Source organism: Osmerus eperlanus, chromosome 19, assembly GCF_963692335.1.
Source record: "Osmerus eperlanus chromosome 19, fOsmEpe2.1, whole genome shotgun sequence".
Lineage (NCBI taxonomy): Eukaryota > Metazoa > Chordata > Actinopteri > Osmeriformes > Osmeridae > Osmerus > Osmerus eperlanus.
In genome coordinates, this window is record NC_085036.1 from 12319611 (window position 1) to 12390114 (window position 70504).

The window sequence follows — 70504 nt, forward strand, 5'->3', positions numbered from 1 at the left end:
TCATTCTAGAGTCCCAGCTGTATCCTATCATTGTAAATATAGCTATATCCTATAACTGTAAATACATCTATATCATAGGACTATAAATACAGCTGTGTCATACGACTTTACAGTAAATGCAGCCATATCAGTACAGTGCAGCGATGTCACATAACTTTAAATTAAGATAACTGCAAACTTAGCCATGTCACTATGCAGACTGGCCCTCAGTGTGTCCACTAACCAGGTACTGCTCAGCAAGTGAACTGACAATGATACTGTGATAACTACCAAGGCCATTCTTCCTACTGTGAATATCTGAGAACCGTTCAGGGAAGAAGCACCCAACTCAGTGTTTCAACATTTACTTTACTTTAATCAACTTCTTTATTTATTCCCACTATTGTGCTACGCTCTCACACGCTGGTTTTCCCTCTTTGATAACCGCAAACTTGCATCTCCAGTCATGTCACCCATGGCTGTGTTGTCTGAGCGCCCCAGCCAGCAAAGCAGAGATGTTGTTGCGCACCATCCTGCAGCCACACTTTCAAGCACGACCAGAATGCATGTATCTCCCCCCCTTCCCCCTCCCCCCTCCCCCCCACCTCCCACACACCCGGCTCAGTGTCCTGGAGGGGGGGAGGGGGGGAGGGGGGGGGGGGAGGGGGGGGGGGGAGGGGGGGAGGGGGGGAGGGGGGGGAGGGGGGGGGGGACACAGTACACTGCCAGGGGGTTCCTCCGGTCCCCAACGGCTACTGCGAAGAACAAAACAAACTTTCCATTCTGTTGTGTTTAACCACGCGATGAGCATATACTTGTTTTCATCCGCTTCTTTGATGTAGCGCTGTGTTCCCCCAGAATGCAGTTGGCCTTCGGCACGGTCCGCACGGCTGGTGTGGAACTCTGGAACGTTCTGCCGCCGCTGTGGCCACTTGTGTCGAGCTACTGAGTGATTGGGGATGTGTGATTTGATTGGATGTTTGAGTGGATGTGGGGGGGGGGCTTTTGGCGTTGGGTGAGAGTCCTTGAGGGACCGACCCTGGGAGGTCTGGCACTTTAACACCATGACCCTCGCTCACCCCCCTCCCCTCTCCCCTCTCCCCTCTCCCCTCTCTCCACACACACACACACACACACACACACACACACACACGCCTCGCCACCTCGCTAAGAGGTTGAGACATCTGGAGTACGCGCTAACACGGTTGCTTGTTCAGCAGACTGGAGGGCCTCAGCTCTTGTTGTTGCCCTGACCAAGCAGGCACCCCTGGGGGGGCTGCAGTTGTTACAGCCTTGCAGGTCAGACCCCCCCCCCCCCCCCCCATTGCCTCCTCCCACCACTACCCTCCCCCCCCCCCCTCCCTCAGGAAATCAGACATTGTTGCTCATCCTCTCATGGTGGCCGTACCTTTTCTGGTGCGAGAAACCAGACAGTGATGAACGGCAGCTTGTGTGTTCCCTGTGCGTATGAAACCTGGCTAAATACAGCTTATTGAAAAACGATGCAGGCTGCGGGAGGTCAGCAAGCGAGAACGTCAGTATGTGTTAATTGAGTATCGATTGATCAACCATGTCCCAAAGGTCAAAGGATCTGATGACATCATCGGAGCCACCTCCTCTGGTTGAGATGGTGGAGGCTGAGAGGGGTGGGGGGGGGGATGGGCTCAGTGTTGAGGATTCATCTGTGGTTGTTTGTTATTTGAAGGAAGAAGCCTGCGTCTGAGCTTTCCCTGCTGGTTGAAGATCATAGCACAATAGGCACACGTGCGGAAGAGATATCCGACAGACTTTTTCTTTCACGCATACTGGAAGTTGTTGTAAAATCTTGGTCCAAAATCTTGAACAGGATTATGTTCTGAGTTGTTCTCACCAGGGGGTAGCTTATCGTTTCCTGTCCGTGACATAATTGGGTCAGGAGAGAGACTTCATACAGAGCGTGTCCAAAACAGAACACAAACAGTTTGTTTATTCAACACAAAACTGTTTAACACAAGTAGGTGGAGAAATTCAACATGATGCTTTGTTAGATTGACACATGGATTGACAAATCAGGATGAATTATTGGTGAGATCTGTGATGTCAGCATATCACGTATCACCAGGAGATGTTGCTGTTGCTCTTGATCTAAACCAAGCACACAGCAGGTCTACCTTCAGCTTGTTTTTCAAGGTGGAAACTAAAGCAAGACGGAAAGATCTAGAATGGGATCTCTGCATCCTTACCTCATCTGGACAATCATTCTATTTATTTGTTTGATTTGCCACAGAAAATGTGTCTTTAATGCAGATGTTTCAAATGCAGGATAGCTCTGAAAACCAAGATATGAAGACGATGTTATCCTAACAGAAGGTACCAGCCAATGATTTGCCTGTTTTCACATGTGTATATAGTAAATATACTGTGTGTATGTATATATACATGTAGAGCGAGAGACAGAGAGAGTAAAAGAGAGATAGATACCGGTAGATAGATAGATAAAATGACAGATGTAATATATATTTTATACATTGAAACAAGCATTGAAACAAACATTGAAACAAAATGTTGTTCTTTGTTACTGTAAAGTGAAATTGAATGACAATAAAGGTGACTGAACTGAACGGAACACAGTCTCCACAGCACTTTCACTAGTCAGAGGCCTGAAGAGGACAGACACTGCAGCGTCATCTGGGCAGGTGTCTCCAGCCTGGACCCTGGAGGGACACTCAGCCCAGTGGTCAGGGCCTTCGGCCTGGGTCCCCTAGGGGGACCGGGGCGGTCATGACAGTGCTTAAACCTATGGGGCTGCTGAGGGTACGGCTGGGGTCTGACACACTCCCTCACCGCGGAACAGGAATCAGTCAAGGATATCCGACCCAACATCAGTCATGCATGGAGAACAGCCAGCGAGGAGAATGAGCTTGCTCATCCGTGCTGCTCCCAAGGGAGGTGGGGGGTGGGAGGGGTGGAAGGGCGGGGGGCTTTTGGGAGGGTGGGGGGGGGGGTCTGGACAGGAACCAAGTACACACACAATACAACCCACACCCAAGGGACTCTCGTTATTAGAACTGTGTTTGTATGCCAAAATCACTGAGCCTTGCCGTAGTCTGTATTACTGAAACTTCAGATCTTCAGATCTTCAGTCGATGGTTCATTAAGGAATTAAGGATTAGAAAGACAGGTGCGTTTTTTTTTTTTTTTTTTTTTCGCTGTTGTTTGAGAATCACATCAAACACTCGATACCTTGGAAGTGTTTACAACTATAGCAATCATTCAAGAAGATGCAACTACCAATGTGTTTATATAGTTGTCAACATTCTATTTTGTCTTTTGTGCAAAGCAGCTTATCTTGCTATGTAATTCTACATCTAATTTTCTCCAATTCTCTCTCTCTCTCTCTCTCTCTCTCTCTCTCTCTCTCTCTCTCTCTCTCTCTCTCTCTCTCTCTCTCTCTCTCTCTCTCTCTCTCTCTCTCTCTCTCTCTCTCTCTCTCTCTCTCTCTCTCTCTCTGTCTCTCTAACCCCCTCCCATTTCGCTCTTCATGTTTTCCAAGGACAATGCACAGCTGTGGAGTCATTTGCTCCATAAGCCCCCCCCCCTTCCCCCCCTCCCCCCCCCCCCCCTTCCCCCCTCCCCGCGCTGTCAGAGGAACATCCGATTTTTCCGCTCCACAGTCAAAGACAACCCGACATGCCAGCGGAACAGAACAGGCACAGGTACACCGAGATCCAGAACCCCCAGATCATTGAAAATACGTCAACATTAATCCGATATGAGTGCCTAAACAACATGCAAAGTTACGTTTGAATTTGACCTTTTTCCGACGAGGCTTCTAGATGAGTATTACCCAAGACTACCTTTTCACAAGAGTGGACAAAAAAACCTATGCAGTCCAGAGAGATGGGGAGAAGTTTTAGGGGCGAACGATACTGAAAACATCCTTAATGTGCAGCGTGCAGAGACAGAACAGAGGAGAGTTTAGAGACGCCGTTAAAGCTAGACGCTGGACCTCTAACGAGTCAACACTGATTGGAGCCCAAGTCAGGAGCTGGAAAATAATTGGTGGAAATGCTGTAAAGCAAGGAAGCACACAAACAACACTCATAGAGCCATTTGTCATCTTCTGTTTCAGCTGGAGTACAAAAACAGAGAGGCCCTTAGGGACCAATAAAAGGCAGAGAGAGTCGTTCTGTCTAGAAACAGTCCCATATTAACAGTGTGAGAGAAGCAGTTCTAACGGCAAAACTTGAACAGAGTGATTTAACATTATCTCGTCAGATTAAGAGTTTGACTTTTTGCCCTTCTGGCTAGCTCGAGGTCTCCAAACTGGGCTTAATCTTTCACTTTACATCTTTCATTCTCCATCTTCCATTTTCATCCCAGTCTGAATAATTTCATTGCTTGGACGGAAATTATTACCAGTTATGCAAGCAGCAATGTTTCCTCTGCTCCTATCATCCGCTAGAACCAAGTACGCGTTCAGACTGGTTTTTCATCTCAACTTCAGAGATGTTTTCTCCCTGACACGACTCAGGCCCTCCTACTCAACGATGATCCTTCACCGATAAATTCAAAATGACAAATCTGGGTCAAAACGTTTCTGTCTGTGGGCCTGGGGACTGACTCGGACAGAGCTCCCCTCTCTCTGAGCTCATGTTGAAGGCCGTTCCTCACCCCAGTGTTGGGCAGTGGTGTACATTTACATTTAGTCATTTAGCAGACGCTCTTATCCAGAGCGACTTACAGTAAGTACAGGGACATTCCCCAGAGGCAAGTAGGGTGAAGTGCCTTGCCCAAGGACACAACTTCATTTTGCACAGCCGGGAATCGAACCAGCGACCTTCGGATTACTAGCCCGATTCCCTAACCGCTCAGCCACCTGGCTGGTGTAGTCTGTGTGACACACTGTCTGCCATGCTGTGTATACACCAGGATCTGCTGTATGCCTGCTAGAAAAGGAACAGTGATACGTGGGTGGAGGATGGGGGGTCAGATGGCTGAGCGGTTAGGGAGTCGGGCTATTAATCAGAAGATTGTTGGTTCGATTACCGACCACGCAAAATGACGTTGTGTCCTTGGACAAGGCACTTCACCCTACTTGCCTCGGGGAGAATGTCCCTGTACTTACTGTAAGTCGCTCTGGATAAGAGCGTCTGCTAAATGACTAAATGTAAATGTAAATGTAGGATGGCAAGGGGAGGAAGGGTCATGGTGAAATGACAATATGCCCACCATGAAACAATTGCTGTTACACCACTGTTACAATGCACTGTGCTGTCACCATCTAGCACTGAAGAAGGCAACCATATCCACAGAAGAAGATTACGTGAATAGATAATTTTTTAATTGAAGGATATAGGTATTATGAGTCAATCACGAAGGTTTTGATATAATACACTGAAATGCATGCCTTAGGTGGTTTATGTGTAAAAACATCCGTACATGGACGTCAATTTCAAACGTAATGTAATTAAAGGAAAGGTGAGATCTGTCTGTAATGCAATACTTACTAGAATAGTATAACCACTTAATAGTTGTGTAAAGACTTTTAAAAGCCACTTCACACCCCCGAATTATAATCACAATCTTTCAGTGTTCTTTATCGACAGGAAAGCTGTATCTCTTTGACTCATGACAGAATCATCTCAAAACATAAATGTCATTTTGGAGAGATGCTTTGTTTCAGAGGGGAAAGCTCTCTGTCAACAGAGCGTTTATAGACATACCTGACAGACCCTGTTACACAGACTCCTATAGATTGCATGTGAAGAGTCTTACTTTGTCTGAACAGCTCGACTTGATTGCCGACCCCCTTATTAGCATAATTGATTTGTTTTAACGCCTTTGGACGATGCTGTGTGGACCGATGTGCAGATCTATTTGCTGTGACTAAACAGGGTTGACTGATGATTATCTGACTATCAAACAGATGAAGAACCAGAGTTACGTTAGGTTAACCCTCGTGCTGCCTTCGGGTCACATGACCCAAAGGTTCACAACGAACCATCGTTGTGTTTACCCAATTTCACCCAATACAAAAACAAATAAAAATAATTTTCTTTTAACCATTGCCATGTGGGGGGTCTGAGACAGCCCGACAGTTAAAAGAAAATGCTTCACTTTGTTTTTGTATGAGGTAAATTTGTCGCAATACGACAGTGGGTCACAATGACTGATGGGTCAGAATGACCCGAAGATAACACAAGGGTTAAATGTTCATAAATATAAATATGGACGACTGTCAAGGGAGTCAGTTGGCTGAGCGGTGAGGGAATCGGGCTAGTAATCCGAAGGTTGCCAGTTCGATTCCCGGTCATGCCAACTGACATTGTGTCCTTGGGCAAGGCACTTCACCCTACTTGCCTCGGGGGAATGTCCCCGTACTTACTGTAAGTCGCTCTGGATAAGAGCGTCTGCTAAATGACTAAATGTAAATGTCACCACTAATATAATCGCACCATGGACAGAACTGTCCAGGTGGCTTTCGTCTGCCAATGTTTTAGTTTAAATGTAGATGTAGCATGTAGATATCAATAAGCAGTTTGGATGAATATTTATGTTTGTTATGGTCATGATGGTTATGATTATTATGGTTGTGGTCCTTATGGTTAGGATTATCTTGGTTAGGATTATCACGTTTACTATTATCATGGTTATGGTCAATGTCAGTAATCTCTAAATACATACGAATAGTATAGTGAATGTTGCTTTTACAACTTTTCAGTCAGAATGTAAGAAATTTGAAGTGATTATGAAAGAAGACACACAGGGGAAACACATCTTTACAGAACAGCTAGGCAATGAAAAGGATGCCTGGAGAGCTGTATTTCTTTCCTTAAGAACAGAAGAACATGGGGGGTCAGATTGCTGAGCGGTTAGGGAGTCGGGCTATTAATCAGAAGGTTGTTGGTTCGATTCCCGGCTATGCCGAATGACATTGTGTCCTTGGGCAAGGCACTTCACCCTACTTGCCTCGGGGAGAATGTCCCTGTACTTACTGTAAGTCGCTCTGGATAAGAGCGTCTGTTAAATGACTAAATGTAAATGTAATGTAAGAACATCAATGTCTGTTGAAGAGCAGTGTGGGGGAGCTGTCCTTGGTGCTGAAAGCTCCACGACAGAGCATTGGGTGCAAGGTTGCACTAAGCTGCAGATTCCACCAATGACTTCACTGCAACAAAAAAAAACAACAACATTTTAAATGTGATTTAAACTCCTACCATTGAAGCTTAAGGAGGCATTGTGTCAGGGTTATGTTGAGGAGGAGAAGCACAGAGAAAATTGTGGGACAAAACCAGAGTTGTAAGATCAAATGAATGCCCAGGCTTTAACAGAAGACAATTGTAAGGCGGTACAATCTTTCACATTGATACAGCATTTTTTGTTCTGCTGACATTAGACCATAAACTCTGTTCAGCAGTTCCTGCCATTAACACAGAGCGAAGGCCATGTGGAGAGAGAGAGTGAGCTGGCAAATCCACAATGCATGCTGGGTAACGCATCACATCTGTCTTAAGTGAAATGTTGCCATGGCAAACGAAGAGGAAGAGGTGGGGGCAGGCTAGCACCATTGCTCTGAGGGTTACAGAAACCCTCAGTGCTACTAATGTATTGATGAAAATGGTTCAGAGCTGACTGGAGCTTCATCAGACGAGAGGCTTGTGTAGACAAGGCGTTGTTGCTGTAGGCCAACTAGTAATTTTTTGCCTGGCTGAGACAAAACATCCCATATGCTGTCGGATATTTGACCAAAATAATCTTATAGTTATTGAGTCTTTTTAGACTCTCAATAAATGGACCTGACGCTGACTTCACTAAATCGTTCCCTCCAGAGCCAGAATCCAAAGAAAGTTTCCACAAAGTGTACAGTAGATATCTCTGTAGTACACATATAACATGTAGCAAATATAGAATTTATAGAATATCCTGGTCAACCTGCCACACTTTTCTCCAACAGGCAACGTGCATCCAATCAATTAACATCAGCACTGCCTACCCATTTACGCCAGATGACAGATTTGATTGGAAGCTTGTTAAGAAAACACATTCCCATTCTGGTGCTTTCCCCTGTCCTGTCGTTGGGAATTCTGACCGGCAGTTCTATTATTAGCTCCTTCCTAGCACAGGCGTTGGCAAATGCGGAAAAGGGGTCCAGATGGCCATACACAGTCTCTGTCTCCCAATCAAATGAGTGGATTTCATCAGTGGGAGAGTGTGATGATGCTGTGGTGACTGATGCATTGTCCCCCAAGACTCACAAAGAGAATCAATTATCTCCTGTGAATGCGAGGAAACACTGACTGGATGTAGCGTGTTTGCCTCTCTGCTCACACTGCCCTGCCAGTCCTCTGTGAGTCCCTGTTCTCTCTGTCTATGTGGCCCAGTGTCAAGTACTGTTTGTGCCAGAGGAAATAATATCAAATCAAAGCTTTTTGCTTCACATATCCAGGCCAAAAGAAAATACTAAAAAGTCGCTAATTGGACTCAAATACAGTAGCACATCTTAAAGATTTTAAACATCATAGGAAGTGCTGTGGGTAAACTGCTCTGGCTGGAAGCTCTACTGCTCTGGCCGGTAGAGCTGGTCCCGTGGTTCCCCAGCTGAGATGTGAGGCGTGAGAAGGTCTGGCTGGGGGCCTATGAAGGCCGGTAGCCTCTGAGGGCCGGGAGCCTCTGAGGGCCGGGAGCCTCTGAGGGCCGGGAGCCTCTGAGGGCCGGGAGCCTCTGAGGGCCGGAAGCCTCTGAGGGCCGGGAGCCTCTGAGGGCCGGGAGCCTCTGAGGGCCGGGAGCCTCTGAGGGCCGGGAGCCTCTGAGGGCCGGAAGCCTCTGAGGGCCGGGAGCCTCTGAGGGCCGGAAGCCTCTGAGGGCCGGGAGCCTTTGAGGGCCGGGAGCCTCTGAGGGCCGGGAGCCTCTGAGGGCCGGGAGCCTCTGAGGGCCGGGAGCCTCTGAAGGCCGGGAGCCTCTGAGGGCCGGAAGCCGTAGTAGTTGGCTGGGGACGGATCCCTTGACAGGAGCGAGACCTGGAGATGGAGGCACAATCGTATCGTGATCGAATCTCCCCAAAAAGACACTGATTAGGATATTGATGTAAAGACAATGTCTCCCCCTCCCCCCTCCCCCAACTGTCATCTATTAAATGTCCACTAAATGTCACATCTGCATAACCAGCCAATTAGCAGAGCCTGTGGTTGGACCAGCTTGCGCTCCAACTGACGGAACGATCCAGAAGATCTCCTTCGTTTCGCAGACGGTTTATTCGGTGCATTGGTTTTGGAGCCATGGTAACCAACATTGTTTGTTTTTATTGTCCTGGTTCATGTTACGTCATGATTGCAGCCTGTGAGGCGTGCTAAGGGTGTTTGGGCTGGGTGGACAGCCTTAAAGTACATTTCTGTTCCTCGTGAACAATCACCATGGTAACCGCTAGCGCCCATTGGCAATGACTCATGGAAGTGTGATTTTAATTTAGGAAAAACTACTCTTAAAAAAAAACTAAAGCTGGAAATGCCAGACATTTTGAGGTAGTGTTTGGCTGTTTGGGTGTTGTTAGGATGATGTTGGCTCTGTCTGGGTAGTGTTAGGATGATGTTGGGTCTGTCTGGGTAGTGTTAGGATGATGTTGGGTCTGTCTGGGTAGTGTGATGTAGTTGGGTCTGTCTGGGTAGTGTTGGGATGGTGTTTGGTCTGTCTGAAGAGTGTTAGGAATGTTGGGTCTGTCTGGGTCGTGTTAGGATGATGTTGGGTCTGTCTGGGTCGTGTTAGGATGTTGGGTCTGTCTGGGTAGTGTTAGGATGATGTTGGGTCTGTCTGGGTAGTGTGATGTAGTTGGGTCTGTCTGGGTAGTGTTGGGATGGTGTTTGGTCTGTCTGAAGAGTGTTAGGAATGTTGGGTCTGTCTGGGTCGTGTTAGGATGTTGGGTCTGTCTGGGTAGTGTGATGTAGTTGGGTCTGTCTGGGTAGTGTTGGGATGGTGTTTAGTCTGTCTGAAGAGTGTTAGGAATGTTGGGTCTGTCTGGGTCGTGTTAGGATGTTGGGTCTGTCTGGGTAGTGTTGGGATGGTGTTTGGTCTGTCCGGATGTCTACAGGTACCACAGACTCTCCTCATCTAGGCTGGTGACGAATCTGAAAGCCTACCTGCAGCACGGAGTAATGGGACTACGAGAACCAGACAGCGACTCACAGTTACCTCCTGGCCTGGTAATTAGTCCCAGTAGACAGGATCTCTCTGTCCGGGCTTTTAGCAGAAATGGTTTTCAGACAGAGCTAATGTTTCGCTTCAACATTTTTATTTCCTTTCCGGCAAATAGCTGTATAAATTTTACTCAAGCTCCCCTCAAACATCTTGTTAATATGCTAATAGATGAATGGTTAATACACTGATGTGATCTTTGCGATAGGGCACACAGGATGTCTTGTGTGGCGGTGCGAGTGCCACGTTATCTGGATTCTGGCCTTTTTAATTAGAATTTATGGTTGAAGAGCCTCCTGGAATGATCACCCGTCCTGACAGAGAGAACTAATCCCAAACATGCTGACTCTCCTTCCACACGTTCAAAATCACGGCATTAGAAGTCACACATTATGCAGGATCACTGACTTTCTGCGGAATATATATTTTTTCTCCTAAAAAATGACGTGCGATAATTCCGACAAATTACTTCCTATTAGACAGACATTCTCAAAATGTTGGACAATATTCAGAAGGACACGATAATGAGGTTCTAAGTGAGATGGCTTTAAAACCAGACTGAGCTGCTTCTGGGTTCTCACAATTTCCTGTGAAGTGACTCACTGAATTTAAATGTCATCGGTGCTCATCAAGTGGTAGGTGCGGTCCAACAATCGGAAAATAGGAGCTCAAATTAAGATTCCCTTCAGTGAACTCAGATAGCGAGCGCTCCCTACCCTGCTCTAAGACTCCAGCTTTGTATTCTACCACTCCATTATCCTTTTTACAATAACCCGAAGAAACCTTAACAAACCATCAGTATTCAGAGCAGACTCCTCCGTGACAAGGGATTTGTTACAGGGTTAAATCAGGGTTCAATAAAGGTGTAAATCCAACTGTACATTTGACTCATTCCTAGATGTCAGTCCCCTCAGGGGCTTTTTAAATGCTCTATCCCTCTGTGGTTGCGCGGCAGAAGCTCGCGGCCGTTCTCTCTGCTCGGCCGGTTCCGTTGCTCATCCGTTACCCTAATGCATTTTTTAACAGGGACCAGACACCGTCAGTGGGCCGGTGTTCCCCTGCTGATGGAGGGAAGCGTGCTAGTGCGGCGAAAACCGCTCAGGATGCGTACTGGGGCTCCCGTGTCCTTTAGGCGTGATAGACTTGTCCAGCTTGATGCATCTCATGGCACCACTAATCACCTTGGCTGTTGCACAGCCATGCATCTGAGGCACTGGGAACAGTGTAATGATGCTGGAGAGCTGGAGGAAGTTAGAGGGAGCCTTCTGAAAGCATTTTGTAGATAAAAGCTTTGTTTTCATGTGCTATACACTGTTTACCCTCCCTCCCCCCCCCCCCTCCCCCCCTCCCCCCCTCCCTCCCTCCCTCCCTCCCTCCCTCCCTCCCTCCCTCCCTCCCTCCCTCCCTCCCTCCCTCCCTCCCTCCCTCCCTCCCTCCCTCCCTCCCTCCCTCCCTCCCTCCCTCCCTCCCTCCCTGGCCGGCAACAGCTACAAAAAACATTTGGGGCACGTTGATATACAGCATGAAGAGAATTCACCCTTGGTGATTTTCCATCAGTGCTTGGCAAAGGGGAGAACTGTACACATACTCCAACACGTCTCCTTGGGAACTCAAAGGGAGCTGCCACTCAGCGACAATTTACTGCTGCCTCGCTGGCCCTGTTCAACATTCAAGGTCCGAAGTTTTCATACTTCCGTAGTGAGTGATTGCATTTCGCAAACAGAAACTATCTCCCAAAGTTAGTTCATCTCAACACTGTTTGTTTTCTTGTCACAAAAACAAAACTCTTACAATGCTTACCCTCCTTTCAACATTTAAGGAATGGACACCATGTTTGTAACCACAGTCACTGGCTCAAACAGAGGATTTTAGGGGTCTGGTTTTTCATCTGTAAGCTACAACAATAAACCATGAACTCCATTCGGCAGGTCTGTCATTAACAGGCAACTACAGCTAACCAAAAGTCCTAGGTCAGAATGCAAAATATAAACTCAATGTACTCGTTAAGATTAAGGTAATAACACAGTAAAATGTTTGGAGTGAGTGGGCCAGTTTAACATCACATGCAGATGTCCAGGCTGTTATTTGACAGTGAGGTGAGCTAGTGAAGGTTAGTGGAGAGCTTGCTGCTTATTTTATCCTTTTCCCCTTCGCACAATTCAAATACAGTACTCAGTGCAGAAAAGAAGGTCAATACATTGATTTGTTTACAGGTGGAGGGTTAATATACTAGAGATATCGAACCAGTGAGTTGGGCCCCGGACTCTGCGTTCGATAAAGTTACTGCTCTGACCTGAATCAAGGGAACATGGCAATGTTTTCTAATGATTCCATGTTGATAAAACACATCTTAATAGCTCCTAATTTATCACTGCACTCACACAGACCAGCATAAGGAAACTCAGTACATTTAGTCGACGCTCTTATCCAGAGCGACTTACAGTAAGTACAGGGACATTCCCCCCGAGGCAAGTAGGGTGAAGTGGCTTGCCCAAGGACACAACGCCATTTGACACAGCCGGGAATCGAACTGGCAACCTTCAGATTACTAGCCCGATTCCCTAACCGCTTTACTGCCTTTTATTTTATATTCAGTGACTTATTAGATTCACAATTTTTGTGTAATAGTCACTCATTTCTAACATAATAGTTTAGGCCCCAAAACATTCCCAATAAAGCTTATGTTTCGTCTTCACCAGCTTGAGGATGACTAACCGGTCTTAAATTGCTGAAGTATTGGCAAATCATCGAGGAGGGAACCAGATGGATATCCTGATTAATCTTTTAGTGGGACAGATCAAACTAAAGGGGCTTCTGGAGCCTTTTCTACGCAGCGACTTTGTAACTTTAAAGATTAAACGTCTCATCTCTCCATAGCTCGTCATGAAGGCCCTGGTGAGTTCACGTCACATAATGTCACAGATTAGGCAATTTTACAGAAAACAGCACAAACAAACAAAATACTAATGAGCCCTTTCCGACATGTTGAAGAAGCTTAAACCAGAAAGGGTTCCATGTAACATATCAGAAAGGGTTCCACGTAACATAACCTGAAAGGGTTCCACGTAACATAACCAGAAAGCATTGCACTTTAGTTTCATTTCTTGACTTGTTAACAGTTGAAACCACGCATCCATACAGTACTGAATACACTGTAAAGAGATCCAACTCTATCCTATCATACTTAACCATCCGTATAAGTTAGTCTTTCTGCTTCACAAAACAATTGTTGACACAGTAGCTCGTGGCTACTGAGCAGGTTAACAACATTGGATGGACACTGGACTGTCACTCAGGTCAGAATAACTCTGACCAGCTGGTCGGCCTGTCTGCCCTTGAAGTTAGGTTAGTTACTCCCTGAAGCACAATCCCTCTCCCCCATCCCGTCCCCCATCCTTCACTCTGCCCTCCTCCCTCTCCCCCTCTCCCCCTTCTCCCCCCTCAGGAACTCTGTATAGTTGCCAGCTTCAATAAGGGACGTCCATAACATCTGTTTCGGATGAGAGGCTGGTTTCAGATGCATTTCGTCTGCTTCATTATTCATCCTGCCTTGACAGATACATGCCAGAGAAAGCATCCATGAGCTTAAAAAAACAAGCAGATTCTCATTAGCCTTCTACGTAATATTTCTTCTTCCTTACTTCCACATAAAACCTGGTATAGAGTGCGCAGCAGTAGTATAGAGCAGTCACCAGAGGGTCAGCTGGGCTGTACATACACCCCCCCCTCCTCCCTCCCTTGCATACAGCCTATAAATGAACTCACAGAGCTTCTGCAAGCTTCTGGAATATCAGAAACTTCTGGAACACCACACCTTCTGGAACGCCACACCTTCTGGAATACCGCATCTGGAATACCACACATTCTGGAACACCAGAAACTGAGGTCGTCAGGTCAGCAGGTCAGAGCACCTTCTGGAACGCCACACCTTCTGGAATACCGCATCTGGAATACCACACATTCTGGAACACCAGAAACTGAGGTGGTCAGATGGCTGAGCGGTTAGGGAATAGGGCTATTAATCAGAAGGTTGCTGGTTTGATTCCCGGCCGTGAAAAATTACGTTGTGTCCTTGGGCAAGATACTTCACCCTATGCCTCGGGGGAATGTCCCTGTACTTACTGTAAGTCGCTCTGAGAGAGAGCGTCTGCTAAATGACTAAATGAAATGTAATGTTCTAGAACAAAACACCTGGTCAAGAACCCAATGGGCTTCTGGGTTTACGGTTAGGGCTGTGTCTGAATGGACTGTGTGTCACATCTAACGTTTACAAACAGCATGACATATTACATGTAGCGCAGACTGTTTACAACAGATGTAGTGTTTGTTTAACCCTCGTGCTGCCTTCGGGTCACATGACCCAAAGGTTCATAACGAACCATCGTTGTGTTTACCCAATTTTACCCAATACAAAAACAAATTAAAATAATTTTCTTTTAACCTTTGCAATGTGGGGGGTCTGAGACAGCCCAACAGTTAAAAGAAAATGCTTCACTTTGTCTTTGTATGCGGTAAATCTGTCGCAATACGACGGTGGGTCACAATGACTGATGGGTCAGAATGACCCGAAGATAACACAAGGGTTAATTGATTGACCACAGATGGACACCATGAAAAGGTAGATTCTCTGGAGAAACCAGTCCCTCAGAATGACACATCAAAGCGTGTAGCCATCGCATGGAGCCATCCCTGAGCTCGCTCTTTGTTGGGGATTCACACCTTCCCCTCTCATCTCTCTGAACCCATTTTCCGTGGGGGGCTTTCTCTCTTTCACAGTGGAGAAGGTGGGTCAACGCTAAAGAAGCAGGGGTTCTTTGTGTTCAGCAGAACAAGGCCAGGATGACACAGGCTTCAACTGGACATTTACATTTACATGACATTTAGTCATTTAGCAGACGCTCTTATCCAGAGCGACTTACAGTAAGTACAGGGACATTCCCCCCGAGGCAAGTAGGGTGAAGTGCCTTGCCCAAGGACACAACGTCATTTTTCAAAGCCGGGAATTGAACCGGCAACCTTCTGATTACTAGCCCAATTCACTAACCACTCAGCCACCTGACTCCCTATGACATGATGCTCTATCTCTGCTTATATTTATATTTAGCAAATTTTGCAGATATTTTCATCCATTGCGACGTACCAATAGTGCACACAGAAAGTACATCAGAAGTGCATAGCTCTACAGTATTATAATGGTCAAAGTCTAGGAATAGTCTGTATCTAGTAGCAATATCGCAAAGTAACCGCATCTCAGCTACCAGGCACTGTAAACAAAAAGAGAATTCTTTCCCCGGACCAACTGTGCTAAAGCACATCTCAATCATCTGCCTCTCCCCAGTGGTCTCCGGGGAGCCAGAGAAGGTTAGTGGGGCGACTAGGAGCTGGGAACTCAGTCCCAACCTTCAAATGGACATCTCTGTCACTTCAGCCTGTGGGACGCACGACCGGGACTAAGCCAAGGTGTCCATCTTACACTTACATTTAGTCATTTAGCAGACGCTCTTATCCAGAGCGACTTACAGTACAGTAAGTACAGGGACATTCCCCCGAAGCAAGTAAGGTGAAGTGCCTTGCCCAAGGACACAACGTCATTTGGTTTGCACAGCCGGAATCGAACCAGCAACCTTCTGATTTCTAGGCCGATTCCCTAACCGCTCAGCCATCTGACTCCCCTAATCTTGAAGACACTTTACCTTCTTCCTGATCTCGGCCCTTGGAAGACCTTTGTTGGGTCGCACAAAAGACTGAACCGGTCCAGTTAAGAGAGGTGATTATAAGGCCTTTTATCAACACCCTGGCGCCATCCATAAACTGTTAAAGGTTGAACCTGTGTCATCATGTATCCATGTATATTGTGCGTGTTTCCATCCAGACTAATTAATATTGGCAACATTTTAATTGGGATTTTTTATGACTGTGTTTTTTAATGTCTTGCAGCAGAAATATCTAATTGAAAATCTCTATATTAAAAAATTCCAGAGGTTCAAGGAAAATGTCACTTGTTTACTGTGACGACCCACGGTAAAGGAATTAGGTTCTGTAAATACTAGAGGTTGGGGACTTCAGTAAATGTTTAGTTGTAAAAAGTTTACAGCTAGGGCTGAAGGTTATTGTAGTCCCTTTTACCACATCATATACACACACACACACACATCTGCGAATGCCCCAACTGAAACCTTTGTGTCCAGAAAAAGGATTGGAAAGTGTCGAGAGAAGAAATTAAAGCCATTATCAAGATTTACCCTGGCATCCTTTACCTGTAAGGGACGAGTGCCTTTGGCTCGAGTACAGAAACTGTCCATGGCACTGTGTGTCTTGTCAGAGCAGTGGTAAACACAGTACAGAAACATCTTACCAATGTGGAAAATACCTGTATATGAATGGACAGGCCTGCATTGATTCTCACCTCCGCTGGCTATTTCTGCTCCACTATCAGCAACGCTCACCTTGATACACTAATGTAAAATGGCAACACTGTGTCCTGCAGACTGTAATCTAGGGATTCAGGTCCTCTGGTGTTGATGAGAAATTGTATTAAAACACCTGCTCGAATGACTAGCACGTACCATCCGGCTATGGGCAATTCACACTGAACATGTGAAAGAATAATTCATATTCAAAGTATGTTTGCTATCTGCAGTGGAATACGAATGCATTCGTACATGATGACATAAATAAAAAATCATTTAGCAAATGCTTTTAGCCAAATACTATGGTTGTGGATAAATGTATTTTCTTAATATTTTCCTGATGCTATTTTCTCTCTCACTCTAAACATATGTTGGTGTTGTGTGGTGTTGCTCCATGCTCGGCTGGTGAGTCTCTGTTTTAGCCCTAACACAATGACAAAAGTCATTGAGGTTTGAGTCGCAAAATCGCCGGTCAACCAATACGCGGTAGCCCTGTCTTATCTGTGTCAAACAGACCTTAGAAAACATCTGAGCCAGTTTTCGATTCCGGTTGGCGAGAGAGCGAGAGACTGCCTGACTAAGCTCAGGATGCAGAAAGACAGGGTTTCAGTTGTTCTGTTAAACCTCCACAATCGTTTCTGCTTCACAGAACACCACAGAGCAGTAAGTCTGAGGGAGGACTGTGTTCGACACACTCATTTTGATAGCTTGCAATCATATGAATGCAAAATGTTACAGTTGGCCAACGTTCGCCCTCACCGGGAATCAAACACGGCATCTCAACATCTTAAGCACGGCAGATGAAAGTGAAAGAGAGAGAGAAAGAGAGAGAAAGAGAGAGAGAAAGATAGAGAAAGAGAGAGAGACAAAGAGAGAGATAACATCACGAGACCGCTGCTCCGTCGTTTGAAAACTGGTGTTGCTAAAGAAAGGTTGCTAAAGGTGAACGGCAGGTACGTGTTGCTAAAGGTGAACGGCAGGTACATGATGCTAAAGGTGAACGGCAGGTACGTGATGCTAAAGGTGAACGGCAGGTACATGATGCTAAAGGTGAACGGCAGGTACATGATGCTAAAGGTGAACGGCAGGTACATGATGCTAAAGGTGAACGGCAGGTACGTGTTGCTAAAGGTGAACGGCAGGTACATGATGCTAAAGATGAACGGCAGGTACGTGTTGCTAAAGGTGAACGGCAGGTACATGATGCTAAAGGTGAACGGCAGGTACGTGTTGCTAAAGGTGAACGGCAGGTACATGATGCTAAAGGTGAACGGCAGGTACATGATGCTAAAGGTGAACGGCAGGTACGTGTTGCTAAAGGTGAACGGCAGGTACATGATGCTAAAGGTGAACGGCAGGTACGTGTTGCTAAAGGTGAACGGCAGGTACATGATGCTAAAGGTGAACGGCAGGTACATGATGCTAAAGGTGAACGGCAGGTACGTGTTGCTAAAGGTGAACGGCAGGTACATGATTCTAAAGGTGAACGGCAGGTACGTGTTGCTAAAGGTGAACGGCAGGTACATGATGCTAAAGGTGAACGGCAGGTACGTGTTGCTAAAGGTGAACGGCAGGTACATGATGCTAAAGGTGAACGGCAGGTACATGATGCTAAAGGTGAACGGCAGGTACGTGATGCTAAAGGTGAACGGCAGGTACGTGAGGCTAAAGGTGAACGGCAGGTACGTGTTGCTAAAGGTGAACGGCAGGTACATGATGCTAAAGGTGAACGGCAGGTACGTGTTGCTAACGGTGAACGGCAGGTACGTGTTGCTAAGGTGAAGCAGGTACGTGACGCAGTGGAGCCGTGAGAGTTGCTCACTCAGCATATCCACACGTTCCCGCACACCTACTTCTGACTAGCCACGAATGTGCTCAATATTCAACAGTTTGATTCAAATACAAGCTGATTCCAAGAAAAAAAATTCTGGGTGGGGGCATATTAAAACTTTTTATTTTATTTTTGTACAATTCCGTGCACTGTACATTCATGTCAGACAATTCATTTTTAAGTTGACACAGATATAAAACCCACCCATCCCAGGAGCCCCCTGTGGTTCCTGGATCATTACGGCGCTTTCCCTATTGCTCCTGTTGCTCTGGCAGCCCAGAAAGACATGACAACAACAAAGGTCTTTTTCCTTTTCTTTCTTCAACTTTATCAAAAGGCATCCGGTGTTCCTGCTGCATAGCCGGTGCATCTCGGCTCTGCCGCTCGGCCGGGCTGCTCCACCCAGACAGACTGCTGAGCGGCGTTTCAGCTGTCAACATCAATCCAGCACGTCCGGACAGAGACATCTGTCACACGGCCCGCTCCTGAATCTGGCACCGAGAACACAACATGTTAAATGAATAAGAAAAAGATTTTAGGAACAGAGTTTAAATCATTTTCTGACAGGATTTAGGTGGATGCGATGGGACTGGGAAGGTATATGTGTGTGTTTGGTTGGCGGGGAGGGGGGTGTGTGTTAAATTCTTCTCTTACCAATTTCCCAGAATCCTCTTTGACATACACTCACTTCAATAAAAATGAGGCTGCCATCCTTGCCAGTGCGGTAGAATCAATCACTGGTGACAAGGACTATTAGCTGGCAGCTGGTGACACAACATGACGTTCTTTTCCTGGGAGTGTGAGTGTACCATTTCACCTCCACCAGCCAGTCCTCCCTCAATTCCCGCCAAAACTAATGACCAGGAAGTGAGATGTGAGAGGGTGGAGGAGGGACCCACGGATAAACCAGGAAGCAGACCCAGCGAGGTGGAGGAGGAGAGGAGGGAGAGATGGAGTACAGGAGGAAAGGAGGGGGAGATGGGGGAGGAGAGGAGGAAGAGATGGAGTAGAGGAGGGGGAGATGGGGGAGGAGGAGAGAGGGGGAGATGGAGTAGAGGAGGGGGAGATGGGGGAGGAGGAGAGGAGGAAGAGATGGAGTAGAGGAGGATGGGGAGGTGAAATCGGGAGTCAGGTGGCTGAGCTCGTAATCTGAAAGTTGCTGGTTCGATTCCCCGGCCGTGCAAAATGACGTTGTGTCCTTGGGCAAGGCACTTCACCCTACTTGCCTCGGGGGGAATGTCCCTGTACTTACTGTAAGTCGCTCTGGATAAGAGCGTCTGCTAAATGACTAAATGTAAATGTAAGTGTGAAATGGACTCTGTATCATAGTTTGATTAGGTTGATCGATAAAGGCCTCTGTATAGGTGTTAGTCATCGTCTGATCCTCTGGACTGTTTTTCAAATCACACAGAGCATGGTAGACAGATGCAGTACAGTATACTTACAGGTACTGTTCCATCCATGTTTCTAGGTTGCTGTCAATGTGAGATTACATGTGCTACAAAGTGGAATAATCCTGAATCAGTAAGCCCGTTTATCTAAACAACACAGTCTAAATCTCTGTTTACGTAGATCGTTTACAACGGGGGGAATCTAGACGCTCGATCTCCAGGAATCACACACCGGCATCTCTAATCACTGCACTGGGCGTAGACCGCAGAGTTAAAGGTACGGTGTGAAAAATAGACAGGGGGACAAGTCGTGACTGCACCATTTCCTGTGAGGCGAAGAGAGAGGGAGGGGGGTAGGGAGGAGGGAAGGAGGGGGGGAAGGAGGGGGTAGAGAGGGAGGGAGAGACTCCCCCCTGAACCTCCGAACTCCCAGAGGATCCCCTCTCTGGCTGCGGGGCCGCGAGGCCCCTCCTGGAGCAGACCCGCTAACTCCATTCCAGCAGGGATCTGGAACTCTCTGAGAAGTGGTCTGACACACTTCACAGTGATTCCATTACAGGCACATTGGACTCTGCCCACAGTGGCTCTCGGTAATACAATTTGTTATTTACAGTATAGATTTCTTCCAGAGAAGAGGAAGGGGAAGAAAATGCATGGAGGGGAAGCCCAGTGCCACACCTGTGCCTGTAATCACGTTGTTGAAGCTAATGCAGGCCTTATCCACGGGTGTTGCTGTGATGAGATTTTAATGTTGTCACAAGGTTTTCCTGGGATCATCTATCATTTATGTTTCTGTCAAACACAAGAAATGGTTTTGCGGGGAGAGAGGGAGATAGTGAGAGAGAGAGAGAGAGAGAGAGAGAGAGAGAAAGAGAGAGAGAGAGAGTGAGAGAGAGGGAGGGAAAGAGAGGGAGAGAGGGAGAGAGAGAGAGTGAGAGAGAGGCAGGGAAAGAGAGGGAGAGAGGGAGAGAGAGAGAGAGATGAAGAGAAGAAAAGACACAGAAAGCGAGCCATCGATAGAGAGCGAGATCAAGATGGATGGAAAAAGAATGAGTTTTGTAAACATGTTGAGAAAGAAAGGAATATATATATATAGAGAGAGGAAGACAAGAGAGCCGTTCTCTCCGTAACCAAACATGTGGATCTCGGCACACGTCTCTCCTCTCGTGTCTCTCCCAGTCCTCCAGATGAGAAGTGACTCATCCGCGCTGCTACGCAGCCATGCTGGTGTTGCTAAGATACTGCATGGAAACGGTGGCCTCCCCACATGTCACACATTAGCGTAATGTGGCTCCAGTGAGTATGTCACTCTGCGCACCACCATCGCCCACAAGGCAAGTACTCCTCCTCTGCCAGCCTCCCCTCCACCTCCCCACACTTCCACCTCGCCCCCCCCCCCCCCCCCCCCCGTGTGCCCCCTAACCCTGCGCACACTTCCCCTGCGCACACTTCCCCTGCACACACTTCCCCTGTGCACACACTTCCCCTTCGCACACTTCCCCTGCACACACTTCCCCTTCGCACACTTCCCCTTCGCACACTTCCCCTGCACACACTTCCCCTGCGCACACACTTCCCCTTCGCACACTTCCCCTGCACACACTTCCCCTGCGCACACACTTCCCCTTCGCACACTTCCCCTGCGCACACTTCCCCTGCGCACACTTCCCCTTCGCACACTTCCCCTGCGCACACACTTCCCCTGCGCACACACTTCCCCTTCGCACACTTCCCCTGCACACACTTCCCCTGCGCACACACTTCCCCTTCGCACACTTCCCCTGCGCACACTTCCCCTGCGCACACTTCCCCTTTGCACACTTCCCCTGCGCACACACTTCCCCTGCGCACACACTTCCCCTTCGCACACTTCCCCTGCACACACTTCCCCTGCGCACACACTTCCCCTTCGCACACTTCCCCTGCACACACTTCCCCTTCGCACACTTCCCCTGCACACACTTCCCCTGCGCACACACTTCCCCTTCGCACACTTCCCCTGCACACACTTCCCCTGCACACACTTCCCCTGCGCACACTTCCCCTGCACAGACTTCCCCTGCACACACTTCCCCTGCACACACTTCCCCTGCACACCCTTCCCGCCTCTCAGTTCTCCAACAAGACAAAGCCGTTCACACCCCTGCTGTTCCAGTCTTCATTCCAAGGAAGCTCGGAGGTAGTTTGCATTTTAAGTCGCGCGCACAGACGCCCACATTTCTCCAGTCCAACGACAAAAACAATCCACGCTCCCTTCTGCGTGTCATTGCAAAACAACCCCCACCCCTCCTTCCTTGTTTAATTTTCTGCATGGCTCCAACTGTATTTATCTGTTGTGACAAGAGCCGGTATAATTCACAGTTGCCTCTTCCCAAACATCTGCAGAGAGACCATGAATGTTGCTTGGTTTCGCCTGAGGGGGGGAGCTGATATGTAGAGGCCACTTGGTGTGCATCTGTGTGTGCTCGTGTGTGTGTGCTCGTGTGTGTGTGCTCGTGTGTGTGTGCTCGTGTGTGTGTGCTCGTCGTGTGTGTGTGCTCGTGTGTGTGTGCTCGTGTGTGTGTGTGTGTGCATGCTCACCCTCCATCCCGATGACACCGACTACATGAGGCATCATATACTCCAGCACTGATTGGCTCAGGGAGGCACTGAGATCATGAATGATTTATTGATACATACAGCATATTATCCAACGGCTACTGTTGCCGCGACAACAAAGACAACAACAACCTCACCAAAGCTTAACCCTACAAATACAGGAAAACATTCAGAAACGTATATGTAAGATTAACCTACTTTGCCCCAGAGGGAACTCAGTTCTCTTTGCACATTAAGTTTCAAACCGATACATTACAGCCTTGGCTTGATGCGTCCGTGCCATTATCTTTTACTGCCAGAGAGACTTACCTTTAGATCATGTCGGCCCCGACTCCTCGAGAGCACTTCCAGCCGTCCAGAACTAATTTGGGCAGAATCGTTTTTACCTTGGCGGTTGCAGAGTAGCCTTGCCAAGCGAGGTGAGAGAGTGATGTTCTCATCATTAGGAATGGTACAATTAAAGCAAACCTTGTGGAAAGCGAGCCTTGAGGCCCACAAGCGCCACTCCGTCTGATGGAGACGTATTAGTAGCTTAAAAAGATCCTCCCCTCTGTCTTCGAGTCGACCTATTTGGAAAATCTCCAATCTCACATGGCCTCAGAGACACTTGTAGGCTACATCCTTTCCATCAACACCAGATAACTACAAAAATAAAAATAAACGTATTTACTGATGTTATCATCTGAGCGTGACTAAAGAAGAGCAGTTTAATTGGGGTGGTGCTGGTGAAGCAGTCTCTTGCACCAGACAGCCCAGAGACAAGCAGCTCTGTGTTCTGGGGTGTCTCCCTTTACATGAGGTCATCACCCTGTATGGCTGTCTCGCTCGGTTCGAACCACGGCGAACTCTTAGCTCATCTCCAGCCCCTGGCAGTCCCTCGAGGTGTCGGTCTTCCCAAGACTCATGCATCTTCCCGCTTAAAGAGGTCGCCTAGAGGCCCCTACCACCACGAACTGACATTGTAATTGGGACGAGTCCTGCTCTGGACAGTACAGCACTCTGCCCTGAGGGCTGAGACAAACTACATCTGCCAGGAACCAGGGTCAGACCAACCTACATTGCGATGTCTGTCTCTGTTTTATTTTCTTCCGCGGGCTGTTCAAGTTTAAGAGGGTCGCTCGATTCTCCAGGGATGCAGTCCTCCCTTGTCGCGGACTCAAAGAGAGCTTGGATGATAAAACGCAGGCCCTTCCCTTATCATCCCCCGTGATTAGAAGACTCTGTCCCCTGCACTGTACCACTGTACAGTGGTAGCGATCTGCGCTCTTGTCACAGCGAAAGGGAAGCTGGCGAGGTGACAGTGGAGTGTGTGGTCGCACGGAGAGGCCGTGACAAGCGGGATCGTCCCATCCCGCGGCCCGGCGACGTCGATAAACGCAACATCTGTTTGCTCTGATTGGACAGTCTGGAATGGTTCGGGTCTCTCATCGCTGACCCTCTGCAGCCCTCAGGCTGGTTGGACGTCTGACACCACGGACTGGGCAGCAGGGAGTTAGGGTGCGTTTGGTTCGGTAGAGGTGAGTTGTTGACCTCGTGCACAGTGAGGTCTGTGTAGGAGGAGAATACCAAGGATGTCAAATAAAATATTACTACACAGGAGCCTTCTCCCAGCGGTGTTTCTAGTTAAGTATTAATCATTTTACGTGGTCCACCCTCCATTGAAGGTCAGATTCAGGAGGCCCTGTCTGTTTGGCACAGATCCTGTTTCATCTCATTCCATACCTCACCTTCTGGGATTCCTCACAAAGGAAAATATTCTACCTCTTGAAGCTAACCATGATGCCTCAGTCCACCTCAGGTACCCACAGGTGAAGCTCTGTCAATCAATGTTATTTATTTATCATTCATAAAGCGCCGCACAACACAGGGTGGGATTTGAACCCGAGACCTCTGGACCTGCAGCCAAATGCTCTACCCTCGGAGCCCAGAGGGAGAGGGTGGCGGTGATGAGTTCTGGAGGGTGATGGGTGTGTCTCTTCGGCGGGGAACTTCTAAAGGATGTTCTGCAGAAAGTGAACGACAGACAGTCTCACAAGGGCAATGTACAGCTGCATGGAGTAAATGGTGAGAGAGAGGGAGGGAGAGGAGGAGAGAGATAGAGAGGGAAAGAACAAAAAAAGGAGTGAGAGAGGGAGAGAGCGTGAAAAGGGAGAGGGAGAGAGGGAGAGAGGAAAGCGAGAGAGAGAGAGGGCGCATCCAATGCTTTTAGTGTTCCTATGTGAACTGTTAGAAAAGGGGAGGGTATACCATTACATTAAACACGATGAAGATCCATAACCTTCCATAACCAATCTTTCCTTTCCTTTAAACCTATTAATTAATGTGACATTCTGAGTGATCGGGGGTCGTGAGGGTGAAGTGGAGGAGCGGGGGTTTGAAGGGGGGCTGGGGAAGAGGGAGGGGGTTCAGAGAATATATCTTAGAAACAGGAACTGCATGCCGTCGCAGGTATAGAACATCAATCTTCGCCCCCATCTCTCCTGATAACCCCGTCTCCTCCCTCTTTCCTTCCCCTTCTCCCTCCTCTCCTCTTCCTCTCACCCCCCCCTTCCCCTTCTCCCTCCTCTCCTCCTTCTCTCACCCCCCCTTCCCCTTCTCCCTCCTCTCCTCCTCCTCTCACCCCCCCTTCCCCTTCTCCCTCCTCTCCTCCTCCTCTCGCCCCCCCTTCCCCTTCTCCCTCCTCTCCTCTTCCTCTCGCCCCCCCTTCCCCTTCTCCCTCCTCTCCTCCTCCTCTCACCCCCCCTTCCCCTTCTCCCTCCTCTCCTCCTCCTCTCACCCCCCCTTCCCCTTATCCCTCCTCTCCTCCTCCTCTCGCCCCCCCTTCCCCTTCTCCCTCCTCTCCTCCTCCTCTCGCCCCCCTTCCCCTTTTCTCCCTCCTCTCCTCTTCCTCTCGCCCCCCCTTCCCCTTCTCCCTCCTCTCCTCCTCCTCTCACCCCCCTTCCCCTTCTCCCTCCTCTCCTCCTCCTCTCACCCCCCTTCCCCTTCTCCCTCCTCTCCTCCTCTTCTCACCCCCCCTTCCCCTTCTCCCTCCTCTCCTCCTCCTCTCACCCCCCCTTCCCTTTCTCCCTCCTCTCCTCCTACTCTCACCCCCCCTTCCCCTTCTCCCTCCTCTCCTCTCCTCCTCCTCTCGCCCCCCCTTCCCCTTCTCCCTCCTCTCCTCTTCCTCTCGCCCCCCCTTCCCCTTCTCCGTCCTCTCCTCCTCCTCTCACCCCCCTTCCCCTTCTCCCTCCTCTCCTCCTCCTCTCACCCCCCCTTCCCCTTCTCCCTCCTCTCCTCCTCCTCTCACCCCCCCTTCCCCTTCTCCCTCCTCTCCTCCTCCTCTCACCCCCCTTCCCCTTCTCCCTCCTCTCCTCCTCCTCTCACCCCCCCTTCCCCTTCTCCCTCCTCTCCTCCTCTTCTCACCCCCCCTTCCCCTTCTCCCTCCTCTCCTCCTCCTCTCACCCCCCCTTCCCCTTCTCCCTCCTCTCCTCCTACTCTCACCCCCCCTTCCCCTTCTCCCTCCTCTCCTCCTCCTCTCGCCCCCCCTTCCCCTTCTCCCTCCTCTCCTCTTCCTCTGGCCCCCCCTTCCCCTTCTCCCTCCTCTCCTCCTCCTCTCACCCCCCCTTCCCCTTCTCCCTCCTCTCCTCCTCTTCTCACCCCCCCTTCCCCTTCTCCCTCCTCTCCTCCTCCTCTCACCCCCCCTTCCCCTTCTCCCTCCTCTCCTCCTCCTCTCGCCCCCCCTTCCCCTTCTCCCTCCTCTCCTCCTCCTCTCATCCCCCCTTCCCCTTCTCCCTCCTCTCCTCCTCCTCTCACCCCCCTTCTCTTCCCCCCTCCCCAGGAGCCCCACCACCCCCCACCCCCCCTTCCCCTGCAACTCCTGAGCTGGGATTAGAGCACCTATAGATTTCACCCCAGCCTCCTCTCCATCAGGCTCCTCATTAATCCACTGGTTAACATAACAATGGCTATTGTTTTCCCCCACGCCCACTGTCACACCCTCCAGTGTGTGCTGGAGCCAAGATAAAACCTAAAGAGTAACCCCCCTGCCTTCTTTTTAGCTTCTGGTCCACGTCTTTGCAGAGTGTCACAGGCTAATAAACCACCCATATATATAGCTCTCTGGCCAAAGGGCTTGGCGCTTAGTCTTTAAACCCCTGTGCCGGAGGAGAGAGCGATGGTCCGGACGCTGCTGGAGCCGAGCTGGATGTGGATGAGACAACAAAAGGACCGGAACATTCTGACCCGCAGGTGACCTCAGCTACATCTTCTTCAGGTTAGACCCTGTCACTTCATGGGGACATATTGAGCCTTTTTTTTTTTTACACTTTCCTTTTCTACTCACTCCCTCACTCCCTCCCCCCTCTCCCTCCTTCCCTCTCTTCCTCCCTCCCTCCCCCCTCTCCCTCCTTCCCTCTCTTCCTCACTCCCTCCCCCCTCTCCCTCCTTCCCTCTCTTCCTCCCTCCCTCCCCCCTCTCCCTCCTTCTACCGCCCCCCCCCCCCTGGCTTGAGGGATGAAAGCATACAGTATGCTGTGTATCTTACACACAGTGTGATACAGTATGCTGTGTATCTTACACACAGTGTGATACAGTATGCTGTGTATCCAACACGACTATCTGACAGGCTGCTGACAGGTTTTTGAATTGGGAACACATGAGATAATATATAAACTATGTTACCAATTTTGGGATTTTCTTTCCAATGATGAGAGTGTTGACGCAGCATCACAAACTGTAGTTGAGCGGGACTCGCCAAGTTAATATTTCAACAGATATTGATTGCTTTGAGAAGCACACAGCCAGACACAAACAGGGTGCTTTAATGTTGGGTATGATCTCTGTGAGATGAGTGATGGAGCGAGGAGCCTTCGGGTAGTCCACACCTTTTAAAAGATGGATGCGGTCCACACATTCAAACACACATCCTCGACAAAGCTTGTTCCGTAGACGGCACACACACTGAGCTCAAACAGAATAGCACATCACCGCGATTCATATTTCATCGGTCTAGACACTCAATCACGTCTTCCTAACAGCGACATGGAGTTTCATCAACAGAGGGGCTTGGTGTCCGCGCTGACACTTCCTGCGGTATGTATAGCCTACCGTTGCCATGAGTGATAGCACTAACGTGAACAACCAGAGATGTTTGATGTAAGACTCTTCAATCGTAAATGGAGGCCTACATGTGTGATTTCGTGTTCACTGCAACTATAATGAGCTCTTAGAGGAATATTTATCATGAAGTGGAAAGCGCAAGGTTCTTTTAATGTAAGTATTTTGAAGGAAAACACAATGGATGAAAGCACTGTATCTTTATTCAATGTAAAGAACAGCAAAACCTGGACAGAGGGATGAATAAAACATTTGTAGTCTTCAGCCCCACAAACAAACCTTCACAATAGAGCAAACTTAACACTTCTAGAAACAAGAAAACAAATAAAAACAAACAAAAAACGACTTTATCTCTGACAGACTTAAATCTTCACATCTCACTCTTAAAAACAACAGCGTAGCGAGAGGTAAACATTATGAACCGACTCCTCAGAGAACTTACTGTCTTCACATCAACAATACGGTGTCAATCGTTGCAGAAATGCTGGCTATAGATCAGTTTTTCTGTTAAAGATCAGAAGAGATTCATTGATGTCGGTTTCTCACCTATGACAAGATTAATTACAGGACAGCACAGTCACATCATCTTTAGGAGACGGAGCAGCTTCCACACAGGTCACCCAGCAACTAGATCACTGAAAGTTGGCAACTGTTCTTTGCTCAGTTATTTTGGGGGAGAGGAGATCAACAGTGCCTGATGCAGCAGGAGATCAACAGTGCCTGATGCAGCCTCACTCTAACCAGAACACAAAGTCTGGCAAAGTCCACAACTCACAAAATGTATAATTTATTTGATCAAAGCAAGCACAAGCAAGCAATAGCAGTCTAACCAATCAATACGTCAAACTATTCTAGGGTGGCTTTAAATATTCATGGCCATATTTTAACAGGGCCTATTCTCCTTGGCAAGACAAAACACTATTTGGCTTTAAATATGATGGACTGGAATGCCCACCTTGTCAAGCCAGTCAAGAGGAATTAGAGTTTCCACTGAGTGATGTTGACCCTGGTGTGTCTTGTGTCACCCTCCTTAATGGTGGCTGACAGGTTCTTCTGTATGAACCTTGCTACTGTCACTTTAACAACCGGGGCAATTTGCTAATAGTGGCAGGGGTTTGAAACTAGTCAGCGCCGAGTGTTGTTGCAGCTCTGACACAGATTAATTTACTTCAGTCAGACAGGTCAACGGACCATCAAATGGAAAATATTCATCCTCAAAGCCCTGATGATTGTCGAGTGGTCTGGGCCTGGCAATCTGAATGTTATATCTGAAACCAGCGCCCGATTAGTGTCTTTATCACTGCCCTCTTGCTAACCTCACCACCAATCTGTCTAAACGCCCAGCATGCAACATTCTTAAGGAAATAGATTTTTTTTCAAACTCTCTGGCTTGAAGGTCATTTGAGGGAACCTACATGTCCTATGTACCCAGACTAAATCGAAGCAGAACTCTCATAGTATCATATTTTCGGCACAGCTTTGTCATAATACTGTCGTCCCTCTACAACGTGAGTATCGAGGCTGTACTGTAACTCCAGTGGGCGTTTGCGCGAGCTGGCCGTGCCGGTGTCTGCATGCTTCCACGTCGTAGGAATGACAACGTATCCAGGTGATCCCCCCCCGGGTTCACCCAAGCATGACAGTACAGCCAGTGCTCCTGCACGATACCCTTGTTCTGTTCAACTACCTTTTCTGCATCTGATCACAGTGTCAACACAACACAGAGAAAAAGAAGGACTATTAGCATGCGCCATAGCTCAGCCCACGGAACAGACGTTATCACCAAGAGACACAAGATTGATGTTTCAATGAGCCACTTGTCACCAAACACCCGACGACATCCACAGATGCCCCGTTCTCCCCTTCCCTACTCCCTCTGAGAACCTCATGTCCCTTTTGTACTTTTTCCAGACATGTTACGTCAACGTCCTTGAAATCCCAACTGCCTCCTATGTGTGCATGGAGCGTGCAGGGTCCCTGTCATATCCCTAGATTCAGCTTGTGACAGCAACCACAGCCATACAGGAGGACGGCTACCAACATCCAAGGTCGCGTAGGATATCTCACTGTGGGGGAAGGGTCTATATTCTTACAATGCTTTGGGACATGCAGTTTAATTGTTTGAGAAAGAGAAGAGAGAGAGAGCGAGAGAGAGAGAGAGAAAGACAGGGACAAAGAGAGAGAGAGAGAGAGAGAGAGAGAGAGAGAAAGACAGGGACAGAGAGAGAGAGAGAGAGAGAGAGAGAGAGAGAGAGAGAGAGAGAGAGAGAGAGAGAGAGAGAGAGAGAGAGAGAGAGAACAGTATGTACAGCATACTTTGCAGACATCTGCCTATTCACAGTTTCATTAAAGAAGTGCACAATAGAGACTGAACCGGGTAAGTCATGTCATGGATATGGAAAGGTTCCGTAACACCAGAAGTGTTGCAGAGCTGAATTAGACAGCAGTACTTCTCAAATGTAAAAATGCAGAACCTGGCTTATTTATATTCCACACACACTCTATAATTTGGATTCACAATATCTACAAATTCACAACTTAGCAACACTTTTTTTGAGTATTTAATGTTCTTGCCCTTAATGTTTATACTCTATTAGTTTCTATTCTTGTCTCTACTGGTTTCTAGCCATCAATTGGTTTGCACTGATGCAGTAGAAGCTATATCATATATAAAATGTGGTCTACAGTATGTAATGAATAGCATAAATATATTAATATCTAAATATATATTCCTTATATATATGACCTTATGCTCTATTGACTGTAGCTTCAAGAGACAGAATTCACAACCCCCAAGGACCAAACCCCAACTTTGATACTATCGGAAATATGATGCCAACTTCACATTGACATAAACACGCTAATGAATGTCCAGTATTGTGGGTCTAGAGTTAGGATCTGGTCCTGAGGTGAGTATAATGGGGACCTCAACCAAAAGAAGAAAAAAAACGAGCCGTATATTTCAACATGACGAACAGCCTAACTGTTGTTTGCAGACACACACATGTACAGATTGTCATGCATTAACTTAAGTTTCATACATTGTACATGGTTTGTGTGTCATTTTCTTTTCAAAACACACCACACCTAGAAGCTAATATGAATCAGCATCCATTGTCCAGACAGTTCGCGTTTCTGAACGTCTTCTTAATAACATGAATGGTTTGGAGCGGACCAGAAAACCTCTCACACAGTCCATAGCCATCTCCCTTAAACAGGTATTATGCAAGTACGTCATATGCGACGCGGGCTGTTAAGATTCTCATGTTACAGTACGTACCCATACATCACAGCTCGCTCCCGTTCTCCTTGCACTGTTGACAGAACGCGAGCCATGTTTCAGTGTGCTCGTGCTCTGTCCCATCTTGAGTTGTTTTGTTCGCTCGTTCACAGTATGCGTCACGTGGATCACTGGTCGTACTGGTGGAACAGAGTTCTCAGCATGGCAATGAGACGAAACGGGGATATAGTCATTTCAACAAGAAAAAAAACACAGATCTCCTCACGTGGACAGGAGCTCCGTCCTGTAGACTCCCACGAGGAGAAACCAAACATCATGGGCAGGCACGAGGGTCAAAAGCTTTCATCAAAAATTATTCAGAGAAGACCAAGAGAAGGAGGATGAACGTGTAGCAAACTCGACAACGAAGCAACACAAACATTACAAACGAACATGTGATGTACAGCGATGGTACCTGCTTTCCCACAGGCTTACCACCACACGCTATAATATGGAAATACATGTGTGTGTGTGTGTGTGGGGGGGGGGCTGATACAGATCAGTGTTATCATTGCATCTCATCCAGTTCAGTGGATCCTTCTGGTCTATAGCATCATGTTGCTTTACACAGGCTTGGGTCCACTGGCCAGCTATGCTCATGGCCGTTTTCATCCTCAGTGACCACACTGTGTGTGTGTGTGTGTGTGTGTGTGTGTGTGTGGGGGGGGGGGGGGGGGGTAGGACACTAGGGGTGACACAGCCACACTCAGACGTCACCATGTTGACACCAGTACTGTCAGTATGTGAGTTGTGTGCATGTGTGTGTTTCCATTCCAGCGTATCGAAAGCTTTGTTTGTTTGATAATGTGTGTATTAAAAAAAGGCACAATCCCCTTTTTTATTTTTTAAGCATACTCAGCCTGTTAAAATAATAAAAAGTCGCTGGCCTGGAAAATGTGCAGACAAACCCATAGGACACAAAAGCAATTCCAAATGATATTGCATCGGGTCTGTTGAAATTCATCTGGGCCAAACACTGAGGGTTATTAATGATGTTTCTGTGAAGCCGTACTGGTTGCCGCCGGCTACGGGAGAACACTACCGCATCAGACAGGCCAGTGGCTCTCCTGCCCTCGTCTGACGCACATCAAGGGGGAATGTAGTGTGTTACACACGCACACACACACGCACACAAGCACACGCATGTGTATACGTGTGTTCTAAGGACATGTCTTCTGTCATGAAGCTTTCAGACAAAGGGTTTTTCTGCCTTTCTCCGATCACCACAAACATGACAGATGACATCTGTCGTCAAAAGAACACACACAAACCAAGTCTACACCAAGCGAAACTGTAAACAAACCACACGCGAACGAAAAGAAAACCTCGGATTACGTACAGAAAACGGGTCTACGTTAGTCTTCGGCCTACCAATAACTGAAAATACCCAAAGCAAGTCAGAGACGGTGAAACACTAGCATGTTATGCACTGGACCTCCTGTCCACTCAGATCCGCCAGTCTCCTGGGGTCAGAATCACTTCTGGGGTTGGACTTCATGATGGTGGGTTTTCTGTTTACGTAGGTGGCCCAGTAGACCAGGTTGAAGATGAAGAACAGCACGGGAAAGATGATGCGAGATATCTTGTCCACCTTACTGACGCGGTTGTAGGACTTCCTGGCTTCCATGTACGGGTCGTCCATTTTGGGATGTGGTGGTGGTGGTGGGTGGTGGTGCTTCACAGGAGCCGGACTGGCGCTCTTAGAGACTGTTGTTAAGCCTTGGTCTTTGGCTACGTTGATAGCATAGGTAGTTCCAACTATGTTGAACTGGTTGTTTGCCTTTTTGGAGAGAGAGGCTGATTCTCTCCGCTGCGAAATGAAAGAAAGAGAAGCAAAGACAATCAGGTCTGAAGCACCGAACTGAACCATACTTCCATTTGGGCTCATAAAGAGGAAACAGAAGCAACACAAGACGCCACACAAAGAACAAAACATAGCCTAACCATATCTTTAATCCTGGCAATGTTACTCTGAAAGGGTTCCTGAAAAGAAAAGTAGAAAAGAAAAAACGTTTTTACCAATTATGTTAATATTAAGAAATTCCATTACCGCATTGTCATTGTCCAATCTCCAGACATTACTTGTACATTTCAGACTGGTACAGTATATCACTCTCCTGTTCATACATTACTGCACAAGAAATGTAGACAATCAAATCACTCTTTTAACCAAACTTGTTCCAAGGCTACAGTAGTAGCTGTGGTATTTTAATTTCATTTCTACCCATTCATTTTCTCTTTCAAAATGACAGTTACCTGCGACAGGAGGGTGTATAGGACGGGGTGGAGCTAAATCAGACAGTGCGACATCCCTACTTTGCAAGACTGGCTCCGTGTGTGTGTGTGTGTGTGTGGGCTGAGCAGGCTCCTTCTGAGGGTAACACCAGAGATGACAATTCCCCCCCCCCCCCCCTCCAAACAGAGGGCAGGGCCAGTGGACATTACCATCCACGCTCCAGTAAGTGGCAAATCGCATGAGCCCCCTACCACTCGCCCCCCCAACCCCAGCCCCCCCCCTCCACTTCCCACCCCTGACATCTTCACGGGCCACTGTCAGGGCAGGGTAACTCCCAGGGTCGTGGAAGAGACAAGTTTCATGCACATGGCTCAGAAAGTTTAGGATTGCAGAAAAGCTTGTGGGCAGGGGAGAGGGGGGCAAGGCGAGGATAATTTGGGAGATTTACATATAGTCATTTAGCAGACGCTCTTATCCAGAGTGACTTACAGTAAGTACAGGGACATTCCCCCCGAGGCAAGTAGGGTGAAGTGCCTCGCCCAAGGACACAACGTCATGTGACACGGCCAGGAATCGAGCTGGCAACCTTCAGATTACTAGCCCGACTCCCCTCACCGCTCAGCCACCTGACTCCCAGATGCTTGTTTGGTGAAACCGCACAGTACGGGGGAGTGTGCAGTGGTAGGCTGGGAGTCAGCAGGACACCCCCAAAGGGGCGTGGGCGAGGACAGGAGAGGGGCGTGTGTGCGTGTGTGAGGACAGTAGCCCTGGGAGTGTTTATTGGGTGTATGTTTGCATGTGCGTGTGAAAAGGTGTCCCTGAAAGTGTGTGTGTGCATGGCGCGCGTGTGTGTGTGTGAGGAGCGTGTCCTGACTGTGTGTGAGAACGCAGGCAGTATAAAGGCCTTGGACGATGATGACGACAGGAGAGAGCAGGATGAGAGGAGGAGGAAGAGGAGGAGGATGATGGACGTGTCTGAGGCAGTTCTAGGCCTCTCCAGGGCCTCCGCTGGGACTCAGGTGAAAGCGTTTCACGTCCATAGTTCACACACTCGCACGTTGCAACCCTCTCGCTAGGATTGCATCACCTCAGCAGCAAAGCCCAAGACGTGGGTGGGAGTGAATTCAAGTTTAAGACAATACTGGAGCCTGTTCTAGAACAACTGGGGCACTGTGATTGATTCTAGTCCCAGGCTTTACCGCTGAGGAGAGCGGAGGGATATGACGGGACGAGCTGGTGTGTGACAGGGCTTCCTCTGGGTGTGGACTGGTCTCCTCTCAGACAGGTAAGAAGGACCTGAGCTGGATTCCTGCTCCTCGACAAACACACTCCACCGCAACCATGACAAGCACACATTCCCCCACAGAACACACTCAGCCTTACACATGCCGACAAACACACAGACACACTCAGACAGGACACACACTCATACACCCAGACACAGTGTGTGTGTGTGTCAGCGTGTCCGTGTGTGTATTCTCTACAGGCGAGCACTCCATCTCCTGCCAATACCGGTGGAGAGGCAGTCTGCAGGCTGCAGGCGTCCGCTCCCAGGGCGCCCCAGGGTGTTTTCCAGGTATCGATCCCTGCTGATCCAGAGGCGCCCCCGGGGCCCCCCCCCCCCCCCCTTCCATCACAGGCCTGGCTTAGATCAGCATGAGTAGAGGATAACCGTTAACAAGCCACTCCTCACCCTGACCACCTCAGGCTGAGCTAGGTTAACCCTGCCGGCAGGCTGGGTCGAAACCCTGCAACCTCACACACATGCTTGTAGAAGTGTGTAATGTTGGGCTGGGTCAAAAGCCTGCAACCTCACACACACGCTTGTGGAAGTACATACCTTCCTGTCAGGAATCCTAGAGTCACAGTGCTTGGAGGCTCTTCAGGGTGCAGGTCCTGTATCACTTATCTTCTACTGTATTTTCTATCTTAAATTCTAGTGTAGTTACAATCAACTCAAAGAGGTACTATGGAAATCATATTAAATCGTTGATGCTATGGTAACTTTAAAACAAATCATGGCTCTTCTGCTGTATTCTCTTCATGCGCTGTTTGTACGTCGCTTTGGATAACGGCATTTACTAATAGACTGAATATGAAAAATGTATTAAATCAAATACATGTTAGTGGAGACCCAGAAGTGTCCTGTTCTGGGTCTGTTGGGAAGGAGATGTTCCTGGGCCAACACACCACTGACACACCTGCAGGGCGAGGAGAGCCGGCCTGCAGCTCGCAGCCGAACACAGATTCCTGAGAGGATGTGAATTGACACCCTACGGGTCTGTGTTTGGAACAACCAGAGCATGAGAGAGAGTGTGTGTGTGTGTGTGCGCGTACGTGTGTGTGAAGGTGTCGGATTATCTTAGGGCAGAGTGGCTTGCTGTGTGTGAATAAGGCGTGACAGACTACCACAGGCCTTACTGTGGCTCATGTGGGTGACAGACGAAACTCAGAACTGTATGTTCCTTTGTGGATGCTGTAGAGCTTGTGTGTGTGTGTGTTAGAGGAATATGTCCCTGAGAGTGTGGATGTGTGTGTGTGTGTGTGTGAGGAACGTGTCTGTGGGAGTGTGTATGGTGGTAGCTTAGTGAGAGTGTGGATGTGTGTGTGTGTGTGTGAGAGGAATATGTCCCTGAGAGTGTGGATGTGTGTGTGTGTGTGTGTGTGAGAGGAATATGTCCCTGAGAGTGTGGATGTGTGTGTGTGTGTGTGAGAGGAATATGTCCCTGAGAGTGTGGATGTGTGTGTGTGTGTGTGAGGAACGTGTCTGTGGGAGTGTGTATGGTGGTAGCGTAGTGAGAGTGTGGATGTGTGTGTGTGTGTGTGAGGAACGTGTCTGTGGGAGAGTGTGTATGGTGGTAGCGTAGTGGTTTGGAGGGAATGCTGACAGCTGTAGAGCTGTCTAGGTTCTACCGAGACTTGACTGCAGTACTGTCTCATTACTGCAAAGTGTGTAACAGACTGTTCAGCCAGCATGAATTAAACATGCTTTCAAAATTCCTCATCAAGGTAAACGTTGGCGCCCTCCCCTCTGAAATGCCCTCGTCTCTCTGCCCGGCGCTCCTGCTCTCATCCCTCGCCAACTGCTTTTCACTTTCACACCCATTACAGGTAAAAAAAGGTGTCTTAACTTTTGTCTAAGTGTCCAGCTATCAAACTGCCTAAGTGCTGAGGAAGACTTTCATAATCAGCACTGTGAGTCACGTTTGATCAGTCTTAAGGGCTGAGCGGAGCCGATGAAAACGATGGGTTGTGCAAATCAGCCCTGCCACGTTTCAAGTGTGACGATGTTCTGTCAAATACTGTCACATCCCCCCTCCCCCCCCCCCACAGCTGTGTCATCGGTCAGGATGGTGACGGGCACGATCGTGACCCCCGGGCGACCCATGCTCCCCCTCCAGAAGGAGCCTGCTCATCACGCCTGCGCCCGCCGAAACGCCGGATCAAAGACGGAGGCTTTGAGATTCACAGGAGCGTCCGCGAGCGGAGAGAGGTGCTCCCCGTCAGCGCGACGCCGGGCTGCCAATCATCCAGGAGACCCCCAGTCAAGCTGCAGACCCTAACCCATCTGGGAGGGTTTGACAGAGGGACGGGTGTCGTGTTCAGCAGTGAGGCCCGCATGAAACGACGCGAGGCTCAGCTGACGAGCTGAGAGAGAGAGAGAGAGAGAGAGAGGAGAGAGAGGGAGAGAGAGAGAGAGAGAGAGAGAGAGAGAGAGAGAGAGGAGAGAGAGGGGAGAGAGAGAGAGAGAGAGAGAGAGAGGAGAGAGAGAGAGAGAGAGAGAGAGGGGGAGAGAGAGGAGAGAGGGGAGAGAGAGAGAGAGAGAGAGAGGAGAGAGAGAGAGAGGGAGAGATAGAGGGGGAGAGAGACAGGGGGAGGGAGAGAGAGAGAGAGAGAGATGAGAGAGAGAGAGAGAGAGAGAGAGAGGAGAGAGAGAGAGAGAGAGAGGAGAGAGAGAGAGAGAGAGAGAGGAGGGGGAGGGGGGGAGGGAGAGAGAGGAGAGAGAGGAGAGAGAAGAGATGAGAGAGAGAGAGGAGAGAGAGAGAGAGAGAGAGAGAGAGAGAGACGACGAGAGGAGAGAGAGAGAGAGAGAGAGAGAGACAGACAGAGAGAGAGACAGAGACAGAGACAGACAGACAGAGAGAGAGAGACAGACAGAGAGGAGAAGACAAGACCCTCCTCCGGACAGGTGACAGATGAGGAGGAGAGATGCACCTCGGCAGCCCAGAACGCGCCGTTCCACTTTCCGTCAAGAGCAAAACTTTTTGGTTTCTCAACTTGATTGCTCCCGAAAGCATTTTCGAACGACTAGATGTTGCACTGGGTGTTTTAGAGCCTGTACGTATTAAAGTCACAGTGCTTAATGAGTTCCCCATTTAAAAAAACCCCCAGTGTTCATCCTGCCTCCCGCCCTTCAGGTGATGCCCACACAGTTTTTATCTGCAGAGAGGAGGAGAAGGAGTTCTCTCACTACCCCCCCCTCCCCCATCCCCCCCCCCCTCCCCCTCCCCCCCCCTCCCCATCCCCCCGCCCCCTCTGCCCCAGACTTCCTGCTCCACTGGGTCGTTAACGAACAAACGAAACTCTTATTCCAGGTGACCTACACCTGTTTCCACGAGGCGGAGACAGGCCCTCCACGCAGGCTCCCCAGGTGCAACACCCCCCCCCCCTCGTCCCCTCGTCCCCCCCCTCGTCCCCACAACAACGCACACCAGTCCTCTCTGTCTCCCCGCACTGCGTCTCCGAAACCATTAGCTCTGAAGACTCTTCATCTTTCAGGAAGGCTATCAGGGGAGGTTGGATGGAGAGCAAACAATCTAGAACAATCTAGAGCTTCTGCTCCCCAGAGCTGTGGAGGAAAAGGCTCATTCCAGGGTTCCTGGCTGTCACATTAAACAGGATGGAGATCGGCCCCCCCCTCCACCAAACAGTGAGCAGGACTCGCAGGAGGTGTCGGGTGCGTTGACATGCCGTGTGTGACTAAATGTAAATGTAAATGTGCGACTCCGCGAGGGGGTTAGTGACCGTACGGACCGTACACACACACACACACGCGCGCGTGTGTGTGTGTGTTGACCGTTGACCGTTCACGTCCGTTCTCTAGCTAAGACGGTCGTCACGGCGACGGCGGATTTCGTCCACTCACCCGTATCTCTGGCCCTCCTTCTTGCCGTCCCATGCCCAGCTCCGCTTGGTGAAGTAGTTGACTGTGGCAAACTCAATCAGAGCAGAGAAGACAAAGGCGTAGCACACGGCCATGAACAGTCCATGGCCGTGGCGTAAGCCACTTTAGGGAGGGAGTTCCTGGCACTGATACTCAGTGTCGTCATTGTCAGGACTGTGGTGACGCCTGCGGACGAGAAGAGGGGATTAGGGAGGGAAATCAGAGCGATGATCGGCACGCTCGGCCCACACGTGCTCGTGCGACGTCCACGCACGAGCACACATTTGCACCCACACATACGCACATGCACATACAAGCACTCTCACACACACACACACACACACAGGTTCTGTCCGAGCCGAACCAAATACTGTACAAGGACAAGTATCACTCTAAAACCAAAGTGCTATCTTGGTAAACACACTGTCACCGGGCACAGTGACACACAGCCCCAAACAGGATGTGACATAATCAGACTACAGCGAGCACCAACCTGACTGTGCTCTTTCTGCCTCCCACACCCAGCTTAGGTCATGACAAGGAGGAAAGGCCACAGGAAACTTCTCCAAAAGCCGTCCACGCATCCGCTAAGCGTGCAGGCCGAGAATGTTCTGGAAGCGTGGATCCTGGCAGAGGCCCAGGGGGACGGAGCTTGTGTAGCGATACATGGTTCTCCCTGTATTGATACAGCCCTGGCTGTTACACAGTCTCCTGCTATCTGCCTGGAGAACGGCCAGCGATGGCTGGGTAGGGAGGGGGAGGGGGGGAGGATGGTGGTGATGAGGGGATGGGAGGGGGGGGAGGAGGCAGCATTTTATTCTCCTACTCTCGTCCATATACTACCATTTAATATGGTCCTGAACATAAATTAGCCCTCTCAGATGGCAGTGCTATCTGTTTTGGGCAGCCCTGATAGATAGCCTAGCAGTTCATTCTCAGCAAAAAGAAAAAGGGAGGATGTTTTCATTTTTTCCAAGATTTTCCAAGACACTAGACCTTTTCTCAAATGTTTCATTTCTGGAAAACAGTTTTTCTGTTTTTCCAGGACGTGTGGAACTGCTTACCTCTATAATAATCTTTCACCACTTTCTCGTCCCTGATGCACAAAACTCCACTGGGACGTCATGACAGACGACCAAAATCTCGAAACGAGAGACGTCCAAAATCAGGATTAAACTCCCTCTCACACCGCTTGCTTCGAAACAGAAAAGCGTTTCAAACAGGAGATTTGTTCGGCTCTGAGTCGGTGTCAGCGACACATTAGATTTTGAATTATAACTCAGACAGACGCGTAAGGAGAGAAATCAATTGCTGTGTGAAATCGGAATCTTTGTAGGTCATTGTTCTCACGCTGGCCTTTGTCTCATCGCTGCGCCGAATCAGGAGTGAAATGAGAGGAGAGCTGGGAAGGGGCGTCCATCAAGGAAGATATAAGCAATCATTGCACTCCTGTTGGCTTCACCTGCCTCATCAGTTCAAATAAAATCTAGCCTTTAAAAAGTGACAATGCGGCAGGAGTGGATGGCGCTTGCTTTCCCTGATATCTGAATCTTGCGTCCTCCTGGGACGTCTTTCCGTTGATTTATGCGAAAGATTGAATGGTTCTTCCTTAACACGCCTGCTAGATTAGACTTGTGAAAACGAAATAGGGTTTTGCGGTCATTTTTCAGATCTAGAAAACTAGCGGTCCCACATTTGATTATATGTATTCAATCATCGCTGAAGTTGTGGAAAAATATTGACAATTTGTAAATGCTAACCGCCCAAAGGTTGCAAAATCCCCATGTAAGTTTCCATAAGGCCCTCAGGCAATTAGACTACATCAATACGAGTGCGAACTAGAATGTCACAGGAGATTGTGTTGCATTGTGTCTGCTGTGTTACACGTCCTCATGAAACCATAAATCACGCATTACACTTGGGGTGAAGAGGAACATTACAAACCAGATTATCCACACAAAATATCGGGTCACGCCAGCCAGCGCAGATCCTCCAACCTGGCAACCCGCCATATTACAACTGATTAATTAAATATCAACTTTCAAACTGCGCTCTGGGGGTGTAGATACTTCTAGATGGCTGTGAACTGGCGGCTCTCTTTTCCACAGAATAAGTAGTTTTCCCTCAAACATTTACACAGATATACATTTCTCAGCCTTGGGTTGGCAGCGGATGTCGAAAATCAGTTGAAGTGTCTCTCTCTCCCTCCTCCCCTCCTCCCCTCCTCCCCTCCTCGGCTTCCTTCCTCCCTCCTCCCCTCCTCCCCTCGCTGGCTTCCTTCCTTCCTCCTCCCTCCTCCCCTCCCTCCCGTCGCTGGCTTCCTCCCTCCCTCCTCCCCTCCTCCCCTCGCTGGCTTCCTTCCTTCCTCCTCTCCCTCCTCCCCTCGCTGGCTTCCTTCCCTCCTCCCCTCCTCCCCTCCTCCCCTCGCTGGCTTCCTCCCTCCCTCCTCCCCTCCTCCCCTCGCTGGCTTCCTTCCTTCCTCCTCCCTCCTCCCTCCTCCCGTCGCTGGCTTCCTCCCTCCTCCCCTCCTCCCCTCGCTGGCTTCCTTCCTTCCTCCTCCCTCCTCCCCTCCTCGGCTTCCTTCCTCCTCCTCCCCTCCTCCCCTCCTCCCCTCGCTGGCTTCCTTCCTCCCTCCTCCCCTCCTCCCCTCCTCCCCTCGCTGGCTTCCTCCCTCCTCCCTCCTCCCCTCGCTGGCTTCCTTCCTCCCTCCTCCCCTCCTCCCCTCCTCCCCTCGCTGGCTTCCTTCCTTCCTCCTCCCCTCCTCCCCTCGCTGGCTTCCTTCCTCCCTCCTCCCCTCCTCCCCTCCTCCCCTCGCTGGCTTCCTCCCTCCTCCCCTCCTCCCCTCGCTGGCTTCCTCCCTCCTCCCCTCCTCCCCTCGCTGGCTTCCTTCCTCCCTCCTCCCCTCCTCCCCTCCTCCCCTCGCTGGCTTCCTCCCTCCTCCCCTCCTCCCCTCCTCCCCTCGCTGGCTTCCTCCCTCCTCCCTCCTCCCCTCCTCCCCTCGCTGGCTTCCTCCCTCCTCCCCTCCTCCCCTCGCTGGCTTCCTCCTCCTCCCCTCCTCCCCTCCTCCCCTCGCTGGCTTCCTCCTCCTCCCTCCTCCCCTCGCTGGCTTCCTTCCTCCCTCCTCCCCTCCTCCCGTCGCTGGCTTCCTCCCTCCTCCCCTCCTCCCCTCGCTGGCTTCCTCCCTCCTCCCTCCTCCCCTCGCTGGCTTCCTTCCTTCCTCCTCCCTCCTCCCTCCTCCCTCGCTGGCTTCCTCCCTCCTCCCCTCCTCTCCTCGGCTTCCTTCATCCTACCTCCTCCCCTCCTCCCCTCGCTGGCTTCCTTCCTCCCTCCTCCCCTCGCTGGCTTCCTCCCTCCTCCCCTCCTTCCCTTCATTGCTCCATCCATCCTAGGGTCCTTCCTGCTCTCCTCCACCTCCAGCACCTGTTCACTTGCATGTCCGTCCCCCCCTTCTGTCATTCATTAATAAACACCTGGCTTAAACCCATGTTGGGCCTTCATGCACATCCATTACAAGTAGCAGCTTGTTCAGGCATAGCGTCTGACTAACTTTCCCTGAGCACTTTCTGGTGCAGGATCCCTGTGGCCTTGGCCTGGTTCCAAAACCATCCTCCATCTGAGATATTAAAGGACTTCTAGTGAAGACAAGCAGAGATAATGACTGTGCTGTTCCCTGGTCTCGACGTGACATGGTACACCATGAAGCCACCAGGGCCTGGTCGTCTACTCCGCTGAAGGATAAGAGAGCTGTAAAGCTGAAGAACGTCACACAGTCGAGATGGTCCCAGATCAGAACCAGCACAACCCCCATTGCAGCTATAGTAAAAACAATGTCGATAGTATCAATATCTACATTTAGAAGATCAAATCAAATCAAAATGTATTTGTAGAGCCACTCTTATTAAAAGACAACACTTTTATCCAAGGGAGATGCGGGTAGAGATCTGAACCTGTGACCTCTTGATCCGCAATCAAATACCATAACCACTCAGCTATGTTTGGGTTGCCATGACATCACATCTTAAGAGGCAGAAGCGTGGGTTTCCGTGACCGGGGAGGGGGGGGGGGGAAGTGAGCGCTCTCGTCCTGGAGTGTGGGGTAAACTGATTAGAGACGACATATGCTGGCTGATTCCTCTACTTGAGAGGCTCTAGGTGGGGGGATTAATGGGTTTCAATGGCTCTGATTTCTCAGATTAGTCACGTCTCCACAACGCTTATTCTCACACTATTAAATGAATAGTTGGGAAGAGTCACAGGCCTGATCGGCTATGATGTCGATACTCGCCATGCGTACGATTCAAGTCGACGCAGATGGATTTGGTGTTGTGGTAATGGACAGCATCGTCCTCCAGAGTTGTGTCTGGTTTGGTGCTGTTTACAGGCCTCTGGCTTCCTATTGCTTTCAAGATGTTTTCTGAGATTCAGAGGAAATGGTTTATGGTTTTGTTCTCTCTGACAGGAGTATTAGGTGTTTTATCATTGACTGTGACATTGCCTAGGGGGACAGAGGGGGGATTTCTATGTTGCTCTATCACGCCCTTTAAGCCCACACAGGCAGACTTTTCTTTCAACCCCGAAAAAACTCAAATTGGCAAGTCTCATGTTTGGTTGTGCGCTATCACAGAGAGAGAAACATGTCTCCCTTCCCCAGTCTCCCTGTCAACGCACACACACACACACACACACACATATATATATATATATACACACACACGCTCACGCTCGCACTGACAGTCACACTGACAGACACACACCCAAGAAAGTGTTGACAAAGCCAGACACCTTGCCAAAGTTAGCAAGAGCTCAATAAGCAATAATCTCTCTCAAACTTGGCCGGCTTAAACTTTCTGCCAAGCACGTCCAATACCCTTCTGTTAGAGATGCTACTGCAACACTTCCTTTATCACATCCACCTCAGATGTGGGCAGCCTCACTTTCTCCAACTCAATTCCTTTCCAAGTTTGCTCCCGCTAATCTGTAATTAATTAGGTGGGTTTGTGGTGGTGAAAGTAATTACGGGTCAAGCCTGTGATCCCAAGCACGATATTTAAAACCAAATTCATCACTGTCCCAGACTGGGCTTGGCCCAAAGGGCCACCGTCCTGCTTTCACACTCAGTGACCTGATCTTCTCTCACAGACTCTCTGTATAACACTCCATCCACCAACCAGCACTTCAGATTAGAATCAGAATCAGAATCAGAATTCGGTTTATTCGCCATGTATGTTATACAAACACGGAATTTACTGTGGCAGGGAGGTGCAAAACACAACAAAAAAAACACTAAAACATCAGGGAGGTGCAAAACACTAAAACATTACCGAAGGCGTCTGACGAGGCGAACAGAAGCAGCTCTGCTAAAGCGTAGCGGCCTGAGCCGCACATTTGTTGTGACGCAGCTTCATCATTTAAACAACGACCTCTCCCCGTCACCGTTCCACATTGTCGCAATGGTTCAATTACTCGTTAAGTGCGTTTCGAGGTAAAGGTGATAAGAGGAGGGTGGGGGGGCGGAGCGGGGAGGGAGGTAGTGGTGGGGTTTGTGGTAGTCACTTACCGAATACCGTGCGTGCAGGAACTGACTCTCTGTTTAACCAGAAGGAAACCTGGGACAGGATAACAGTCATGATGCAGGGAAGGTACGTCTGAATCACAAAATAGCCAATTTTCCTTTTCAAATGGAAATACGTTGTCATCACTACATATTCTCCTGGTGGGGGGAGAGAGGGGGGGGGGGTAGAGAGGGAGAACAGGGAGAGAGAGATAGAGAGACCGAGGGAGAGAGAAGCAGAGGACATGAATTATTAATACAGCTCATGTTCGGTCCAGACAAACACAAGCACCCTGCTGAAATATTCAAAAGTGTATTTATGAAAGTTAATACACCGGCCCTCATACTCAGACAGCCAGTGGCTCCTGTAGTAACAGCCGAAGGAGCTGTCTGGAGGAGTGGAGGTTAACTGATTACCGGGCTGTCCCAATGCCTAGTCGTTAAAGGCAGAAATTGGTTTTCCCACTACAGCTGCCCAGGATTGGATGTGTTGACCTTGGCGTCCTTCGAATCAGCGAGACGGTGACAGAGAGCGGGGCGTGCGAGAGCAACATCTGATTGTCTTTATGGCCTCCGCAAGATAGAAACGTGATGCAGTGCGACCCGATACGACGAGGGTTTCGTCTCTCGGCAACCGGGTTTGAGAACACACTGCATGTGACGAAGTGTCGCGCCCGCGACGACCCGTCGTCAAACCACATCTGTCCAAAACACAAACTGAGGGCTGAGGGGAGGTGAGACCTGTAAACCACGTTACGGTCGCAGCCTGTAACACTGCCCTAACTGCATTTGACTGACGTTGACAGATGGGAGATGGTAAACAGTTTAACAGTTCAACGACATCACGGATTCATCAGCCTTAGAGCTCGGCGCAGTTCTGACCCATTAACCTTGAGCCGGGGCGTTCAACTCAGTCAAGACAAGGTTTCCTTGTCCTGCCTGTGTGAACGTACTCCACACAAGGGACTTCTAGCGATCTTCAGAAGCCTGCGCTTCGAGGGGCCTGAACAACAAGCCGCCTCCACACATCACAAGCCGCATCAGTCCTTATCTGCTCCGTGTGTCTATCACTGTCGACATGCAACCAGACCAAACTAGCCGATAACTGAGACCAGGGGGCTTAACACAGAGACTAAAAATAAGGTTAGACACTATCTACCGCCAATGGATCTTGTGTCTCTGAATACGAGGCTTTAGGGCTGCTCTCATTTGGATGACGGTCTTTGACTGCCTGAAACAGATTGACCTCCCCCGGATGGTGGGGAGAGAGAGCGGGAGACTGTCAAAGTCGTGGGTGTTTTAGATAAAGGGCTTTCCGCTAGAACTCCAGCAATCAGAATTTAAGATCAAATGGATGGGTGATCAACAGTGTGCTGACAGGATTTCCTATATCTCACTGCCAATTCAAATGGTCCACAGTGCAGGTTTATGTCAAGGAGTGACGGCAGGCTTCCCTCGCCTTACCTTTTTGGTTCAGAACAAAGTAAGCGCCATTAAGAATACATTCATAAAGGGGGGGGGGGGTCGATTTCATACTTTGCTTCGATCTCAGAATGCGAGCGGGTGTTCTGTCTGAGCCAGTCAGCTGCCAGGGGGGTTCAGCCTTCTCCCTCAACCTCAAACCGTCTGATATTTCTTTTCTCCCCAGACACAGAGGAGGATAACAAGGGGAAGGTTTGGCTCCTGCTGCAGGAGAAAGCTCCTCTTTCAGACCCACGGGTAACGCGTTCTCCTAAAGTCAGCAAGTCTCCCGTAGTGACGGAGGGAACACGGTGACCCCAATATCACGGGCAGGAAACCAATCGATGAGCCAGACGCTTGCAAAGCAGAGAGGGGGGAATTACTTTACGAAAAAAGACCCAAATGGAATGTGTAAGTGTGCGCCAGTGGTGGCGAGGGCGAGGGCGGAGACAAGAGGTGGAGACATTAATTCACCAGAATCATCTAGAAGGACAGGAGCGGGGAGGAGGGGAAGCCAGACTTCAAAGATGTTAAAATAATAATCGCTAAATTATCTTATTTTTTCCACTCTTATTGTATTATGGTAATCAGTGTCCTGTCAGCTGAAGAGGGGTGGTGGAGACTCGCTGTCGTGTATTTGGAGGGAAATCTCTACTCTTTTAACTGTACTGAACCAGATATATCTCTACCGTTGTACCTGTAGAGGATCTGATGGTCTCTACTGTTCTACCTGTACTGGAGCTGATGGTCTCCTTCCCAATGACGTGTCCCAGTAGGTCGTACTGGTTGAGTCTGGAGCCGTCCTCCGCGACCGCCACAGACTTCTCATCTCCTAGCGTCCAGAGGTAGATGACCTCGTTGTTGGTGTAGGCATCTGAGAGGCGAGAGAGGGGCGAAAGGAGGGGTGGAGATGGGGGTGGGAGTCAGAGAGGGGAGGCAGAAGGACAGAGAGAGAAAGAGAGAGTTAGAGAGAGACAGACACAGAGGGAGAGAGAGAGAGGGAGAGAGAGAGAGAGAGAGAAAGAGAGAGAGAGAGAGAGAGAGAGAGAGAGAGAGAGAGAGAGAGAGAGAGAGAGAGAGAGAGAGAGAGAGAGAGAGAGGTGGTGTGTCATAGGGGAAGACAGAGGGGTCTGTAGTATATAAAGCAGTATTTCCCATAATGCCTCAGTGGCAGACTATAAAAGCAACAAAGGTTGGTAGCAAAGTGGAGGCCTCGATCTGAATAAATCCATATCAATGAATTGTCTTTGAATGGCAGTGCAATAAAAGCAGTTTGTAGAATTTGGCACCTTGAATTCAAAGCGCATCGACACAAAGCCTCGGGATTTGAGGGTTGAACAGTTTTGATGAAGGACAATGCCTTGAAAAATAGTGAGAAGCCCTTTCTGGTGAACGTAAACTAGCTCACACACATACACTCTCTCTCTCTCTACAGTTCTGTGCATCTCAACATGACAAATGCAAATGCAAAAAAAAACAAAACACACTCCTCAATCGCTCTGTATTAAAGTCCAAAACTAACTGCTCAGCACCAGGGTCATAATTCACACATCAGCCTGAGGTCTGATAATAAAATTTTGATAGTCACGGAAGAACCTTTTGTTTTATTCTCCTGGGAACTCATGAATCCACCACCTAATGCATCTACTTTAACACCTCTTCAGCAATATACAATAGTAATTGCTCAAGGAGTGTATGATTCTATCATCCAACAAACAAGAACAGTGTATGGTTGGCTGAGGAAGAAGAACCCACAACGAGAGCCTACCTCTGCTGCTGGGAGAAGGACCCACAACCAGAGCCTACCTCTGCTGCCGGGAGAAGGTCAACTATATCTGACACTTTCATCGCACGGTATAAAACATGGTGTTTAAGACTCTCAATCTTTTTCTCGCTGGTCAATTAATTCAGTGTTTCTCCTTGCTGTCTGGGATGGGTCAATCGGTACATGCTAGCGTTATGGGCAACACATGTACTGTTACAGACAACAAAACAGGGCATTGTTCTGTTTTCGAAGGGGATTTCATTGACTCTCATAGACTAATTAATTATCTTGTGTGAATAGGCAACCCTTCACCACTTGCGAATGCAATTGTTGCATTTGTTCCGCTTTACCAAATTCCTCGACTAAGCATTGGGACTACGTGTGTAGCTTTGACCTGGTTTGGAAGATGTAAATGACATGAAACCGAACACGCTAGCGGATTTCCACATATGCATTGTTCTCTCACTGCGCCTCAGAGATTTCCTCGATGCAGAACGTCAAATCCTACCTCGACGCTTAAACCTCAAGAGAAAAAAAGACAAAAAAACGCACACGCTTTTTAGCTGATCCGAATGTGAAAACTTGAGAGTTTCAGGTCTTGTGGCGACAAATCATACATAATGCTTGCGATTGCTGTGCTATTTCCAACTAACAGAAAATGAACGTAAAATAGCATAGATTGGGGCGTACATGGTTCACAAAATTGCCTTTACCGCAACAGCCCTCCACAAAGGCCGCTAATTACTTGCCAACCCGTGCGCCGCTGCCTCGAGGATGGCGATTGTTCACCAGCTTTCAGACGGATTTCCGTTGATATAAAAACAGATGAGAGCCGGAGCTTCAACTGTTAGGATCATTGTGCTCCAACCCTGCCAATATCAGCCCCCCTCATCTGAAAGCACAGCTTTTGTCTTATTGCTGGCCTGCTGATGTTTTATTCACAGCATCCTGCCCGCTGTGTCACACTGACCTTTAATATGTCATTGGCACAGTTATCATCTCTAGGAATAATAATTATGTGTGGACCCCCCTCCTTCCTGGTCATCTCCACAGAGAAACACTGATGTCAGAAGGAGGGGGTGGGGCTTTCTCTTACAAACCCCGACGAGGAAGAGAATTAACGACCAAGGCACAATCCTCTTTTGTGCTCTACATGCTATTCACATAGTCCATTCAAGGCTGGAGGCCACATTAAATTGATTCTGGCCTTCTACCCATATCAACAGGGGACCAGGGGAGCACAAATGGATCATTGTTTCAAATGAAGATGTCTTGTACCGTACAAATCTTTATCTGGAGAGACTTACAGATCCCAAACGTGAGTGAGGGGCTGAGAGGGGGGAGAGAGAGGAATAAGGAAAGTGAGAGACAGTAATTGAGAAAAAGACAGGGAGACAGACATGAAGAGAGAGAGAGAGAGAGCGAGCAGGAGAGAGAGAGACAGGAGAGAGAGAGACAGAGCACGGGAGAGAGAGAGGGTCTGGAAAAACCTACAGCTCCCAAACTTCAGAGGACAAGCATGGGCATCCATGGGGAAATCCTCCAGGTGCATGGGACACTCGGCATGTATGGTCAGTCTGGGAGGGAGAGAGAGAGAGAGAGAGAGAGAGAGAGAGAGAGAGAGAGAGAGAGAGAGAGAGAGAGAGAGAGAGAGAGAGAGAGAGAGAGAGAGAGAGAGAGAGAGAGAGAGAGAGAGAGAGAGAGAGAGAGCGGAAGAGATGAGAGGGAGACACAAAAATAGAAAAACGAGAAAGAGAGAGAGAAAAAGTCACAATTAGTCTCTATAGAAGCACTTCCTAAAATTACACAAACACACCACCTGACACTTGTCACATAGCAAGAAACACAGACCGTGTTATTACAGTGTTTACAGCTGGGGGGTTTTACATGCTCAGACAACATTTCTTCCTGTGAGGCAACAAACACAAGATCTGAGCTTGTGAAGTAGGTGGTGGAAGTCAAACAGAGATGTTGACTGACAGTGTTTGAGCTTGTCCTGTCTGGATGTGAATATGCCCTGCCTGGCAAGGTCGTTCTGCCAGAAATCTGAGGTGAGATCATCTACAGTTCAGAGCTCACCTGAAATTTGGGTTTTTGGTTGAGGAGGAAAATGAAGGAGGAATGGAGAGAGGAGGGTGAGAGAGAGGGAGGAGGGTGAGGAGGGGGTGATGGAGAGAGGAGGGTGAGAGAGAGGGAGGAGGGTGAGGAGGGGGGTGATGGAGAGAGGAGGGTGAGAGAGAGGGAGGAGGGTGAGAGAGGGGGAGGAGGGTGAGAGAGGGGGAGGAGGGTGAGGAGAGGGTGATGGAGAGAGGAGGGTGAGAGAGAGGGAGGAGGGTGAGGAGGGGGTGATGTAGGGAGGAGGGTGAGGAGGGGGTGATGGAGGGAGGAGGGTGAGGAGGGGGGGATGGAGGGAGGAGGGTGAGGGGAAAAGGCAGCAATAGCAGTCACGTAGTGAGTCTGCCTGACAAGGTGCTGCATCAGACTGGTTTGTCTGGGCTGCTAGCGATTTGTCAGTTTTCCCATCAGTGCAGATTTTTCTCTCTCTCTCCATGCCTTCTTCCCTCCTCCCTTCCTGCATCCCTCCCGCTAACCATCTTTCCCTCCATTCCTCTCTCCCTTCAACCCTTCCTTCCTTCCCTCCCTTCAAATCCTCCCGTACATCTCTTTGGATGAAAGCTAAATTGCATTATATCTTAAACATACATAACTAGACATATTCTGAGAGCAGCATATCTTTAACTTGGGCACCAAAAACATTGTCTTCTCCCAGCATGAAAACAATCCGCTTTGTTTTCTTGTGACAGAAACATGTAGAAATGTTCTTTTAGAGCTTTAGTGGACTTGGAATATGTTGCTGGGATTAGGAGAACTGGGTTTGACACTGACATCAAAATGTCTACGTTTCTCCTCAAGTTTCTTCAGTTCCATGTTCCTTAAGTGCTTAATGAGATGAAGGATTCCACCCTCTGGGTAATCTTTAAACATAATGGTTATGATGTTTTGGCCTTGCAAATTAACTGCACTTGGAGGGAGAGGAACACGTTGCAGCTGACATTAATTAATGGGTTTCCTGTGTGCGGGCTGTGCGTGGGTGTGGAGGGCGGGTGTTTGTGTGGAGGGCGGGTGTTTGTGTGCGTATGTGTGTGTGTGACTGTGTGTGGGTATGCATGCGTATGTGTGTATAGGTCTGTGTGTGTGTGTACGTCTGTTTGTTGTGCTTGTCGGCCCCGGAGCCACAGTGGAGAGGGCCTCGTGGGGCAGGCCCCTCCCCTCTCCTGCCAGCACCTCGTCTCTGTGTCAGGCCCACCGGGGGGCCTGCAGGCTGGGAGGTATGCATCCTCACCCACCCCCATCCACTACCAACCAGCCCTCCCATCCACTACCACCCACCCCGACACCCCTCACCCACTCCTCCCCATGACCCACACACACCCACGGCCCCACGCACCCACGCACCCCCACCCAACTCTCAATCTCTCCAAGTTTCAGCTGGCACGGTACCATCTCCCCGAGAATTTTCTCCTATTACACCTGCAATTTCTCGAGCGGAGCCCGTATCGACGGAGCTCTATTGGATTTGTAGCGAGTCTCTTTGGGTGATTCACAGCTTCTGTGACAGCGTCTGGTCTGCCTGTCACCCTGTCAATCAAGAGCCCCTGGCTCTCCGCGGTGATAAGCTTTCACCTTGGAAAACAAACGACAGCGTCAGACGCCAACACCGGTCCCGTCCCCCGCTGCGCCCACGGGCGCCGGTGATGAGTGAGAAACCTTCCAGGACATTCATCATACTTAGCATCATATCTGGGTACTGATCATGATCAATGAGTCTGTCTCTCCATTCTCTATATCTATATGTCTCCGTTTCGCTTTCTCTCTCACAGGCTCTTTCTCGCATGTTCTCTCTCTCTCTCTCTCTCTCTCGCTCTCTCTCTCTCTCTCTCTCTCTCTCTCATACAAACACACTTGTTTTTTGGATGTGTCCATGTGTCTCTCTCTCCCAGTCTGTCACAGTCTCTCTCTATTTGTCCTTTTTTTTTACACGGTCTCTCTCTGCTCTCATTCTCTCTTTCCATTTCTATATCTTTCCACATCTCTCCCCATTTATCGCTCTCTCTCTCTCTCCATCCCTATTTTGGACATCGCGTTACACGGAGATGTATGCTGCCATGCCGATGCAACCATAGCCCCCCCCCCTCCCCCCCTCCGGGACCCCCCAGGAGAAGGAGAGATGACAAGAGAAAGATGGAGTGCACACCAGCTCTGGAGTTTTATGGAAGGCTGGTAACTGACCCGTGCACCTGCCAACGGGACATCCAATCAGTCAAATGCTGAACGACGAATTTCCCTTTCCTCAAGGTCAACCGGCACGTATCCACGGAGACGCCACGTCCACGAGCCTGCCACCAAGGTGTCATCTCCGCTACAGTCGGACCGCGCGAGTGCATCCAGGTAAGCACAGAGAGGAGGGAGGGGTCAAAGGATCAGGAAAGTCATTACTTTTTTTATGTTTTTGATTTTACAGCTCCACCCTGGGCTTTGGGGCTGCAGCCTCAGCTCATAATATTACAATCCTCCCGCGGTCTCAGAGGTTCCCAGCCCCTCCCATCCACGACGGGGGCCCCCCCCATTTCCCCCCCCCCATTTCCCCCCCCCGATCCTTCGCCTGATGCAGCGGGGCGGTCGGATCGTCAACAGGGCCTTCAGCACAGTCATGACAACGAACAGCAATTAGCCGGCGAGAAGATCACAGTAATTACCATTACCAACAAGGACTAGCGCAGAACCGCTCGGCAACGCTCAACGCACTGCCCAATTAATTTACTGCTGCATTAGGCTCAGTTGTGGTTGAAATAGGGTTGGGGGGGAGGGGCAATAGAGAGGCACGTGATTATGGAACACAGCTCAGAGAGAGAGAGAGAGAGAGAGAGAGAGAGAGAGAGAGAGAGAGAGAGAGAGAGAGAGAGAGAGAGAGAGAGAGAGAGAGAGAGAGAGAGAGAGAGAGAGAGAGAGAGAGAGAGAGAGAGAGAGAGAGAGAGAGAGAGAGAGAGAGAGAGAGAGAGAGAGAGAGATGCATGTCATGGTTGCCATGACGGAACCCTCGACGGTGAAGTGTTTCCTGCAGTATTTTCAGCCCACTTCAGGGGCATGATGGACCTACTGTACACAACAACACAAGGCTCGCAATTACTCTGCTTCATCACAGACCATCACAGACCATCACATAGTATCAAAGACCACCACAGACCCAATTTCTTTTTTAAAGCCCATCAGCTTCTCCTCTTCAGTGTCAGTGTAACTATTCAAATGACGTTGTGTCCTTGGGCAAGGAACTTCACCCTACTTGCCTTGGGGAGAATGTCCCTGTACTTATTTTAAGTCGCTCTGGATAAGAGCGTCTGCCAAATGACTAAATGTAAATGTAAATGTATTAATTTAAATGAAGACATCTTTATTCAGGATCCATCCTCCATGGTACACCATCCAAGCTAAGACAGGGCACCCTAAAAAAACTGCCTGCTCCTAGTTTCTAAGACTACGCTTAGCCTGGATACAAATCTTAGCAGGTACAGAGGAAATCCCAGAGAGAGGTAAAAAGATTACATCCAGAGTTCAACAATAATCACATCTCCCTTCCTGTTTCAGTCAGTTAATACTTTTAAACCCATTTAAAACGTTGTTCAATAAAAACATAACAGGATCCAGAGTCTCTCTTTTTTTTGGTCACTACTGAGTAAAGCAGAGCTGGTCTTAGCCGTAGCCTGCTGCCACCCCAATTAGAAGGTGACCAAGCATCTACCAGAGCATGAAATGTCCTGTTAAAGAACGTGTCAGTTATCACAGTGCCAAAACGAGAGGTGATGTGAAAGGCTCTCTCCCCTCCTCCCCCGCCTCCCCCTCCTCCCCCTCCTCCCCCGTCATTCATTCAAAACCTTCCTCATTTAGATGGCCTCATTAGCCTCAACAAAGAGCTTGCCCTCAAAAAAAAAAATATATATATATAAATATATACACACATATATATTTTTTTTCATAATTTTGACGGCAGGAACTTTGTTGCTAATGAGGCCTTCTACATGAGGTACATGTATATATTTACTGTATATACATACACTTTATTTATAATGAAATAAAAAGCTAATTAAAATATACAAACCACCCTGGGGTCATCAATCAGGAAACAAGCTATGGCTCAGGTCAAGCATCTGTAGGGCTGTTTGACATCACTTCCTGGTGCGTCAAGGCTACTGTACTCTGCCATTATGTACAGTACCTCAAACCTAAACTGCACCGGAAAAGCTAAGTATGTTTCTCCGGTTCTCACTCTGTCATCACACTGGGGAACTCTGACCACCGATTGCATTGTCTGTGAACTCTTCACAGGTTCACACATAGTTGTTTTATGTCTTCATCTTTATGTGTTTATGCTCATCTTTAGCTGTGTTAATTGCGATTAAGAAAGATGAATAATATGCCTGGGCTCTTTGGTTGAGTGTCCAAACATCATTAAAACGAAGCCCGAGGCTCCAATTAGAACCCGCTCTTACGAGGAGGACGGTGCTGTTTGTCGTTTGTTTCGCCATTTTGCTGGACTAGAAATACATCAGAGAAGCTGTTCCTGTGGACCTGAAACCACGTTTGACCTCAGTTAAACTGTGGCGGTTGTTCAACCCTAATCTCAGCACAAAAAAAACGACTAAAAACAACAAACAAAAACAAACAAAAGCCACCCTTACATACGAGGAAGAGATGGTAAAAAATAAACCGATATTTTGAAAGGCCCAATACGCAATATAGCATCAGCATTCACCGAAACATTGACAAACCTGTTAAAATCTAAGATGGAGACTACTGATTCAGATTTAAAAAGCAGCTCAGCTGAAGGATGTTTAAAAAGTCTTCCATCACTGTAAGCATCTTTCAAACAATTGACTCCCAGCGGGCTAATAATCATTACAAGGAGGGCTGCTGCTGACTCAGACCTATCTAGTGAGCTATGAACAAGTACTCGATCCTTCACAAGGATGGGCACAAACTCACACATCATAATCAATTCTGATGTTTCAGATGATAAAACCATGTCACAATTATGAGCGGTGCCTGTGTTTCCCTTCCAGCTAATTTAAGTGAAGAGAAAAGCCATTTTCATCTCTCGTGTCGTGTTAGAAGTGATCAAACTACTCTGTTCTTGATTTTAAGGCATGCATATGGTAGAGGAGGAATCTGCACTGTCGCAGAGCGCCGTTGATTCAACTGTAGGTGTAGTGTAATGTTTTGACGGCAGATCAAATGCAGGTTCAAATCCCCCCTGTATTTAGCTTTAGATAAAAGCATGAGCTAAATGAATGCATTCCATTATGGAGGAGAATATAATGGAATATAACACATGGGAAGTGTTCAGTTAAGGGATGTTGCGTGGTTAAAATATGAATGCGGTTTTCCTTAGAGACTGTACTTTATCCCTGCAGGTCCATATTTAATTCAAACTTGTGTGTGCATCTGGAGTCTTGGCTGGTGGGTCAAGTTCCACATTTTTAATGAGGACTTGTCCACATTTCAGAGCTGCATGTTTCCAAGAAGTGCTGTGATTTCAAAACCCTTGCTCTCCCTCTCTCTCTCCTGACTGGAACTTGATTTTTTCCTGCAAACGAAATAATAACCGGATACACACGTAATTGAATCACTTTTGAATCACACGATAAACCAGTTTACACACTTGGTGTTTTTGCCGCGAAGGATGCAGTAACAGCCGTGGACGCGATCAGACGTCTCCTCAGTGGGATTAGGATGCTCTTAAAGCACGGAAACCTCTGCTGCTGAAAAGCGACGCAGAGCACTTCACGTTGACACGTTTATTCATTTAGCTGCTTTTATCCGAAGCGACATACAACCAGAGCCAACGGAGAGAACAGCAGGAATGAACGGACTAGTAGTGTGTAGTCCAAACGGTCTTTCCGTGGTTAGAGAATCTGAATCAGAATTTGGTTTATTCGCCATGTATGTTATACAAACACAGAATTTACTGTGGCAGGGAGGTGCAAAACACTAAACATATACGAATCTTAAATTACGTAAAAGTACAAAAGTTATTACTACTATTTATAAGAACTAAACAATCTAAGAATACAACAATTTAAATATAAAGTAAAATATATATAAAATAAGAATAAGAATGAGCAGCGTGAGTGGTCAACATAGTGCAATCGGATACTGAGATAAGGTGGCTTATGCATACTGTAATTGCCATTAGATGGACTTATAATAGTTGAGGAGTGGTCTGTATTTAATTAGGCACAGTTCACCAATAACAACAACCAAGTTGGAACGTGTACAGGTACAGTTTCATCTACGACAAACGCGTCGGCACAATATACAGTATCAGAGTTTTTTGGGGGGAATATAAGAATTACTCCCTCCACATTAAAACAGCCTTTTTCCCCACTAATTAAATGAGCCAGACAGTCATACAGACAGCTGTCGAGGGACTGCAGAGAGGAGTCTGATTAAGGGCACAGCTCTGCAGCTCCACGTCCTGGTTGGTGGGCTGCCATTGACAGGTGACTAAATCACTGGGACACCAGCGCTGTGCAGGCCCGACCCGAGAGTGAAAACAAACACATCCCCCGGTCATGTTTGACATTAGGCATCAAGGCGGTAGGAGGAACCTAAAGATCCCCATGTGTGACAATTACTTGCAGGCAGCAATTAATGGCGATCTCCATCTGTGTGTCTTTCAGCAGGCCCTAACCACCAGCCAGGCCTGCCCGCTAACCTCCCCTCTCCACCAGACACCCCAGCCACAATGCTAGACTAGCCTGACCTCTGACCCCGCCCTGACAGGAGAGGGCACCCCCTCTCCACGCCACAGAAGGTTCATCCTCTTGCCAAGAGGCTCGTACGGACAGTTCTAGAACATTTCAGTCCGGAACGTGTAATTAAACCTCAGCCCTGCTGGCCCTGTACTGACTGGTGTGCCTGGGCCCGATGCAGGCCTACATGTGACCTTTTGAAAGAGTGCGTTATGAGTGACAGTCCCGGGTCTTTAAATGAGCCCCTCCGTGCAATCTCCACACCTGGCGACGCTCCTAAGAAGATCTGTCATCGCGCCTAGGCGCCACGCGGCGCCTAAACGAGGCGTCACTCAAGCGGCGGGACCGCCATCCATCCCGACAACATGGAACATATGTGTGCGATACCTGCAGCATGTGCGCCGCGGCTGCGGAGCGTCGCCACCTGGGTTTCTCCTCGCCTGTCAGCCCGGACGATGGCACATAATGGATGAAGCTTCCTCAAGCACATCCCTCCCACAAGCACATCTGCAGCTGGGAGACGCCGCCGCCGACAGGGAGGGAGGGAGGGAGGGGGGGAGGGAGGGGGGGAGGGAGTGGTGGGGGGCGAGGGCTGTGTTGCTGCAACAACAGGACACGGGCCGCTTTTGTAAATGGGGATGTGGGAAAACATGAAGTGTGGGTGTGTGGGTGTGTGTGTGTGTGGGTGTGTACGGGTTTGTGTGTGTGTGGGTTGTTTCTTCAGCCAGCCACAGGAAGGAAGTTTGGCAAACACGCTGGCTCTCTGAACAGCAGCTAAAGCACCTTGGATGAGGTCACTGAAGGTGAATAGACCATTAACACACTAACTCTGTAGCGGTTATCCAGTATATGTATTGGAAATTTTGGGGATGGGTAGAGCTCAGTGGTAGAGCAATTGCCTGCAGGTCAGGAGAAGACCCCCCACCTCTCCTTCACCTTGGATGAAAGTCTCTTCTAGATTAACTACGTTGCAGTTATAGATGACTGGGCCTGAGTGGCTGCATGTCTCTGATGAAGGTAGATAGCTGAGCATAACATGGCCAAACCTCCCTCTTTCCTTTTTTGTGCAATCTACAAAAGAACCCAAACGAGCCGTCCATCTGGCTGGCGCATAAACACAGCGGTGACCTGTCCTTGTGCGGCCAATCAGATGTGAATATGCCAGGTAACCGTGACTATGGTACCGGGAGGCCTGCTGCTGATTGGTTTTGGCCTTGGCTTTGATGATTCTGCAGCATTCAGACTTTTTCTGAGTTTTCACCCAAGAAAAATACAACCGGTATCTCCCCTCTTTGCTTTTGTTTCTTGGCATATTGATTTTCCCTCTTTTAGCAGCTTGCAGGACGCCCGCTCCTGTCTGTTGAAGTGCTGACTAAACAGAAAGAGTTTGTTTGGTTTTATAAGAAATCCTTCTTTGGCTTTCTCATTGACACTGCAGTGCGTTGCCAGAAGATTCCACTCAGCACACAAAACAGAGTTGAAGCCGGGGATGTTTTTGACAGAAACAGAGATGAGGAAGACAAGTTTGTGGTATTTGAGGTTAAGGACAGTCGTTTACGCTGAAAACCCACATTGAGACATTTTAAGTCACTACGTTGATTTGAGCAAATAGACAGTCATGTTACGGACGCTGCAGCCTGCTGTTCTGGAAAACACCGCAACGTGACTACACTGAAGACACCTTGTCATGTCATGGATGACGGCACACTATCAAGTCTCAGTGTAGATATTATGTTATTATGTTATAGGGAGTCAGGTGGCTGAGCGGTTAGGGAAGCGGGCTAGCAATCAGAAGGTTGCCAGTTCGATTCCCGGCTGTGCCAAATGATGTTGTGTCCTTGGGCAAGGCACTTCACCCTATTTGCCTCGGGGGGAATGTCTCTGTACTTACTGTAAGTCGCTCTGGATAAGAGTGTCTGCTAAATGTAAATGTAATGTGCAACACTTAATTATACGTAGTACAGTGCATACAATTGTCACATTGTCGAACCTACACAATGACTAGAGGATGTGTTGCCATTCGTTGATATGGTGTATATAGGAAAAGGTATATGTAAATATACAGTGTTTAAATAGTGTTACATGTTTAAATACAGTGTATAGACAGAGAGGGCTCCTCTTGTTCTGCTCTCTGGGCGGAGGAAGGGGCCTGCTCAGTGTAATCTATCTTTTGTAACCGTCACATTAACCGCAGGCAGTCTGCAAACACAGTATTCTTTAATTCATGAAAACATAATGCACTCTCTATAAAATGCTGTTGGAAACAAATTCAGCTTGTCTCCAAGACAGAGCAGGCACCACCAAGGGCACTCAAGAGAGAAGAGTCCTGCCCGCTGAAAAACACCAATAAACATCTAGCCTGGGATCAATTATTCAGCCCTCTCTCCTGGCCCCCACCTTGCCAGGCCCTCTGCCCGGGAATTCACAACACAATGCCAGGTTTTTGTCTGTTCCCACACTGTACTCCTCTAGGAGCATTGTCTGGGTGTTGCCTTTTTCTCTCCTCCTCTCTCCTCATGTTATGCTGTAACTTTCTAGTTGGCGCTGAAAATGGCTGCCTAGGTAGGCTCTCCTGCCAAAGTAAATTCCTTGTCTGTGCAAACTTTCATGGCGAATAAAAACCAATTCTGATTCTGATTCCTGAACCAGACAAGGAGAGAAGTTCGGAGGCTCCTTAAAGTGCTACGTGCCAAAGCTACACTTTTCAACCCCTTTGAATAAACACATTACGCAAGTTAAGCGTTGGGCTTTGGGTCGTGAAGGCGGCTGAGATGTGTGACTGCGGGCTCTGAGGTGATGCGTGCGCGCGCGGAGGCACGCTGACGTGAGGAGTGAAGACGATGACGTCTTTGGCGATACCCTGAGCATCCTGAGGGACGTGTCCCTGTCAGGCACCCTGCGACGAGCAGAGACGGCTGAAAGCCGGAGCTGCATTTTGCTCTTTATCGACACCTGCGTTCATCGACGTTTAATGGTGCTCGTCTTGAAACATTCACAAGAGATTGTTTAGGACCTGTATGATGTCCAAAGTTCACTTTTGGATTCCTGCATTACGTAGGGTGAATTCGGGTAATCTGGGACATTGGGTAATGTGGGATACCTAAACTCCAGAGCGTTTTGTAAAAACGCAAATGTAAAAAACAGTGACGTTTTTTCAATCCGTCCACAATTCAAATGTTATGTTTAGCCTCAGGAGAATCACAGCCACATCAAATGAATTCATGAGAGATCACCGCATGGGAAAGGATGGAGTTCTATCAACCTTTCAATAAGCAGCATGAAATCCACCGCCAAATTAACTCTACCTAGAGCTTGTTACCTTAATTATCAGCCGAGTCCCTGTGGACAAACGTCATAGCCAAATGAAGAGGCCTACTTAGAATTGGAGTTTTGATTAAGGGTTATATGTCAAGCAATTCAAGAGCAATACTTGATGATGTGATTATAGAAGGTACTAGAATCGTACTGCAATTGCCTAAAAATATAATTCTGTCACACATAATATGAACCTCATCTAGTGTATATTCTCGTAGTTGGGCTAAGCGGATAAAAGTCTTTTTAATAACGCTTGAATATGACATGTAGGTCAAACTGACAGAGTTACTTTCAGGAGTGTCCACACTTCGAAATTACAGGTGTGACATCATAGAGCTGCTGTTCCAGCATATGTAAAGGCGTGACATCGTAGTTCCATGTGTGTGACACAGAGCCACATTTGACAGCCATAGCATGTACAGGTGTGACATCACTGTGCCATGTGTGACACAAACCTAAGTTCTACAGCCGTGGCATTTTCCTGTGTGACATCATAGCGCCAGTCCGTGTGTGACTCAGGGCTGAGCTCCAGGTAGGCTGAGCTGCAGTCCTGGCTGGATGAACACATCACCTCTGCTGAAACCGGACAGCTAATCAGGTGAGGGTGGGCCACAGGGGTTTCAGTGCTAGCCGGCCAGCTGCATGCCTGTCACAGCTGTGGAAGTCGCTCTGCTTTTCCTCACCTCATGGTGTAGAGCAGCGTTCCGTTGTCCACCAGGCGGAGGAGTTTATTGGGCGTGGTCATATTGTGGGCGACCGACTTCTTGCCGTTGTGGAAGAAGGTGTCGGGTGTCCAGATCTTGCTGGCGAGGAGGTTGTTCAGAGGGAGCACCTGCATGGGCCCGTCAAACTTCAGCCTCTCGTCCCTCCAGCTCTGACGGAAGAACACGTCGATGGTGTACTCCTAAGGGGCAGGACAGAGGCAGAGGTGAGCAGGGATACACAGGTTGGCGCTGTACAGGCAGGTTGGTTAACATCGCAATGTTAGGTTTGCAAACATGCAGTTAGGTTAGTTAACCTTTAGATTTGTGAGTTCCAAATATTTCCGACGGTCCCCACAGTGTAAGTAATTTGTTTTGAAATGGTAGCTAGCTAGCTTAGATAGCGGCCGGGTGTGTGTGAGTGTGTGTGTGTGTGTGGGAGGGGGGGTACATAAACAATACCCTTTATACTCCCTGGAAACCCTGCAGACATATCTCAACATTGCGAACTGGGAATTGTAGTTACAGTTATTGAAGTTTCAACTCTTGAAATTTTCTCATTTTAAATATGTCAGTTCTTCTGCGCTCTCCAAGGTTAGAGAAAGTCTTCAACTCGTTCACCTGTTATAAGTTCGTTTCTTCTCAACCCTACATCTCCCTCTCCACGTATGACCACATATCAATGTTAGCCAACATTATACCTAGATTAAAGGAAATATTTCTGAACTCTTTTCAGCAAAGCAAACAAAATGTTTTCTTTTCTAGTCCTGATCTTACATTCACCATCTTCCCATATAACTTTTAGATGAAACCCAGATGAAACCTCTCTATCTTGAGAAATCCTGTCAGATGTTGCCCTGGCGACCAGAGGAATCCAGTTTCCTCCCCAGCAAGGAAGTCAATAATTCATCATGCATTTGATTTTAAAGGGGGGGGGGGTGCCATGTCACTGTGAGATCCTTAAGGCATCCTTCAGACTTCATACAACCATGATTGGGTTTTCACAGCTGTTGCCAGTGGGGTAAAACATGCCTGTTCCAAGAGTTATCTCTCTGACCATATTGCCATACACGTAACGAGGGGCACTGTCCTCGATAAACCTCTCTGAGTTCGGAGGGAAACAGCCCTGCTGTCGCGGTGGCCGTGGCTCGGGAGGGGAAACTGTCGTTAGTCGCGTCCGACCACTCCTGACAGGATTTTCCAGAGCAATTAAACATCGCCATGACGACCAACCAAAACAGGGTGGAGCTTGGATTTTCAGTTTTAGGATTTTTTGGGGTCAGTCAAGGGCAAGTCTGATGTTGTACTGCAAGCTCTGAATTCCGTACATGTTGAAACGGTAGGCTACACGTTAGAAGACCATCTGGAAAGAGTAGTCCTTCATTCTGTACCAAGTTTACATTGACTCTCCACTAGTTTGTAACTTGGATGCTATTTACATATAGTATTAGCTAGTACAGTATGGTTATGTAATTTAGTCTAGTAGTACCAGTGAGTACTCGGTATAGAAGTCGTTTTCAGTCATTAGTGCAGCCTGCATTTTAGAAGAGTTACCAATCGTCATTAAATCAGCATACGTTTGTATCACGACTTTGAATCACAAACCCTGTTGTTCACATTTTCAGATCTGATCATCAAGTTCCCATTGGCTGGTGCGCTGCATCCTGCTCACCAGCACAACACAGCACGCCTGGATACAGTGTCTTTTAAAAACCGACCCATCTAGGAACAAACGCCGCATAAGAACCCTCTAGGAGGCCTGGTAATTGTTCTCCAGTTTCCACGTGGCCTGTATCGACGGCATTGATCCCACGCTGGAACAGCACCAGACACTGCGTGATCTAACTCAACACGACGGCCTCAGACGGGGAAACGCGTCTCCCATCTGCATAGATTAAAGAGTGTTTACAGAGCGCTCTGCTACTGTACGTGCTCTGGGGCCCAACAGCCCCCGGACAGGCTTAGCACGGGGAATAAGACCACCGCCTGGCCTGCTTCTCCAGCAGAGGGCTTTGATCTAAATATGTTTGTGTGTGTGTGTGTGGGGGGGGGGTGAGTGGTGTGTGCGGTGTGGGTGTGTGTGCGCATGTGTTTGTTCTTCTTGGGTTCCTCCCCAATTCTTTTACAGATACAGACAGACCATCACACCACCCGGCCCCCCCACACACACACAACACCACCCGACCAGCTCTCCACCCCCCACCCGCCCTACGCACCACCTCTCTAGCTTCACCTCTACTGTACACCCCCCAGGCTGGAAGGGACCATCAGCCCAGTTTAAGCAAAAGTCAGGTGTCAGATGGCTGAGCGGTGAGGGAGTCGGGCTAGTAATCTGAAGGTTGCAAGTTCGATTCCCGGCCGTGCCAAATGACGTTGTGTCCTTGGGCAAGGCACTTCACCCTACTTGCTTCGGGGGGAATGTCCCTGTACTTACTGTAAGTCGCTCTGGATAAGAGCATCTGCTAAATGACTAAATGTAAATGTAAGCAAAACAGACATGAGGCATACAGGAATGGGAAGACATGATTACTCACGGTCTGGAAAATGCTAATTACAGATGAGAGATTCAGGATTACGCATCGAAATAGGCTAATTCTGTCTGCCACAGTGTTTTCAGCTATAGAAATACTAAGACTCAAACAAAGAGGATGCATGAAAATGTGTTGCCTCTAGGTACCGGAAAGCAGGAAGCCAAGACTCATTATGTGTAGACAGAAGCCATGTCTGGCCCAGCTTCTGTGATGCTTGAACAAGACAATCTCTTGAAGTCACATCTTTATTTATCACTCACATGAACGTTGAGTGGAGCAGTGAGCATGTTTGCAAAAGAGCAAACATCTCCCCGATTAACCGTACCGGAGGAAAACACACCACAAGCACATGATAAGTTTACAGCATGGAAAGGGCGCTGAAAGCAAAGGCGCAGCCTAGATTTTAATGTTCCTGACCTGAGGGATATTTACTTTATTCGGCACCTCAAGAAATTTTCTGGATGGATCTCAAGTAAAATACAATAACAACCAAACTCTGATTCAACTCTGAGTTTGCGAGAATAAAAAAAGAAGACTTCTTCCACTCAAGATTCCTTTAATAGCTGTGTGTGTGAGCTGAATAACTAGGATGCCTTGCGAAACATAAGAGGTCTGTTCACCTCACAGAGAACATCTATCATCAACATCATTACAGCCTGTCTGTCTGTCTCACCAAACACAGCTCTGCTACAGACAGGAAGAAAGAAAAAAACACACACACACACAATTTCTACAACTTTGCGCTGTTCCTACCCAATCCCTTGTTCCCCTGTTTGAACTAGTTTCCCTGCTCCAAACTCCTCAGTATAAAGGAGATAATACATGAGAAACAGACTCAGGACTACAGTAGGCCTGTGTGTGATAAAAAAACCCAGGCAGCCAGTTCCAGGGAGTCTTCTCATCGCTACGTCTCATACGCTCACATCCCCCATGTAGTACGTCTCTGCTTTTTTTAAATTAAAACATTTTTTTCACGCCGTTCTCTCCTTGCTACCCCAACCTCTCTTTACCGCCCCTCTCTTTTCAACCAGCTTTCTTCTCCCTCCCCTTTAAGAATTTAGCTCAGCCCTTTTAAGTCATTCATCTGTGTTAATTATATCACACAGGGTGTTAATTATGAAGTAGACACCCAGTGGAACCACCAAAAAGATGAATACACAGGGAAATACGCTGATCTACTATACACCATGTGGCTGTGGCAAAGTTGAAGATCCCTGTAGAGAGAGAGAGAGATACAGCTAAATTGGGGCCCATATGGTGACTATTGAATGTATATGTTGTATTTAGCAGCCATGTATACAGTATACTGTGTGCCTTGGACTTTCCATTTCTAGGTAGACACCGCCACCACAACTAGCTTTCTGTTCCCTCTGAATCTTTTTATATGTATTTTGTTTAACTTTTTAAAACATCCCAATTCTTTATTAAACTCTTCCTGCCTCCTGCACAACCCATGCAGAACATGAACTTCCAAACACACACAGCGGTGTGCTGGGTTTAGCTTGGTCCTACGAACCACTGTCAAGGCGGGGGATTCATTTGAGGAAGGGAAAAAAAGGAGGGAAAAAACAATTAAGGGAATGGAAGTAAGCAGAGCGAATCTACACACACAAGGCCAAGTGGCAGAGTTGATTCAAAGACCACCTACCAGGTGGGCTTAGGGAGGGGGCGCTTAGGGAGGGGGCGCTTAGGGAGGGGGCGCTTAGGGAGGGGGCGATTGATTCTCATCAACAGAGCACGAGAAGAGAAAACACACCCAGACCACATAGCCTCCAGGGGGGTAGGAGAGACTCCAGGAGGGTAGGAGAGACTCCAGGAGGGTAGGAGAGACTCCAGGGGGGTAGGAGAGACTCCGGGGGGGGGGTAGGAGAGACTCCGGGGGGGTAGGAGAGACTCCAGGAGGGTAGGAGAGACTCCAGGGGGGTAGGAGAGACTCAAGGGGGTAGGAGAGACTCCAGGGGGGTAGGAGAGACTCCAGGGGGGTAGGAGAAACTCCAGGGGGGTAAGAGAGACTCCGGGGGGGTAAGAGAGACTCCGGGGGGGGGGGGGTAGGAGAGACTCCGGGGGGGTAGGAGAGACTCCAGGAGGGTAGGAGAGACTCCAGGGGGGTAGGAGAGACTCAAGGGGGTAGGAGAGACTCCAGGGGGGTAGGAGACACTCCAGGAGGGTAGGAGAGACTCCGGGGGGGTAAGAGAGACTCCAGGGGGGTAGGAGAAACTCCAGGGGGGTAAGAGAGACTCCCAGGGGGGTAAAGCTTACTGGGCCCCACATTTAATCTCAATATGGATCACACTTTGCCTCCATAATACTCTCTCTGTATGTAGCCTTAACAATGCAGTGTTAGAACGTACAGTGCAACAGTAGTGTCAACTAAACAGTGTCTCAGTATGGAGGTTTAATTGGAGGAAATCCGAGCAGCCGGGGTAGTTATAGCTTTGTAGCTGTGGTGGAACTCCACCACCCCATCAGAGTGCCTTAAATTATGTAGCGCATTGCAACCTTGTGATCTACCTTTTATTCAACCCCAGCAAACGGCCTCGTTTTTTTTTAGCTCCTCGCATTCTGTACCCTCGTTATTTGGCTGCTTCTTAGTTACTCGAATTCCAAACCTTCAGTAGACCAGTATGCTGCGTTTCGTTCGGTTCTGCACACACAAGCAAGACTGAACCTCGCTAAAGCTCACTGCTACACTCAGCTCCTCTCCCGGGGTGAAATGATTGCATCTCTTCGTGCAAGTCTTGACGTTGGTTGGTGCGGGGAGCACTTGAGAGAGCCCGAACACTCCGAAACATCTGCAGCCGCGGAATCAATGTCAGAACGCTAGCGAGTCACAATCGAGACACAGGATTCCGTATTGATGAAAGGCTTTTGCATCTCAAAAGCATACACTCCTTCCCATCCCTGCTCCTTCCTGTCTCTAAGACACACACATGTGTTGATACCCGCTGTCAAAACAACAGGTACTGTACAAAACACAAACATGGAATAATTGAAGTGTGTACGTGTACGCTGCCACAGGAACTTCCTTTCCTGCTGTGTTCGTCCACCCTGCGGCTCGACTCTCCTCCTATGGGAATTCAACATTCTAGAATCTAGATGGTTCCCAAGACAAATTAATAATGGGTTTCCCTTGGTACTCCTAAACAGTAATCACAACGCAAGACATTGTGGTATTGCTTATTAATTAAAGGGGAGGTCCCTCACTATACCATCCGTTTAAGGATGAATTCATTTAATCATTTCTCCTCTCTTAATCGCAGCAATTAAATTACAAAGCCTTGATGTAGAGAGCGTGCTATGCTCTTTTTTTACTACTTCATGTTTCATGTAGATTATGTTGATTGTGGATATGAAGATGTGTCTGTTAATGGTCAATTAAGGAGTGGGTGTTAGTGTGGTTGCATCTCAGCACCAAGTGGAAAAAAGTTAAAAAAAAAAAAAAAAAATCTAACAAACATTTTGAGAGATGTTTTGAGAGCTTAATACATTTCCAGTATATTTATCTTATATATTTTTCTATACATTTGGAAGTGTCCTTACAATGTACTTATTTTGTACATTCACATACTTATTGTCAACTTTAATATATGTAGCTATGTTTGTACTTGTGTATTTTAAATACGTGGCAAAAACAGTTGGCATGGAACCCAACAACCACACCACCAGTGCCGTACTGAGGTAATGACCCTTTAAATGTAACGCACAGCAGGTTCTATGCAATGTAATGTATTTTTATGTCATGTAATTTAGCAAGACACTTTTCTCCAAAGCGACATACGGGGGGATTTGAACCTGTGACATCTAGATCTGCTGGGCAGTGTTATCCTGGCCTTTGAGCAAAGCACCATGGAGAAGGATGTATTAAAACAATTAGCAGAGGGTATTTATTTAATGAGTTATCACATTATAACCATTATAATATCGCTTGCTGCGTTATTCTAGATATGCAGGTGTGGCAAACGATAAGAGACTAAAAAAAGGTTCCATTCTGGTTTAATTCTCTCTTTCCCTCTCCCAATCTTCCTCCCTTTGTCTCTCACTCTCTCATTCTCCCTCCCTCCCTCCTTCCCTCCCCCCCTCCTTCCCCCCCTCCCTCCCTGCCTCCCTCCCTCCCTCCACTTCTTTGTCTGTCTCATCCCCCCATCCCACAGGCGTTTCTCTGGACAGACAGCAGAAACCAGGGAAGGGGGAGCTGAGTGCTGTCCAGCTCTGCGCCCACAGACATGGATGCTGGCCCCTCGTGTGAGGCTGAGGAGCTGGTGACTGTGATGCTGTCGGCCAGACAGGCTTCCTGGGAGACCGACGCTGTCTCCTGTGATCCATGCAAACCGCCACATTCCCTCAAAGTCGCTGCCGGCGTCTTCCGGACAAAATCAAGGCCTCCGTCAAACGTCCGTGTCTGGCGTTACAAGATGGTGACATCTCATGCCGTTAGTTCAACAAACCTGTACTGCGCTCTCCCTCTTTTTTCATGCTCGTCCTTCATGCCAGTTGGAAAACCATATAGCTTCTTTGTTTTCCTTAGTCAGGTTTTGCTGCAGTCTTGATTTGTCTCCAAAATCCGAGTCTGGCCGTCCCATGTGAGAGATCTGGAGGCTGCCATGGTCTCGCTGGAACCACCGCAATGATGAGCCAGAGAATTGGTCGCTTACGCATGCATTAATTACGTTAGTCATTCTCTCTCTCCATCTGTCTGTCAATCCCTCTCCTCCCTGTCTCACTCTCATTTCCCAGTTCAATCTTCCTCCTCCCTACCTCCCTCCCTCTCTCTCCCTCTCTTTCATGCTCTCTGTTTTTCTCTCTATCTCTGTTTCGCTCCCTCTCTCTCTCTCTCTCTCTCCCTCTCCCGCTCTCTCTCTCTCTCTCCCCCCCTCTCTCTCTCCCGCTCTCTCTCTCCCGCTCTCTCTCTCTCTCCCCCCCTCTCTCCCCCTCTCTCTCTCCATCTCTCACTCATCTCTCACTCATCTCTTCTGGGAATTTGACCCGTGTGAGAGACAGTGATGTGTTGTCAATCACACATTTATCAACATTGTTCAACAGCTTCCCCATATTTGGCTCAGAGGCAGAAACACAGTTTCATAACAGGCTGTGTCAGACTAAAACATTGTATTTGCTCCAGAAAAAAAATCTCTCTGTATTCAACAGCATTCTCGTACAGTACATACCATGGATGTACAATACGGATCATCCTAATGGATTGATTTGCACAGCTAAACATTTTTACATTACATTTTATTGACGCCAATAAACACATCATTTGCATGGTGACTTAGTACTCATCCCGGATATCAATATGCTTTTTTGATTTAAGTGAATAATGACTTGATGTTTCCTGTGGCACACAATCAATATGCAAAGTAGAAATTGATCAAGCTGAGGCTGTCCACTTCTCAAAGACAGCATGTGCCCCGTAAACTTTCAAGCTCTCACGCTGATTCAACTGGGCTTTGCCGCTGCTTGAAAACTAATTTTCTTCGTATGGATAATTGCATAAAAACGACACAAGAGGCATGTAATGAATCACATTATCCTGTCCAATTGGTCCAGTACATTGGAGACAATGAGATAAACACGAAGGAAATACATAAGCAGGTAATCCTTCCAGCAGGCTCCACTCTAAGCTTCCCACATCGGGTAGCACACAGACATCTCGTGATTATCTCCATGAGTAAATAGGCCGTTCCAAAACCCTCTCTCGCCAGCCAACATAACCCTTCCCCGCATGCCAGAGGTGGTCATGTGGAGAGCACTGAGAGGCTGCCAGAGGACTCTAGTGGGGGGGGGGGGGGGGGAGAAAGGGGAGAGGGCTGGAGGGCTGGAGGGGGGTGGACCGAGGCCTTGTGCTATTCTAGTGGAGGGGGAGAGAGAGAGGGCAGGGGCAAGAGGGCTGGAGGGAGGAGGAAAGAGGAGGGGGGTGATTGTGGAGGGGTGAGGAGTGGGGGGAGAGAATGTTACGACCACTGATAAGGCTGTGATCACATCCTCTCCAGTCACACAAGATTCCTCCATTAAGAAGACATTTTCTCACTCCTAGCTAGAGCTGTCTGCTGTTTCTCAGACTTAGGGCAGAAACATCCCCTGTTGGGACAGATCCCCCCCGGCTGGATCATAATGAGTCATCACCATTTTTGTGTGCTTTGGATGATCACATTACTTATCCGCATACGTAGAAGAGGAAAACGTGATGAAGAAAAAAAAAAAATGAGATACAAGGCCAAGCAAACCGCAGTAAACACATCGTCGAGCCTGCGTAAGAATGTTCACGATGGAGATACAGGACTTGGGGAGACAGAATGGGTTTAAGAGAGCGGGCTTAACGACTTGTAACTATGGCAACGCAATACAGACTCTGGCGGGTTCGGCCTATTAAGGATGCAAATTGTGTCCTTCCCGACAGCACCCGTTCAACTCCCAACACTTCTTCCTCCCCTGAATATGAGTTTATCATATTGTGACAATGAGGGAAATGAAGACCTTTACTGGAGGGAGAAACAGAGCAGTTTTATTTTGAAAGCATATTACAGTTTCACCTCCCCCCCCCCCCACCCCGCTACACCAAATAAGTCTTCCCGCAGGAAAACACACATGGAAACAATGGTTTTAATTATCTGTTAACCTCCCTTCAACCTGTTCTGTTCTTTTTCTCCTGCAAGGGGACTCATTTGGCTAGAATCCCCTTGAGCAAGGGCAAAATGATGGATGCAGAATCCAAGCTTTCAGCCTCAGATGCGAACAAAACTCTACCCACCTAATTTGTCCATTCGAAAGACCATTTACTGTAAAGGTTTCCTATTTTTTGCAATCCGAGAGTTATTTTTCTTCCTTTGCCAGAAAAAAAGTAAATTTGTTTGCAGGAAATTGGGACCAATTACTACATCAGAAGAAATATGAGTTGTCAGAAAGAGAGCGAAGGAGAGAGAACTAGGGAGACAGAGGAAAAGAGAGATATATCTATGTATATATATATATTGTTCATATATAGTGAGAAAAAGAGAAAGAAAAAGAGAGAATAAACACTTCCTTGGGTTCTTGAAATAGATTACAGAGAAAAAGAGAAAATCTTGTTAAAAAATTGCACTTGTTGTGGAAGCTAGTTTCTATTGGGCCAGACCAGAGCATCGTGAAGCCTGGCGATATGAACCTACTTTCTCTACAACCGAAATACCTTTCTCAGATCTCGAAATATTACAGCACACTGTGTCACCACTTCCTAGCATGAAGGGATCTGATTTTGAAGGCTGTTTTGAGCACTGAGGACAGTGAAGGGATAGCAGGCATGTTCTTACTACATTTACATGTAGTCATTTTAGCAGACGCTCTTATCCAGAGCGACTTACAGTAAGTACAGGAACATACCCCCGAGGCAAGTAAGGTGAAGTGCCTTGCCCAAGGACACAACATCATTTGGCACGGCCAGAATCGAACTGGCAACCTTCTGATTACTAGCCCGCTTCCCTAACCGCTCAGCCACCTGACTCCTACTACAGCGCGGTTCTGCACACCTGTCTAAACAGGGTGGGCGTTCCCCCAACTTTTGTGCCACATACCGATAGGCTACAACTGTACATGAGTTTTGAAACATTGGTGCTCTGATTGGCCTTAAGCATCACTTCAGTCTGTAATCCCGGTCCAAAACATACATCTGTGGCCATTTTGAAAACGAACTGATTCAGACACACTCGTACATGTATGTATGGATTCCATTGAAATGCACAACACATAAAAATAGAATGTGAGTATGTGGCGTTAGGATCTAAACCAAAACCTAAAATCTCCCTGACTGTCTAGCAGGGTGTACGAGATACCTGGGGCAGATTAAACTGCCCCAATTGAATCACATCCGCCTTGTCAACCTACCAGAGAGCAGGACAGCAAGCCATGACAGGCACACAGGGCAGAAGGGCTCAGAGCTCCAAAACCCACAGAATAGAGAGAGAGAGATGCAGGGGGAGAGAGAGAGAGAGAGAGAGAGAGAGAGAGAGAGAGAGAGAGAGAGAGAGAGAGAGAGAGAGGACAGTGAGAGGGAGACACACACACACACAGGAAAGGAGAGACACACAAAGAACAGTGATGGGAGAGCAAACAGCGTAACCCACATTCTGAGGATCGTCCTGACAACCTCTGGTGTAATCTGGTGAAAACACAGTCACTTACTGTACATCTACTGCATTGTGGGTCTTTTTTCCCTGCCCTGGTTAGAGGCCCGATATTTGAGTTTCTTGTC

The 70504-nt window shown here is 48.4% G+C and overlaps 1 pseudogene; it reads right to left on the reverse strand.

The window, feature by feature from the left end:
- Positions 1-31919: 31919 nt before the first annotated feature.
- On the reverse strand, positions 31920-59947 carry LOC134039888 (gamma-aminobutyric acid receptor subunit alpha-3-like; annotated as a pseudogene).
- Positions 59948-70504: the final 10557 nt, after the last annotated feature.